The sequence below is a fragment of the Mercenaria mercenaria genome, chromosome 14 (genome assembly GCF_021730395.1).
Source record: "Mercenaria mercenaria strain notata chromosome 14, MADL_Memer_1, whole genome shotgun sequence".
Taxonomy (NCBI): Eukaryota; Metazoa; Mollusca; class Bivalvia; order Venerida; family Veneridae; genus Mercenaria; species Mercenaria mercenaria.
In genome coordinates, this window is record NC_069374.1 from 11,889,696 (window position 1) to 11,949,195 (window position 59,500).

General features: G+C 34.8%; 1 protein-coding gene across 2 annotated transcripts; it reads left to right on the forward strand.

Moving 5' to 3' along the window:
• Nucleotides 1-13,107: 13,107 nt before the first annotated feature.
• LOC123526402 (chloride channel protein 2-like) lies at nt 13,108-53,596 on the forward strand. Of its 2 annotated transcripts, XM_053522943.1 has the most exons (25): nt 15,663-15,794; nt 18,557-18,726; nt 18,971-19,099; nt 20,030-20,163; nt 21,145-21,219; nt 29,490-29,568; nt 30,080-30,205; nt 30,828-30,912; nt 32,570-32,671; nt 33,056-33,140; nt 34,573-34,725; nt 36,135-36,204; nt 37,373-37,483; nt 38,661-38,758; nt 39,486-39,601; nt 40,046-40,179; nt 40,540-40,796; nt 41,768-41,924; nt 43,057-43,136; nt 44,129-44,167; nt 45,270-45,311; nt 46,212-46,232; nt 51,888-51,992; nt 52,387-52,473; nt 53,145-53,596. In XM_053522943.1, exons 3-25 carry the CDS (start codon nt 19,033-19,035, stop codon nt 53,373-53,375), a joined length of 2,454 nt encoding a protein of 817 aa, XP_053378918.1. In that variant the 5' UTR covers nt 15,663-15,794; nt 18,557-18,726; nt 18,971-19,032; the 3' UTR covers nt 53,376-53,596. The 2 variants fall into 2 exon arrangements, with proteins under 2 accessions (XP_053378917.1, XP_053378918.1); XM_053522942.1 differs by lacking the exons at nt 18,557-18,726; nt 46,212-46,232 and adding an exon at nt 13,108-13,232.
• The last annotated feature ends 5,904 nt before the right edge of the window (nt 53,597-59,500 follow it).

Here is a 59,500-nt window from a genome sequence, read left to right on the forward strand (position 1 = left end):
ATCAGTGAAATAAAATTGATATTTTCACTGTTCCAACGACATTATGCTGCGCGGACAAACTGGATATAATTTGGTTAAAAGCATAAAATAAATAGCAAATTTGTTTGTTCCAGTGTAACATCGAAATATATTTCACTCGTGAACACCATTATTTACATTTTCACTCGTGCCTGCGCCACTCGGAAAATATTGCATTATAGTGTTCACTCGGTGAAATATATGTCGATCTTGCACTAAAACAAACAAATATTCTCTATACTTTTGATAAAAAATCGTCTGTTTGTTGACTAATTTCACTTGAGAGAGATCTACATATGTCTGCTCAAATCTGTCTGTGCTTTTTCTATGCTTACACGTTAAATATATCATAAGTTGTAACACGTACTTAGTATATAAATCAAAAATATATTTGAAATACAAAATAACAAAACATACATCCACTCTTACCAGTGTTAGAGCCCATTCTTAACTGAATAGCTTCGTTTTCTTTATGTGGAATAAGAATTTGTTCTGCCTGTAGTCCAATGCTAGAGTAGCAATTTCCGAAAACATGTTTTTCACATTTCGTTTGGGTAAGCCAGATGCCACCATATAAGCGTCACCTATCATAAATCAGAATTTCATAGGTTTTATTAATGAATTATAAGAAGATACTGCATATCAAAATAAATGTAATGTCTTCCCCGTGATTTAAATAAGCTTTCTTACAACTGAAATCTTGTAATCTAGCGCCAGGGCGCACAGAGGTTTTGTTGAAATATAAAATAGATCTTTGCGATTCAAGTAATTCTCTTATATGTAATAGAAAGTCAGAGTAGGGATTCACGAGAATAATTCGGTTATTTCGAGAAGGCGTAGGCTTTGAGAAATAACCTGATTATTCGAGTGGCCCCTACGCTTTCTGTTTTGTAGCATGGTCCGCCAATATGAACAACGCACTCGGCTTCTAATTTTGATTAAGGTAACATTCCATTTATAAACGAACTACGCAGCTTAAATTTGATATAAGATAAGCGCACTCTAAATGAAATAGAGAACGGTTTCAGAAAGTTCAACATTTCCGTACAGTATTCTATATGTATGCGGGACCTAAGACATGTTCTCTAATATAGTTAGAGTATGGCTTATAACCACGCCTCTTCCTCAGTTGAAGTAATGATATTCTCGCATCCCCACCCCGCGCATCAACCGTTGTTTATCGCAAATTATACTACGTTTGACTTCCTTCTTTTTAAAACAGAATATAGAAATCGAGCCAAATTAGAACAATGCTATAGTTGCAGGTGTTCTTACGTATGAAGCTATCGATCAACATTGAATTGATACAAATATAGATATATTTCCTCTGACAAAAATATACTATAAAGAAAAAAGTGCGGCTACAATTTTCATCCTGTTTTAAGCAAATAATTTAAAATTCATACACAATGAAATGAGGGGGCGGAGCTATATCTCTCACAGTGTGAAAATATAAATTTCATATTTTCACAGTGTGAGTGATGAAATATGAATATATTTAACTGATAGAATACAGTATTTCATTAGTTAGCATAAAATAAATGTCGTTATTCTTATTGTATGTTCGATATTCTTATGGTAAACGTCATTATTGTTATTCTATCTTTCGTTATTGTTATTGTATCTTTGATATTGTTATTCAATGTCGTGTCATTCATATTCTAAGTCTTACCATTGTTATTGTATATGTCGTTATTCTTATTGTATGTTCGATATTCTTATGGTTAAAGTCATTATTGTTATTCTATATTTCGTTATTCTTATTGTATCTTTGATATTGCTATTCAATATCGTGTCATTCATATTCTACAGTATTTAGTTATGTAAAGGGCATTTAATGTGGTCATTGGTCCTGGATTCTGTACAAGTACAGACATATTTTCCGCGAGTAGCTGCCAACTTTCCCAACTTCCCCACAAGTACGAATCAGGGGTAAGATACGAATGACTGGAGAACATTCGCTTCGCGAGAGGACACAACTCGCGACTCCGCGCTTCGTAGATGTGCTCTCCCTAATCATTTAACTTGGCAAAACATTTTCTTTCCCCGTCTTATCGGTAGGTTGAGTTATAATTGAAAAAGCAACAGTGATATTATACAAAAGTACTAGAACAAGCATTATTGTTGAAAATATTACATTTTCATTATCGTAGTCACTAACGACCGCTGATTAGATAGAGATGATGCTGTATACGTATTTAGCTAAACGATGCAGATGATTCTCAGACATCCAGTGATGTTGTTTAAAGCTGATGTATGTCTCAAAACCTTTTATTTTATCTTCTGCTTATTGCTTATTTACAAACAGTTGTCTATATATCTTTTTTTTCAATAAAAAACATAAACCCGGTTGTAGAGGTTGTTTTGATGAAACTAGTCTGACTAAAATGGTCGGTACTCAATTTGCTTCGCCAATATGTTGAATAAAATCATGAGATGACTGAAGGCTGTATTTTCATAGAATATGGTAGAATAATATCAATAAAATATACCCGAGTTGCACACCGGATGTAAACTGACCTAATACAATGTAATTATAATTTGGTGATCAACTAAGCTAGTGCGTTTTTAAACTATCAAAACGTGTACGCCTGCTGAATGAGACTGGTAGAATCCATACTTTCTTTTAGTTACTATCTATTGTTACATATTTTCTTCAAAAATCTCTAAAACTTTAAAACGCAAAACTTTGGACTTATATAAAATAATTCCCGAGAGACATTTTAACAACAATTTCAAAACATAACCGGGTGTTGTGGAGGAGAGTGCCTATCTCCCTTCATAAAATCTTATGTTTTAGGAAATAAAAAGGGAAAGTTAATGTTGTCTTACTACAGAGTAACATATACTGAATACTATACAATTTACGGATGGCTGAATGTGAACTTTATTTTTAAGAATTTTTTTTTTTAGTTTTGATAAAATTTCTTTTTTTATTTTCGATTTGTACTTAACAACCTGAAACAAATGGCAAGTATAAAAACAGCGCATAGCTTCGAAGTTCATCTATTTTCGATCTATCTTGGTTGCGCAACCGAGATAGGCATAAAGGACTATAATAATAATTTCATAAACTTACATTTCAAATTAATTTTTGCAAAATGTGTACTTATCAATGCAAATCTTTGACAACCTTAATATAAGAGTGTTTATATTCATATGTTCCCTAATGCAAGATATTTTTATTAAATTAATACTTAATAAGCTAAAACGCTATCTTGGTCGGGCACCAAATTTATAAATACTTCCAGTGCACGCGGTATAGACCCTTCGCCGTACTACACAACCTAGTGTCACATCGTTAGGTGTGAATAACGACGCACCATTAACTAGCCTGTCCAGTTCTGTTGAAAGTATCCTGCAAACTGCTATCTCGTGTCTGTCCGGTACACAAAATGACACATCGACTGTCGAACGTATTACTTCTTTGATTGTGATTCAAATATCTTGTTATTTTAGGTCTTTGCTTAATATGTCAAGTGCAATACTTCATCAAACATACGTATCATCAATATTAAATACTTTGCTTCTGCTTTTGTAATAATAAAATAAAATATACATGTACATAAATTTGCCTTGATTAAGATGGCGGTATCACCATTCGTAATTATATTAGCCTTCCGTCCGTAAGTTTCCGGTGGTTTCCGTACAATCGGAATCGGCTATTTCCGTGGTTTGGGCCGGGCCGGGCCGGGCCGGGCCGGGTTTTATTAATAACCCAAATTTTGTTGAAAATAACAAATAACATTTCACCAGATTTCACCTTAAACTTGGATCTAAATGGTTTACAGATAACAATGTTCATCCGATTTGTTACATTTTCTTTCGGAACGTAAATAACCGAGGAACACCAAATAAATCACGAGGATTCGAACTGGCAGAAAAAAAAGATACAAAGCTTAAACAAAATAATGTTAAATGTGTTGGGGAAAAAACTATTTTTAATTGATAATTAACCCTTAATGTATTTATGTTTTTCACACATTTGGTAGCCGTTACGAGATACATGGGACGTTTTCACAAACAGTTTCTTTTACTTAATGTCGCTTAATTGATTATTAAACAATCAGTTCCGTGCCAATTATCATTATACCTTGTTAAATAACAAAATTAAATGGTGCATATTATTATGCCTAATATTTATAAATTTTTTGCTGAATTTGAAATAGACTTTATTTAAGGGATAGATTCATTCATTAATCTAACTGTTATCAACAGTTTATTTGACAACAAACTAATCGGCACGGAACAGTGTATTCATTTGGAAATCCTCGGTTATTTAGGTTTTGAAAGAGAAGGTAAACAATCGGGTGAACACTGGTATCTGTAAACCAATTAGATCCAAGTTTTAAGTGAAGACTAGTTAAAACTTATCTGTTATTTCATTTTCAAAAAAAAATAAGATATAAATAACCCTAAATCTCTAGAAAAAAGGAGGTCCGTACCCCTAGAAAACCCCTAACAGGCTTGTCTAGAGGTACGGATCCGTACCTCTAGAATCTGATTCTAGAGGTACGGATCCGTACCTCTAGACACTTCCAAATAAAATTTATCTTATCTTTATGCAAAGAAGTATAAAATCCACAGAATGGCAACTGGCTGTAATCTTGAGTGAGCTCGTGTTAGAGCGTGATTCGGCGTTATCTTACTAAAAACAAACATCGGCGAGCATGGAGTTACAATTTGTACCTTTAAAACTACATTTAAAATACATGTTAGCTTCTAAAACAAAATTAGTTTAATGTGAAATGGTCTTAAGACACAAGTACACGTTTTTTTGCCATCGAAAGAAGCATGGTCATACGGTGATAATTATTTTACCGATGAATAATTGCTTTCGCATACAAAATGGCGCGTGGAGAGAGCACCACTTCGAGTAAATGAGATCTCGTTTTTTTTGTCACGGGAGGTTGGCGAGATTTGCTCTATATGCCTTTCAAGTTGCCAATCTATTTATTAGCCCACCATCATCAGATGGTGGGCTATTCAAATCACTCTGCGTCCGTGGTCCGACGTCCGTCCGTCCGTCCGTCCGTCCTTCCGTTAACAATTTCTCGTTATCGCATCTCCTCAGAAACTACCAGGGGCATTTTGACCAAACTTTGTCAGAATGATGTATTGGTACTCTTTGTTGTGTCCCCCTGAAAATCAGGGCTGGTTCAACAATTTTTTAGTGAGTTATGGCCCTTTGTTTATTTCTATAATTTACATAGATTTATATAGGGAAAAACTTTGAAAATCTTCTTGTCCAAAACCACAGAGCCTCTAGACGGCTTTGGATATTTGGTATGAAGCATCATCTAGTGGTCCTCTACCAAGATGATTCAAATTAATTTACCCGGGGTCTAATATGGCCCGCCCCGGAGGTCACATGGTTTATATAGACTTATATAGGGAAAAACTTTGAAAAACCTCTTGTTCAAAACCATAGGGCCTAGGGCTTTGATATTTTGTATGTGACATCATCTAGTCGTCTTCTACTAAGATTTTTCAAATTATCCCCCTAGGGTCAAATATGGCCCCGCCCTGGTGGTCACATGGTTTACATAGACTTATATAGGGAAAAACTTAGAATATCTTCTTGCCCAAACCACAAAACCTAGGGCTTTGATATTTGTTATGTAGCATCAGCTAGTGGCTCTCTACCAAGTTTGGTCAAATTATCCCCTAGGGTCAAATATGGCCCCGCCCTGGGGGTCACATGGTTCATATAGACTTACATAGGGAAAAGCTTTTTAAATCTTCTTGTCAGTAACCTACAATATTCAAATTTGGACCACATGTATGGTTTTGAGTGGCAAGATGATCCTTGACATGAGTTGACCTTGGTATTGACCTAGTGACCTACTTTCACATTTCTGTAGCTACAACCTTCAAATTTGGACCACGTGCATAGTTTTGAGCACTGAAAAAACTTTGACCTTGACATTGACCTAGTGACCTACTTTCACATTTTTGAAGGTACAGGCTTCAAATTTGGACCACGTGCATAGTTTTGTGTTCCAAAATGAAATTTGACCTTGATTTTAACCTAGTGACCTACTTTCACATTTCTCAAGCTACAGCCTTCAAATTTGGACCACATGCTTAGTTTTGTGTACCGAAACAAACTTTGACCTTTACATTGACCTAGTGACCTATTTCACATGTTTGAAGGTACAGGCTTCAAATCTGGACCACATGCATAGTTCTGTGTTCTGAAAAAAATTTGACATTGATTTTGACCTAGTGACCTACTTTCACATTTCTCGAGCTACAGCCTTCAAATTTGGACCACCTGCATAGTTTTGTGTACCGAACAAACTTTGACCTTTACATTGACCTAGTGACCTACTTTCACATTTTTGAAGGTACAGGCTTCAGATTTGGACCACATGCATAGTTCTGTGTTCCCAAATAAAATATGACCTTGATTTTGACCTAGTGACCTACTTTCACATTTCTCGAGCTACAGCCTTCAAATTTGGACCACTTACTTAGTTTTGTGTACCGAAATGAACTTTGATCTTAAGATTGACCTAGTGACCTACTTTCACATTTCTGTAGCTACAGGCTTCAAATTTAGACCACATGCATAGGATTGTGTACCGAAACAAACTTTGACATTGACCTAGTGACCTACTTTCACATTTCTCAAGCTACAGCCTTCAAATTTGGACCACTTGCATAGTTTTTTGTACCAAAATAAACTGTGACCTTAAGATTGACCTAGTGACCTACTTTCAAATTTCTCAAACTACAGCCTTCAAACTTGATGCACATGCATAGTTTTGTGTACAAAGAACTTTGTCCTTGAAATTGATCTAGTGACCTACTTTCACATTTCTCAAGCTACAGCTTTTGAATTTGGACCACATGCACAGTGTTGTGTACGGAAATGAAATTTGACCTTGAGCTAGTCAGTAAGTCTTGAAATTTGGAACACTCAAAAATGGCACATTGGTGGGCGACTAGATCACTCTGTGATCTCTTCTTTTTATAGCTCTTTGCTTTATGGCAGTGGGATCTGGTAACCAGACCTCTAGACCCGGAGTCTAGAGGTCCGGTTACCACACATCTAGACAAACACTATAAGCCTGGCTGGAGGTCCAGTAATCAATATGAATACTGAATATGAATGCTGTTTGAGTGGAGTAGTTTTGTGTTTGGAAGTGTCTAGGGGTACGGACCTCCTTTTTCTAGAGATTTAAGGTTATTTATATCTTAAATTTTGTTGAAAATGAAATAACAATAAGACTTAACCAGTGGTCACTTAAAACTTTGATCTAAATGGTTTACAGATACCAGCGTTCACCCGATTGTTTTCCTTTTCTTTCAAAACCTAAATAACCGTGGAACTCAAAATGAATACACTGTTCCGTGCCGATTAGTTTGTTGTAAAATAAACTCTTGATAACAGATTAATTCTATTTGAAATTCAGCAGAAAAAAAATAAATTAGGCATAATAATATGCATCTATTTATTTTGTTATTTAACAAGATATAATGATAATCGGCACGGAACTGATTGTTTAATAATCAATTAACCGACATTAAGTAAAATAAACTGTTTGTGAAAATGTTCCTTGTATGTGTGGAAAACATAAATACTAGGGATTTTTCTAGAGCGGAATAGCAGGGCGCAGCTCCCTGTCCATTTTTAGCGCCGCCCTTCTGCCCGAAATCGCCGCCGTTTTGCCTTTCTTCAGCGCCCCTTTGCCCTTTTAGCACTGCCCGTTTGACCATTAATTGTTTCTAAACGAACTGCCCATCAATCATCTGTCAAAATACCATCCCAAATAATTGTCAATCGATATGAAGTTATGACACCCACCGACTATACACAGGTGCTGTGTATTTGCCTGAGGCAGACGATAACCGACCGAATCGTAACAAACAACAATTAGATAGGTCAGCAATTAAAGCAAACTGCAAAACAGAATAAAAAAGGAGAAAAAAACGTCTTAAAACAAAGTCTGCTGCTTATTAAATGCCGATTAATGGCCAGTAATTATCGGCAATTAGCGTGGCACCTCGTGTCAATTTTGTTGTTCACAGTTTGATCTCGGTTGAAGATAACAGTCGATCTTTAATTATTATCACAGAAAAACACTCAGACCCCCAAAAACTATTAAGTTCACGTAGTTGTAAATTTGGATAAATGCAAAAGAGAAGTGAAGGCAAAATAAAAATGAAAGATTTTATTAATTTTTATTTATTTCTTTTATTTCATAAATACAAATACAACACAATCAAACAGTAATATGAAAAATAGGCAATAAAACTAAAAATAGCATTTACAGGAAGGTATATAGTATGCATACGAACAAATAGATTGTTAATCTAACTTAATAATCGATATATCGATTTATTATACCTCACATAAATGTCCAGTGCAAATTTCCCATTAGTTTAACTTGAATAATATATCATATTCCCCAGTGATTTTATATCACATGCGCAAAATTGTTATTTTCAATTCCTGCGCAGGTGATATGGTCCATAATTTCATATCACATGCGCAACAGCGTTATTTTGTTTTTCTGTGCATGTGATATTATTTTTTCATATCACCCGTTGAGAGACTGATTTCAGACGAGGCGCTTATATAATTATACGTTAGGATTAAATTACCCTTTTCTGGTGCTCTTGCATGTGCGAACACGGCCGATTTTTCTTATTTATGCTATGTGCAAAATATTTCGAAAACAATTTTTCATCAAATATTGAATCGAAACTACCACAATAAGTTTGAAAATGATCTAACTTAGAAAATGAGTGCTCACACTTATATGTTTCATTTAGAAAAAAGAAAGTTATCGCCGTTTTTTCGAATGCTAATGACTGACGCAATGTTGAAATATTAGAATAAATATAGGGGTCAGTGATATGTAAACGTCTCGACTAAAACTATCAAAAAAGTCTTATTACACAGCAAAGTCGCCACAAATTATGAGTGCTAACAAGTAAACACTCTTTAATTCTGTCTTCATTATTTGGTTAGTAATTACTTTTTAATGTTAAATTATTATGTTGATTTTCCAGTAAATGCTTTGACCCTTATAAGCTTTCGGTATAATAAAATAAATATTGTATTCCTGAGAGGGTGATATGAAAAATGTTCACCCCTCGAAATATGAATATAGACCTCGGCTGGCGCCTCGGTCAATATTCATATATCTCGCGGTGAACATTTTTCATATCACCCTCTCAGGAATGCAATATTTATATATTATTATACCTCACATAAATGTCCAATGCAAATTTCCAATTAGTTTAACTTGAATAATATATCATATTCCCCAGTGATTTTATAACACATGCGCAAAATCGTAATTTTCAATTTCTGCGCAGGTGATATGATCCATAATTTCATATCACATGCGCAACAGTGTTATTTTGTTTTTCTGCGCATGTGATATTATTTTTTCATATCACCCGTTGTGAGATTGATACTTTGGAATTGATTAAAAGATCGAGTTGATAAATTCTCAGACGAGGCGCTTATATAATTATACGTTAGAATTGAATTACCCTTTTCTGGTGCTCTTGCATGTGCGAACACGGCCGAAATTTCTTTTTTATGCTACGTGCAAAATATTTTGAAAACAATTTTTCATCAAATATTGAATCGAAACTACCACAATAAGTTTGGAAATGATCTAACTAAGAAAATGAGTGCTCACACTTATATGTTTCATTTAGAAAACAGAAAGTTATCGCCATTTTTCGAATGCTACTGATTGACGCAATGTCGAAATATTAGAATAATTATAGGAGTCAGCGATATGTTTACAAACGTCTCGACTAAATCTATCAAAAAAGTCTTATTACAAAGCAAAGTCGCCACAAATTATGAGTGCTAACAAGTAAGACTCTTCAATTCTGTCTTCATTATTTGGTTAGCAATTACTTTTTAATGTTAAATACATTAGCTCTATTATGTTGATTTTCCAGTAAATGCTTTGACCCTTATAAGTTTTCGGTATAATAAAATAAATATTGCATTCCTGAGAGGGTGATATGAAACATGTTCACCCCTCGAAATATGAATATAGACCTCGGCTGGCGCCTCGGTCAATATTCATATATTTCGCTGTGAACATGTTTCATATCACCCTCTCAGGAATGCAATATTTATATAGTATCGTCGATATGCCTAAGACCCAATCAATGACAGCCCTAATATGCACCCACGACGATTTGTGGCGGGGGGAGGGAGGCTGGTCCGGGGTAAAAAAAAATGTGCATTTAATGCCATTTATACATGAGTATCAATGGTACGTTCAGTAATATAATGAATGCACCAGAATTATTCAATAGTATCTTTATGGTATATTTCTAATCAAGAAAACTTTCAAGACAAAAATAATGTATGCAAACATAAAACAAACTGCATGTATTTATAAATGATAAGCATGTTATATAGACAAACAGGTATTAATATTTTTCCTGACATTCAGTTTCATTGCAAATCTTTCTGTAGTACCTTACAATGTAGACATTACAACAAAAACCATGGAAATCTACCTTATGATTTTCGTAGACCAAGGTACGCAACGCACAAAATGCACCCTGTCCCTTTTTAGCAGCACCCTGCTCTTTTTAGAGGTCTAGAAAAATCCCTAAATACCCTACACTAAGGGTTAATTATACCCCCACCAAACATGTTTGAGGGGGGTATATAGGAGTCAGTTTTGTCGCGTCGCGTCCCGTCCCGTCGCGTCCCGAAATCTATTATCTCAGTTATTACCAAATGGATTTGATTCAAACTTAAAATACATGTTCCACCTTATCACCCACATCATGTGACACAAGGTGCATAACTCTTGACACCAAGTTTTCATGAATTATGTCCCCTTTTACTTAGAATTTAGGGTTAATTTTGCTGTATTATCACTCTATCTCAGTTATTACTAAATGGATTTGATTCAAACTTAAAATAGATGTTCCACCTCATCACCCACATCATGTGACACAAGGTGCATAACTCTAACACCAATTTTTTTTATGAATTATGCCCCTTTTTACTTAGAATTTAAGGTTGATTTTGATGTATTTTCACTATATCTCAGTTACTACTGAATGGATTTGATTCAAACTTAAAATAGATGTTCCACCTCATCACCCACATCATGTGACACAAGGTGCATAACTCTGACACCAAGTTTTCATGAATTATGTCCCCTTTTACTTAGAATTTAAGGTTAATTTTGTTGTATTTTCACTATATCTCAGTTATTACTAAATGGATTTGATTCAAACTTAAAATAGTTGTTCCACCTCACCACCTACATCATGTGACATAAGGTGCTTAACTCTGACATAAATTTTTTATGAATTATGTCCCCTTTTACTTTAAATTTAAGGTTGATTTTGATGTATTTTCACTATATCTCAGTTATTACAAAATGGATTTGATTCAAACTTAAAAAAGATGTTCCACCTCATCACCCACATCATGTGACACAAGGTGCATAACTCTGACACCAATTTTTCATGAATTATGCCCCTTTTTACTTAGAATTTAAGGTTAATTTTTATGTATTTTCACTATATCTCAGTTACTACTGAATGGATTTGATTCAGACTTAAAATAGATGTTCCACCTCATCACCCACATCATGTGACACAAGGTGCATAACTCTGACACTAATTTTTCTTGAATTGTGTCCCCTTTTACCTAGAATTTAAGGTTAATTTTGATGTATTTTCACTATATCTCATTCTGATTGGCTTAGAGCCAAAGGGAAGTAACCTTTTTTTAACTTTTGTATGGAGTTTCTTCACCTTAAATTCCAGGAATTAGTCTATTTTTAGAAATCCTATTTTTAGATTTTCAATATTTTAGGTATTTTTCTAACTTTTTTATTATAAGTCCTATGTAAAAAGTAAATACATTTTTCTGTGGTAACATGGGTCGGTAAGACACTTTTTTGTATTCACTTTTAGTGTATCTCGAATATTAGAGATTTAATCTATTTACTAGTATTACTATACTAGTATTATACTAGTATTACTTACATGTGGAAGCCCAGGATGAAGTACTCCAAAGACTAAGTATTTTTAAGATTTCTTATGGTTGCCATTCTTCTGTGACAAGACCGTATGGTGGGGGTATGAGTCACTCCTGTGACAGTTCTAGTTATTATTAAAAATAGCTTTTTCCCCAACATAATTAACATTATTTTGTAATCTTTATATCTTTTTTATGCCAGTTCGAATCCTCGTGATTTATTTGGTGTTCCTTGGTTATTTACGTTTCGAAAGGAAATGTAACAAATTGGGTGAACGTTGTTATCTGTAAACCATTTAGATCCAAGTTTAAGGTGAATTCTGATGAAGTTTTATTTGTTATTTCATTTTCAACAAACTTTGAAATGTAAATGACCCTTAATCTCTAGAAAAACGGAGGTCCGTACCCCTAGAAAACAGGCTTGTCTAGAGGTACGGATCCATACCCCTAGACACTTCCTTTGTGTTTGAAAGATCATGTAAGATTAACAAAATTCTGTTAACCTGGGAGCCATACTGATGATGATACATGAGTGTTCGCGACCATACAATAATTGTTAAGTGAAGTGCATTTGTACATTGGCCATAGAAGCGTTTGTTTTCCCATACTTTAACAATTGTTGGTACCTGTCCGGTAACACTGTATGTGTTTGCTTTTTTCCCATTGGAGATATTATTAATGACTCACAGTTGAATTTACATGCTAACATACTGTATTACATTATTATTTTCTGAAAAACCTGTCAGAAGATTAAAATATTTATGCTATTGTTACATAGAAAACAACATTCCAGTGAACAATAGTTGCAAGATTTAAGTTGAAAATGTATCTGAAAAGTGGTTGATAAGCAGAGCTTCAAAAAGTTGCCGATTTTTAACTTTCCAGACTGATTTACAAAATGAAAAACTAAAAAAAAATTGGTCTGGTAAAAACGAATCATGAGTTATCGCCAATACAGCTACATGTATGTATATATCATTATACTTGTACATAAATGAGGAAAATTCATGTTTCTTTACTAAAAGATGTACTTTTATTTTGATAATTTCAAAATGTACACATTTTCATCATGAATTTTCACTATTACAGTTATATGGTCGCTACACTAAAGATCTTGGCAGTTTTGCCAAGTTTCAGGCAAAGAGAATTAAGACACAAGACAAGGTTGACTTTGGAAAAGCAGAACCAAAGCCTAGAAACAGATTATGGGAATTAATCGGTGAGTAAATATTAATTATGTCTTTTCTTCCAGAAGTTTGACATATTTCAGGGGGAGAAGGGTGCCAGATTTGATGTCAGAATTTGTCACCTTTCCACTCTCCATAAAATCCGTCCCCATTTTTGACAAATTCTCTGCCAGAATTTTTTTTACCTATTTCAGCATAATTATGTAAATCATACCATTTAAAAAGAAAGACAGTGTGCTTCTTTGTAATTTTCTTTTCAAACACATTTATGAAAAATACTATTTTTATAACAACACATTTTTCCTCTGATTTAAGATACTACAGTCAACATAATTTTTCCTATCCTACATGTAACAGAACCTGCAAATCCAACAAAACGGAAAAAAGAAACCATTTAGTGGTTGATATTTTGGTCCCAAATAATTTCAGATTTTATTTAATGAACGAGACATCACCTGATCACATACATTTTAAATGATGCGAGTGGCTGTAACATGTATGTTTAGCCCCACAATATAGTTATATCAATGCAGTATATCCGGAAACAACGTAAATTTATGATCCTCTGTATAATAGTTTTATGTACATTTGTATATTGCCAGATGGAAAGCATTGAACATGTTCTTCTTAGAAACAGCTACCCTTGTTTCATATAATTTCACAGCAATGTTTCTTGGGTTGCTCTCTACAAAATTCCTTCAAGTTGTTATGGTATGTCTAAAAACATGCCCACAAGTGGGTGGGGCAAGTTTTTTTATATGGCTGTATAGAAGCCTTTAAAAATATCCTCCTCAAAATGTGCTGGTCAGATTTTAAAATAATTTCGTTTCCACAGCAATGTTCTTTGAGTGGCCTTTCATCAGAATGATGCAATTTAGCTGTGAAAGTGAGGTGAGGTGAGCCTGATCTTTGTTTTTTGTTGAGCCCACTAATGCGGAAGCAAAGGCATAGTCGTCCAAATAGCTGTTTAGTGTATGTGCGTGCATCATGCATGCATCCAGATTGTTTGAGTGCACCATAACTTTGACATGCATGAAGCAATCTTGTTTGTATTTAGCATGAATGTTACCCTCAGTGGGATGGGGCATCATGCGCAAACCCTAGGTTCCTATCTCAAAGGTCAAGGTCACAGTTATGTCAGATCTTGTACGGTCCATAATTTTAACATGTATTCATTGAGGAACTTGTTTATACTTGACATGAATGTTTAACTCAGTGAGTCAGTGTCATGTGCAAACTCCAGGTTCCTATCTCAAAGGCCAAGGTCACAGTTATGGGTCAAAGGGCGGGCTCGACATGTTGCCCTCTGGGCATCTTTGTTTAGTTAAGGAGGCAAAATCGTGACCTAGTTACTGTATTGTGATTTCCCTCTCTATTTTCCGGAAGAATTAACTTGGTATCACATTACATTGTAGTTTTTTTTTGTACTGCTTAACATTTTTGTTTGTCTTTCTCCCAACATGCCAGATATTATATACCCATTTATACTACAGTACAAAGAGACATATGCATTTAAATACAAAACCAATCTCAAGTTATACAATGCATCTTTGAATGATTATTAAATCCTGTTATTTCTAAGTGAAATCAAATTGACTTTAGCAGTCATGCATGCCACTGTATATAATTATCTGAGACATTGCATTTATATATTGATTTATGTTAATTGGAGTTGTTTATTCTTGCAAGTATTTGTGAAATGACTGCTTATGGTGATAATTGCTTTGAAATATGTCGTTCTATCATAATTCATTGAAATGATTGTAATTAAACAATCATGGATTGTTTGATGTTAAACTAGTACTTAATCAGATAAAGTTACATTTCTAACAAAATTATTTTAAAGGCATTTTGATTAATTTTTAAGGATGAATGAGTACTATGTACTCATCATTACTTATTACGATGAAAAGGAATTAAAATGTGAGTTTTGTTTAATAATTGTTCCGATATTATGGACGGTAATATAGTATAGTTAACATACTGGGGATAGTGAAAGTTCTAGGAAAAAAATCTACACAAATATTTCTACAAGTTCAGTAACTTTGTTTTCCCATTTTGCAGTTATGGCCCTTTTTCAACTTAGCTATATCTGGTTAAGTTATGGTTTGTAAGCTTGTATCTCAGTAAGTACAAGTAGGAATGGATTGAAGTTTCACGCACTTGTTTACTGTGAACGTCTGACATGCAGTGCACAGGTTCCATAACTTTGTCTTGCTTTGTGCAAGGTTATGCCCCATTTTTGACTTTTGGTATTCATTTATTTTACAAGTTTGATTTAGTGCCAGGGCTATTGAATAATCAAGTGTTGGTCTTCTCCTATCACTCTTTAGTCTTAATCTCACTTTAAAAGGCACTGGTACTTTTCTAAAGTGATGATAAAATGTTGATTGTATCACTTGTCTGTTCTGCATTGGGCTTAGTTTGTATTTTTAAATTAATGTACTTAATACAAATTTCAGGTTTACTTGTTCGGCTTCGAGATTGGATATTACAGAAGGTTGGCGAAGATTGGATATTTCTTGCCTTGTTAGGCATTATAATGGCAATCCTTAGTTTTGCTATGGATTATGTTATTGAAAAAATGCAAGAGGGTATGTATCAAGTAGTGGTATGACATTAGAATTACGAGTTATATCAGGGTTTCAGAAATCCCACATGCAGATAGATTTTGTCGAGCCCGCTTGCATAAGCAAAGACATAGTTGTCCAAATGTGTGACAGGAAAGGCCGTACCGGCGACAGTAACCATCAGAACAAATCAACACCCTTTACAATATTTACAAATTTATTTACATAAGATGATTATTTACAATGAATAGATGATATGAAGAAAAAAACTGATTATAAGAAAAAAAAATAAAAGTTCAGTATCACCAGATACAAAGTTCGTATAGTTCCATTCTAATGTGACGTGGTACAGTTCTTTAATTTAATTGCGAACTTTAAGTAGCACAAACAATATATGAAAACATATCTTCTAGTCCAGTCCCTTTAAACCGTGAATACGTTGATTCCGTATTGGCTCCCTATGGTGGTAGGTGTTTGCATCCCTGAGCTGACTTCAGAGGATAACAAAAATCATCGTCTTTGCGGTTTACGGCACAACCATAAGACGAAAGTTCTATGCTGGGAAAATCACATCCAGGCGAGTGAAGAAAAGTGAACCTCAGGCATTGTACTTCCGGGTTATGACATCACCAGGTAAATCGTCTAGCGGAAGAAGCTAAAATATATAACATATGGTAAGCACCATAGCAAAACAAAAAGTCAGGGCATAAAACTGCTCCTTTGGGTACACCATACCTCCGTAGGCTCCCATAAATAATACGTGCTACTTATACAAAATATATGTGCTACTAAATTCATATGTCACGTTATTAAAATACGTCACTAATTACTTCCATTATTACAAAAATTACTTACTTAAAAGACTAAAGTTAAAGTATGAAAAAGATATGAAAAGTATATGATGAAACATTATAGATACGGAAATGATAAACTGCAGCCATTATTTACAACTACAAATTAACAAAATTCAATATAAATCAATCGTTATATCATAGTTGGTATCGATATAATATCTAATGCCATACACTACAATGGACATTAATTAGATGTGCTAAAGACTGGCACACAATTTCAAATTACAATAATATATTACATACATGGTACTAGACTTGCCATATAGATTTATACATAACAATACAATGCAGTAATGGCGTTCCATAATTAACAAAATGTTTGACATAAGTTTTTGAAACAGTGCTTTACAGTTATCACGATACAAATTTCAGTATAAATCTAACATCTTATATAAACGAAACGTTTAGACTCCTCTTTCTAAATAATTTACAGAAGTCTGAAAAATTTAATAAATTATCCTGACATACCGAAACTAGTCAAAATCATGTGCCGAAAAGTAAATGTTACAGAATTCTGTAGAATGAACAAAAATTTACCAAATAAAAACCGTAATGCAAAAATCATACAAAAATCTAACAAATAAATTTCTTACCTTGATCGAGCATAAATTTCTAGCAAGAAAATAATTCAGACATAGATTTGTCTATAATGTCGGAAGGTGGTGTGCGCAAGGCATATCTAGTCCAGTCTATTTAAAGGATAATGTCCCGCCAAATACTTAATTTCATGGGATTCACGTCTAAGCCGTGAGCTATGACTATTGTCATTTTCACGGGATTCACGATATAGCCGGGAAATCTAACTACTTTGTCGCGAATTGAAATTGACAATTTGAGGCCCATTATAGTGGTTTTGGGGATAAAAACATAAATTACTGAAGTTTATAAAATATCAACTTTCTTATTACTGAACCGAATTTAATGAAATTTACATGGAAATTTAAGTTATGAAATACAGAAAAACATGAGAGGTACTTTATGCGTGAAAACTGACATTTACCTCAATAACTCAAAAATTTACAAAAAGATGATGCAATACCTGCATTTACACTACAGATAAAATAAGGCCCGTATGTCATTTGTGACAAAATGGCTGTTCGGTGTATGTGCATCTGTGCCTGCGTCAATCCGGATTTGTTTGTCCAGACCATAATTTTGACATGCATGGAACAATCTTGTTTATATATGGCATGAATGTTAACCTTATTGAGACAGAGTGTCTTGCGCAAACCCCATCTCAACAATCAAGGTCACAGTTGGAGGTCAAAGGTCATGTCAGATCTTGTCCGGCCCATAACTTTGACATCACATGCATTGAGGAATCTTGTTTATATTTGGCATGAATGTTAACCTCATTGAGACAGAGTGTCATGCACAAACCTCAGGTTCCTATCTCAAAGGTCAGGGTCACAGTTGCAGGCCGGACGTCATGTCAGAACTTATTCGGGCCATAACTTTGACGTGCATTGAGGAATTTTGTTTATACATGTATTTGGTATGAATGTTTAACTCAATGAGACAGACTCTTTTTCAAAGGTCAAGGTCACAGTTAGGGGTCAAAGAGCGTGCTCGACATGTTGCTCATGGGCATCTAGTTTCTGGGATCTTACTACATTATCAAGTTAAGTACTGGCTCAGATTCGTAGAGGTAGAGTGCTGGAGATCATTTGTTTGCTCCCAGGCCTTGTCATACCAAAGATGTGAAAAATGGTACTGGTAGATTCCTGGCTTGGTGCTCAGCATAAAGAGGATAGTCCTAGGTCTGGTCAAACCAGTCTGGTGTCAGTATAATGCGACTGGTTAGGGTATCATGTTGGATGTCTACGGATTTATATCCCAATGAGGCTGCGCACTATAACTATAAAGGTGGGCATTTTGCTCACTGCTACAAATAAACAACTTTGTTTATACAACTGATTTTTTTTTTTGAAGAAAAAAAGATGCTGAATACGCACACACATGGTGCCTGGAAACAACTAATCAGATGCTAAAGGGTTGTGATTTTCTGAAACTGTGCTCTAGGGGACAATATTTATTGTAATTCTAGACACCAGCTAGATTATGTATGAAATTGTATAACTAACAGCAAAGGATTTCTACAGGTTTTTATAGTAATCCTATATTTATTTTATTACATTATACTTTCAAATTAATATGATCAACAGTTAAAAAAGTCGTTTTAAGTATTTTCATTCAAACTGCTGTGGAGTAAAATAATACTTTCACATTGTGTTGAATAACTATTAAAATGATAGTGTAAAAATATGTAGTATATTCAGTAACTTTGTTACCCTTGTTTTTGATAAATGGGGTTTAATTCAGTTTCTGTTTCTATTTCTATTTCAGCAAAAATCTGGTTGTATGAAGAGTGCTCATTTTCATTAACTTTACAGTACTTCTGTTGGGTGATGTACTCCTTGCTGCTGATTACATTTGCCACAGGATTTACTCACCTTGTGTCTCCACAAGCAATAGGTAAAATGCTTTGCTTTCAGCTAATAGTTTTGATATTTCTGTTTTTATGCCACCTCTCTTCAAAGAAATGGGGTATATTTCTTTGCTCATTGTATGTCAGTTTTTCAATGGGTAGACCATTTGGTTTGTGACCAATAGCTTAGCTAGAGAATGCTTTGGCTCGCCTCAGGTCAATATATGGCCCTATTATATTGGGGTCAGTAGGTCAAAGGTCGAGATACAATGACCTTACAACTGGAAATGGTTTCCAGTCAGTAAACTAAAGAATGCTTTGGTCTACATTCCTCAAACTTCACAGAACGGTTGCCTGTGGTCAGTAGATGACCTCTTTTGTTTTTGGGTATCTGTAGGTTAAAGGTCAAAGTCATGATGCGCTTGAGACTGAAAACGGTTTCTGCTCAGTAATTTGGAGTGCTTTGACTGTAAGTCATCATATGGTTGTTGCCTGTAGTGTTTGAGGTCATTTAGTTTAAGAGAAAAGCTTACGGTATACAAAATTACATATTCACTTGCCTCCGACATGCCACCATGGAGGAACATGTGTTTAACCAACAACTCTTGTTAAAAGGGAGGTTGTTATTTCATACATGTATAGGTATGTGTATGTGTAGGATTATTTCCATATTTCTGTATCATTCTGAGATGTCAAAATTCGGAATGTTGCAAGATACTCACGCATTTAACAGAACATGTTGAAAATGAGGTTGTAAAAATTAAATCTGTTTTGAGTGTATAGTTACCTGTAGTTTTAAAGTATGTTCACTTTGAATTTGTTATATCTTTGCAGCTTCAAAATATTACATGCAGCTGAAATGTTCAGTCATTGCTGTTATGCTATAATCATATGAAATAATTGACCAGTTTCAGAGTCCGTTTATTTATAGTTGATATAATTATATGCATTCAGAAAGATTTTGTTGTTTTTTCTAGGTTCAGGGATTCCAGAAATGAAAACTATACTACGAGGGGTTGTGTTAAAAGAGTTTTTAACTTTTCGAACACTTATATCTAAAGTTGTTGGGTTGTGTTCATCATTAGGCAGTACTTTGCCATTTGGAAAAGAAGTAAGTTATCTCCCTTTGGGTAGCATCAAGTTACCCCCTTGTTAATGTCTTATCAAATATTTGAATTTGTTTTTAACAAATGGAAATCCTGTAGATAGGCCTTTCATATATTGTCTTAATGTGATCTAAATATTACCATATAGACAGTGTTCTTAGTATATCTTGGCTTTTTAGCTTGACTATTCGAAGAATAGGGGAGCTATCCTACTCGCCCTGGCGTCGGCGTTAGCGTGAGCGTTAGCGTCACACAAATGTTAAAGTTTGTGTACCATCTAAAATATTTTCAAAGTCCATTGAGGTATTGCTTTCATATTTTGCATACTTGTTTACCTTCATCACCCCATTCTGTAAACAGGAGCAGACAACTCTATCAAGCATTTTGTCTGAATTATGGTCCCTTTTCGACTTAGAATATACTTATTGTAATGTTAAAGTTTGCTTACCACCCCAAATATTTTCAAAGTCCATTGAGATATTGCTTTCATATTTTGCATACTTGTTTACCATCATGATCCCAGTCTGTAAACAGGAGCAGACAACTATCAAGCATTTTGACTGAATTATGGCCCCTTTTTGACTTAGAATATGCTTATTGTAATGTTAAAGTTTTACTCATAGCTTATATTATACTATCAAGCACTGAGAATAGTCGAGTGGGCATTGTCAACTGACAGTTCTTGTTGTGAAATTTTGTTTCTAATTTAACAAGGAAATATCTGTCAAATGAAAGGATAATTTTATGATATTTAATGTGTTTGTCATTCAACATAGAGTTCTCAAGTATGTCAAATAGAAATAATTGTATCAGTGTACTGTTGTAGCCAGGAGATGTGTTTTTCTAGTAGGAAACACTGTCTTTCTCCTCTAAAGTTTGAATAAATCCAGGAAAGTTTGTCCCAACAAATTAGCCTGTTTTGCTCAGACCACAGTAAATACATTGTATATTTTAACATATTCATACTGGTTCTGTTATTATTTCAGGGTCCATTTGTACACATTGCCAGTATTGTAGCCAACTTACTGGGAAAATTATCATCATTTAAAGGCATTTATGAGGTGAGTTTTTGTATTTTGTTGGTTTTGATGGAACATTTATACACAGTCTCAAAGGGGCCTCTGTCACTGAGCATTTGCACCTATCAATTTGGCATTAATATCTTGGAAAAGAGCTTCTTAAAGGTGAATTTTTACATGGGTGAATGTTATTTTGGTAGTAATGCAAATGACCAGGTTCTACCAAGGTCCCTGTCCATGCCTGAATGCACAGATGTACAGGCTGATCTTGGTCTGCACTATTTGCAAAAGCAGAATCACTTGCCGCCAGCAGGTTTAAGGTTAAAGGTTGGAAAATGAGACCTAAAACCCAACAAATGAAATGTGCAGCATTCGTACGACCCTAGGACCAGCTTTAGCGGAAGTCTATTATACATATAAATTGTAAAAAACGCCTTGATCCCAAAGCACCGGAAGTTATAACTACACTGATAGACTATGAGTCAGAGTACGGGGAGACTTTTTGCATCTGTCACATTGCACTTCAAGATTTCTGTTTTCGATAGCTAGTAAAATCTAAAAGAGAAAGCGTAGAATGCAACAAAGAAAAGAATTTGGGTTGATAGAGTCTGGTTATGGGTGGTAATGAAAGTGCAACACTCATACCCACTAGCACTGGTTTTAAGTGGAATAATATCAAAATATACACATGTACATCCGTATTGAACAGACTCCATGATTCCAAAGGACCAGAAAATATAACAACACTGAGTTTAAGTACTATGAGACTTTTTACAGCCACCAGTCATCATCTTAAGACTGTTTTTGTGAAAAAATTGTGGAAAGATCCCTTGGAAGCATAGAACAGGTCCAAGCAACATAATAGCAGAGGGTCCTTAGTTCTTCCTAGGTGCCTGTCTATGCCTGAAATAATGCCACAAGTGATACATTATTGTCTTCCTCCCCCATTAAAGGTTTGAAAATGGGACATAAAACCCAACAAATGAAAGAAGATGTATCTTTTGATATTCATATGGAACAGTTGATTTAGAAATGAATTTTTTTTTTTTGGTGTTCATGTGAAATGAACGACAGAAAAGGATCGGCTAGTGATTCATGTTTAATTTGCCAATCCTATTCAATCTGACTTTCATTTTGCAGGAACTCTGAAAAAAGGTTTCATTTCTTATTTTTACATTATATTTCCTTTTCATCTGTAAACAAGATTATATTATAAATTGCACAGATTTTGTTGCATTTAACGTTTAAATCAGCTTCCCGGCCATTTCGTTCACCAGACGGAACAACTGTGATGTCATCTAAGGAACGTCCTCCCTGACTACAGCAGCCCATTTAATAATATCACTGACGTAAATTTTGCGCCTTTCTTTTGCTGTTCATACGAAATGAACGTTATAATTTTCAAGGAAATAGAATACGGTGAATGTAAATACTTAAAATTTAATCAGGCAGCATAGAAAATTTTCAGGTAAGTGTATGGTACTATGGAATGTTGTAAAAGAAAGAACGTGACTTAAAATATGACAACCACTTTGTCTGCCTTGTCAGCTGTGAAAAAACTAATTTTATTGTGATCAAAATTAATGGGATCGCCTTAATCTAGATAAAATACAATGAAATATCTTAATGTTGTTCTTCTGACATTATGTAATGTTTTCACTGACCCGTGATAAAGTATGAACAGGCTTTACTTATATATAGCCCGCTCGCTTAGCTCAGTAGGTAAGAGCGTTGGTCTACGGATCGCGGGGTCGCGAGTTCGATCCTCAGGCGGGGCGTATGTTCTCCGTGACTATTTGATAAACGACATTGTGTCTGAAATCATTAGTCCTCCACCTCTGATTCATGTGGGGAAGTTGGCAGTTACTTGCGGAGAACAGGTTTGTACTGGTACAGAATCCAGGAACACTGGTTAGGTTAACTGCCCGCCGTTATATGACTGAAATACTGTTGAAAAACGGCGTTAAACCCAAAACAAACAAACAAACAAATATCTTATATATATATATATATATTTTATGTGACTTTCTTATGATATATGTAGTATGCTCTTTAAGCAGACATAAGTTAATACTTAGTTAAATTATGTATTTATTGCTCATAAAATGTTCTTGACACATATTTATCATTTTCAAGGTTATAATAATCTAATTAATTGTGCTCAGCAATAAAGAGACACACATTTGTTCATTTAATTCTTTCAGTAACCTTTAATGTTCACAAAACTTCTCCCCAGTGACTTTGAAGTTATGTCCTTTGATTACTCAAACTTATGAAAAATGACAGTGTCAGCTCTGTTTATAGAGTATATTTACTTTTAAAGAGATGTAAGAGCATCAGAATGGATAAAGAATCATGAAATGTGTGTGTAATATATCAGTTATAGACTTAAGTCTAGTTTACTAATGTACATTCTTGGTCATAATTACCTTCCTGCAGGTCTACATAAACTATATATAGACCTCAACATTACTTTATAATTGTATAGTATAGAGCTGTCATTTTACAGTGAGAAGACAATATTTTCAGGGTTGTCAACATGCTAATGTAGGGTTTATCACATGTAATTATTATGCAGCGGGGTGTCATTTTGACAGTGTGAGACAAGACAGAACGTACAGCATCTGATTCATCATTTCTGACATATTTGTTGATTTTTGCACCTTTTGATAGATAACTTTCTCAGAAATTCAGAATGATGGTAGCATGATTTTCATCAAGACTTTATCTTAATTGGTTTTTCAAATTGCAAATTTGAAAAGGTTAACAGCTGATGTAGAAATGTTTGTGTTGATATGATTTTATTTTTGTTCATGTCTAATTTATTTATATTTATTCAGGTATTACCTTGCAATGCAATGTTAGCACAATTTGTGACATTTAATTAAACTCAGATAAGATTTGTTTATAATTAAGTGCCCAATCTGATGGATTATTGGAGAACTGATAATGCCAAAATATTGGTTACCCAATTCTCCATGCTTTAAAATTATCAGTAAACAAACAAACAACAAATTAATTGTTGCTTCCAATTACTGGAATTTTATGGAAAAAAACTGAATAAGCCAGATTTATTAGATTGAAATAATATTTTATAAGATATTCACCTAATTCTATTGAAAAAGGATAAATAAAATCTGTAAGAAGATCCTTTGGAAACATAGCAAGCAACGAACCAATTATAATAGTAGACTTGGCTTGATTGAGTCTGTTCATCAGAGATTATGAAATATGTAACACCCCTCACACCCCGTAGCATCGGCTTTAAGTTGATCTCTTATTATCACAGAGATAGGGCCTTGTGTCTTTTGTTTTTTTTGAATTCTGGGCAAATGGGGGAAGAAAAAAGTTATGGAAACACTGCATTATTTGGAAGAAATTTTCATAGGGAAAGGAACCTGTAGGCCCCTGCAAAAGAATGAGGAGCAGTCTTTTTTTATACTGAAATATTTTATGAAACAACACCAAGTCCAAGTATGGGAAAATGTTTTACAGCCACCACATGGTACTTAAAGACTACAGCTGTGAATAGTTAATAAAATCTAAAAGATATCTTGGAAGCATGGAATTAAACCAGGCAAAATAGTGATAGACTGCTCATGTGTTTTGTACTATTAATTTTTTATTCTTATTTAGGAAGTTGTCTGTCTTGATCAGCTTGACTTATTTTACTGCTCAAATATTTAAATGCTTGTCATTATATTTGCAAAGTCAGCAGCATATCTAAAAAGTTTTTATTTAACTTTGCACAGTTTATAGGTATTATCACTTTCTCATCTCTTGCAAACAAAAGTGACATTTTAACTAATAATTGAGATTTAAAAGGTAAATTCAGTATGGAAATTTTGTAGTATTTTGAAATCAATTTTCAGTATACCTTGTAGAAGTGTGTGTTATTTGAAATTAATTTTTGTTATGAATACAGTCATGTGGTAAGAGACCAGGCAAGGAAACCAAAGGTCTCAAGTTCAAGTTGTTGTATGTTGCTGTACAGGGCACATTCATGCGAAGTTTCATCACAAGATGTGCTTAATATTTAAAATGAGGGAGGAAAAGAAAATTATCATTCTGAAGTTTAGATTTAAACACCTGATTTGAAAAGTTGATAAATATTGGGCCAAGTCACTACAAATTAAATTCCTTTAAATATATATATTGTATCATTAAATTTGCAACTAATAAATTGATTTTTTAAAGAAATCATTTGTTTGGCCATACAATTTTAAATCAATTGTTTGGCTATAAATTCTGAGCATGTGTAATTTTCATTATTCTGCTAACTTGACTTGCATGTGTGAGGTGAAAACATTACCTGTAATTTCTCTTATTTACTCCTACAAGGTTTTTTGTAGGGATGGGAACGAATACTGAAATCTGTATTCGAATATTCGATTTGCCATATTCGAATATTCGGCTTGTTTTAATGGAAGCTTTAAATTCTTATTAAGAGACTGGCATATACACAATATATGCCGTTGTTTAAAACGTGTCTCATCGGCCTAAAAAACGTTTGTTTCGGGTAACCTGACCCTGCCTAGTTAAACCCGTCGACCCTAGCGTTTTGTTTCACGATTCTGCCAGTATAATCATGAACATGTTTAACTAATCCAGTATTTCAGCTTCAAAATGAAACAAAAAAAAAACGTTCAAATCGATTAAAATTTAGACCGTCGCACTTTATCTAAAAATAACGGCACGTCACGTGCCGCGCTGTTGTATTACCGTTGCCATTTTGAAAATTTTCAATCGGCCTGTAAAAAGCCGATAAACTTAACGAGGGCAGACTTAAACCATCTTCATCATGATCGTATGCATCAATCATAAGTTATTTCTTGATTTTATTATAAAAAAAAATTCTAAAAATTGTTACATAAAACAGGCGCCCATAAAAAAGAACAAAAGCTAAAAAGGCGTCACACTTATGCCTGTTGGAAACTGTCAATCCGTCACGATGACCCTAGCTGATTATGCATTGCATTTTTCTTGTTAATTGGACAATTTTTGACATGCACCACATTTACGCCTATTGCAAACTGTTAATCCCCGACGATGGCCCCTACCAATTATGCATTGCAATTTTCTTGTTAATTGGACATCTTTTGACACGCGATAAATAAACACGTTTATTCTGCAGAATAGAATTAACATGCTTATATTGCCCAAAATCAGCGATACTCATTAAAAACAACCTATTCATTAATTTACGAATTTTCGAATTTGATTTTCATATTTGAATATTCGGCCGATTTTCGAATATTCGAACATTAGTTCTCATCCCTAGTTTTTATACGCCCGTTTGAAAAACAGGACGTATAATGAGAACGCCCCTGGTGGGCGGGCGGGCATGCGGGCGGCATCCACAGACTTTGTCCGGAGCATATCTTCTACATGCATGAAGGGATTTTGATGAAACTTGGCACAGTTGTTCACCATCATGAGACGGAGTGTCATGCGCAAAAACCAGGTCCCTAGGTCTAAGGTCAAGGTCACACTTAGAGGTCAAAGGTCAAATTCAAGAATGACTTTGTCCGGAGCATATCTTCTTCATGCATGGAGGGATTTTGATGAAAGTTGGCACAATTGTTCATCATCATGAGACAGAGTGTCATGCGCAAGAACCAGGTCCCTAGGTCTAAGGTCAAGGTCACACTTAGAGGTCAAAGGATACAAGAAAGAAAACTTTGTCCGGAGCATATCTTCTTCATGCATGGAGGGATTTTGATATAACTTGGCACAAATGTTCACCACCACGAGGTGGAGTGTCATGCACAAGAACCAGGTCCCTAGGTCTAAGGTCAAGGTCACACTTAGAGGTCAAAGGATACAAGAATAAAAACCTTGTCTGGAGCATTTCTTCTTCATGCATAGAGAGATTTTGACATAACATTGCACAAATGTTCACCACTATGAGGCGGAGTATCATGCGCAAGAACCAGGTCCCTAGGTCAAGGTCACACTTAGAGGCCAAAGGTCAGATACAAGAATGACTTTGTCCGAAGCATTTCTTCTTCATGTATGGAGGGATTTTGATGTAACTTGGCACAATTATACACCATCGTGAGACAAAGTGTCATGCGCAGTTCCCTTCTTTAGAATGACTTCCCTTTGTTGTTACTATAAATAACTTATATTGTAACTTTTTAATTACTAGTCGTAGGGAAAAATTGAGACCACTTTTCTGTAGTACAACATGCATGCTACATCCAATTATGAGGTGTATTTTGATCAATCTCTACCTGGTAAAGATTTTTGTGTGGACTTACAATTTTTTTTTGGATTTTTTTTTTTTTGGATTTTTTTTTAAGATTATCTTCCCTTAGTTGTTACTATAAATAACTTATATTGTAACTTTTTTATAATTGACCGTAGGGAAAAAACAAGACCACTTTTCTGTGGTACAACATGGATGTTAATTTCAAATTTTAGGTGTATTTTAATGTATCTCTACCTGGTAAGGAGTTTTTTTGTGGACTTAGAAAAACAAATGACTTACAGTGATTACTAAACAACCACAAAATTAAAATTCCATTTGCAAATACAGGTGCTAGAGTAAAGAAATTTGCTGTGACGGGCGTATATTGTGACATTCTGGCACTCTTGTTTGACATTCATGTTGGTCAGGAGGCATTACATGCCTAAAATATTTAATAAACATCCAGTATGGAATTCAACTTAACCAAAATAGCTTCTTTATTGTTTGGTACTCAGATTTCGGCTAATCATTACTAAAAATCTTGCTTATTTATGTATTTATTTTGTTGGGTTTAATGTCGCACAGATACAATGAAAGGTCATATGGCGACTTTCCAGCTTTGATGGTGGAGGAAGTCCCCAGCTGCCCCTTTATGCACTATTTCATCGTTTCGAGCGAGTATCTGGGTAAAACCACCGAGCTTCCGTAAGCTAGCAGGATAGCTTCTTCACATGATAAATTCAACGCCCCGAGTGAGGCTTGAACCCACATTGATGCGGGGCAAGTGATTTTGAAGTCAGGGACCTTAACCACTTGGCCATGGAGGCCCCTCCCCCCCCTTACCAAAAAGAATCTTGGTTAAGTCGGCAAAATAAAATAGTGAAATGGTTTATTGTTGACCAGTTTCGAATTAAACACCAAAGGAAATCCATACCAGGTTTGAGCTTCTGTCATGGACTACAAAATTCCTTATTTTAATGTTTTATGTATTTAAAAAGAAGGTAATTAAAAGTTTAACAGCTTATATCAGAGAAAATTTGTGTTATCTTTGTTTATATTTAACATTTTCAAGGTTGTTAAACTTTATAAACTGACAGCTTAAAATTTATGATCACTCCAAATCCTTTGGATGTTTTTTGTTGTTGCAAATTTAAGGATGCAGTAATACTATATTCTAAAATTGGATATGGACAACAGGAAGCAGATGTTGAGAATTGATGGCAACATTTACAGTCTGTAGAATCGCGAGGGCACCAGCATATTCAAATCCTCAAACAGGAAACAAACTTGGATTAAAACTGTTTTGTCGAAAAAGATCATTTTAAAAAGCTAAAATAAATGAATGTTGATTTTACATTTCATTTTATTTTAGACTTGCTTTAATTGTGTGTTACAGGGCAGTTATACATTTACTTTTTGCCATGGAACACAAATAACATAAAAAGATGTATTATTTATAAACTACCAATAAAATTTATGTCAGAAACCACAAAATTGTGTTCCGTGGTTAATTGAAAATAGGTTGAAATTTAATACATTTAGTTTTTGTATGTTAAATCTATGCAGTGATTGTTTACTTTATTTAGATTTTACATTGTATAAGAATGTTTGAAATTAATTTATAATTTTACTGAACATGCTGAAAAGAGATTAATATGTAATTAAAGCAGGATTCAAACTTCCAATGCAGTTACAAGCCAACCTGTTCTAAGGATATCTTTGAACTGACACCACCTCCCTGTAAACACCACTGCTGTTATATCACTAACTTTCATGGTGGATTTATTTTGGTCAGCCTACAAAATTTAATCCCAAGAAAGCAGAAAAATTGCCATTCATTTTGTGATAAAATGTCAAAATTCACATTAAATTTGAATCGCCATGAAATAACAATTTTGGCAAAAACCAAACTATTTGATAGCACAGTAATTTATTTCCCTGTTTAATCTTTTGCAATGTATTTTAACCTCTAAATTAAGACCACCTTCAAATGAAGACCACTCCCCAGGATGTGGTCTTTTTAGATAGATTTAGGTGTAACTCAAAAGCTCTGATTTAGCTAAGTAAATAAGATGGTCAAAATGGCTTAGTTTCAAATAGATATCTTTTTTATTTTCAGAATGAATCTCGTCGGTCAGAGATGCTGGCTGCAGCATGTGCTGTTGGGGTTGCAGGGACATTTGCAGCACCTATAGGGGGTAAGTGTTTACAAACATATCATACACTCAAAACCTGCATAAAGCAGTCAGCTAAGGAGTAACACAATCAGGCTGCTTAAAGCAGGTGGTTGTTTCAGACAAGTTTCAATAAGAACAATAAGTCAGTTTAGAAGTTGGCTACTTAAGGCAAGTTGCGGCATAATACAGGTGGCCGCTAAAGCGGGTTAAAATGTGTATCATGCAGAACTGAATTTAACATTTGATTGATGCAAGTTCTGGTTTATCTCCTTAGGTATTTTAAAGATTGTAAATGTGTCTCCAGAAATCAAAAGAATGAACAACCATAAAAAGAAGATATAAAATATGATGTACACAAGTGAAAAATATTTTGATCTTAATCTGTAAAACAAAATTTGTTTTTATTTCATGCAATGGCTTAAAGGAAATGGTGGCTAGATTGTAGTTCTTTACCAGTGAAAAGTGCATTTGAGAGTTATCACTTTGACACAGTTGGATATATTTATTATGACTTTTTTTGTGTTATTTCCAGGAGTATTATTCAGTATAGAGGTAACAGCGACATACTTTGCTGTGAGGAATTATTGGCGGGGTTTCTTCGGAGCTGTTTGTGGAGCAGTTGTGTTCAGGTTGTTGGCCTTTTGGTTTAAGTATGAAGGTAAATATTTTAAATCATCCAAAAACGTAATTCCAATTGAAGGTCTGGGGTTCTACCCTGATGCACACTTTTTCCTGAAATACTGTGATGGGGCGTACCTGGGCTCTTCTGCCACTATTTAAAGCTGTAAAGCTGCCGTATGAACAAAACAAGCAAACAGCTATTTTATGATAGGAAGCTTACCAGTGACTTGCTGTGAATTAGTTTGGTGTTGGAGAATTTGTTGAACAGAGTAATGTTAACAAGGTAATGTTTAAAAAGGACTGAACACAAATTACAATCATTTGTAGCCTGTTTACATTGTTACAGTACAAAATTTGTCCGAGGGCTATAAAACACTAAAGCAAAGATTTTAAGAGAAATCTGAATAAAGATGTTTCCTGGTACACCAGCTATAGTGATGTATAAATGCACTGGCTATAATGATAGCCTGGAGCACTGGCTGTAATGATGGTGCGGTTAGCTAGCTATAATGGCGATCCGGTGCATTAGCGAAAATGTTTAATATCACTTTGTCATGTCTTTCTGGGTTTTACTTGAAACTAACTGTACTGAGGTACAAATTTGTCAAACACTATTTTATATGTTGGTTGAATTAAACATTTATTGTTTTTATTTTCAGAAACATTGACAGCGCTGTTTAAAACTAACTTAAAAACAGATTTCCCTTTTGATCCATTGGAATTGCTTGCATTTTCATTTATAGGGTAAGTATTACATTGTCATCTATGTGTAAAATATGTAGAGCTTCTATCTTACTCTGATGTGCTACTTGTACTTACAGATATTGTTAGTTCCCTGCAACATATCTTAAAGGAGTTTTTATACGAGTAATCTTATAGTGAGTAGGTTGACCAGTTGGTCTTTTGTCAAAATTTCTGGCTTAAATTACTTTATGTTTGAGTGGCTTCTAATGAAACGTCATACATGTAAATATCATGAAGGGGCAATATGGGTGAAGTTTTTTTAGTGATTCGTCCAAAATGCACATTTATACACCTTTGGACATAGACATTATGTGTACACTTGCAATATTAGTATGTGGGAGTTTATGTATCCTGTATATGTATTCAAATTTTGCTTATTTCATATTTAGAATTCTCGCTTATGTCATGCTTGACAACTGCATAGCCTGTCTGGTCATCTCAGTAAGCTTGGAACAAGAATATGTTTTTAGAAGTCTCAGTGTCTGAAATCTTTTGTCCTCTACCTCTAATTGATGTGGGGAAGTTGTTCTGTTACTTGTGTTTAGATTACTATTGATTTAGAATCCAAGACACTGGTTAATATGTTACTATCCACAGTTACACAACTGAATTACTGTCGAAGCAAAGTATGTAAGAATCACAAGGCTCAGTGGACAGCTGGTTTCATTTCCCATGTCAGCATTGCCAGTGGGTTTTAATCTTGTAAAATAAGACTACAAATGTACCTACAGATAAACCAAACTTTTTAAATCTCTGAAGCAATATTGGTCCTTGTACACAGACCTGACTATTGAAATAACAGCATTACAGAAACCAAATTAGCTGCATCTATTTTAAAAAAAGGCTTTAAAAAAAGAGTGAGGTAGCGGAAATAGGTTTTTATTGATTTCATTTCTTTGAATATATGAATATAGTATGTATTTAGACACACCTAAGTTCATGACATTTCAGTTTTCATAAATACGTCATTGTGACATGTAAGACCACACAACACATTAGGTTACATTATGTATGCATGTTTCACTGCATGTCTAGCAGTCATGTATCATTAATATAGTAATATTTTGAAGTGGGAGTCTTTGCATTTGTCAATGAACTTCAAGGTGAAATATCTTCAGAAATATAACTGATGTTTTGAGTTTTCCAATCTGTTAGTAGTTAGAAGTCATTCAAAACTCTTAGCAATACTAGATCCTGTTTAAGTGGGTTTGAAATAAGCTGTAAAAACAATATATATTTCAAAGATTGAATGTACTGTTAAATCAGATATATTTGGTAGGAATAAATTTTTCTTGTTTTTTTTCTCTATTAATTTACAAAAAAGAAGTCATTGCAAAAACTCAAGATTTTAATTATTTTTAAGATCAGGCCCGGGTACCTATAATTTTTAAGACATATTTCCGTTTTAAACTTGATTCTCAGTCAATACGCAAAGTTTAAAGAAGTTCTGTGTGTAGGAAAATTATTGCCTATTTTAGAAAACTGTCCCATATGTCTTTAATCTTGTTTTTAAATAGAGAAAACATCTAAAATTGCAGTACATCCTTGTATTAAGAACAGTTTCATGAAAACATACGAAGAACCTAGCAGTTTGATTAAGGGCTTTATACATGTATATTCTAGAGAATAAAATTTGCCTTTCACTTCTTTTTTTCAGGATAGCCTGTGGTTTAATTGGTGCCTTGTTTATTTTAACACATCGAAGAATTATTTTGTTTACAAGAAAACATAAAAAGATGTCAGCATTTTTGCAGAAAAAGTAGGTATCACAATCATTTTTCGTTATGAGATTTTACCAGTCTATTAAGTCAGCAGATGAGACTTTTAGATATTGAATGAGGAGAGCAGAATTCTACCAATCTACTTGAATATAGAGATAATGAGTTTAATCCATGCTGAGGTAGATGTTTCTGTGAAAAATTCAAAGAATGAATTATTCTTGAGAGGTTACTTCCATGAGCTGAGGTTCATAACAGCAATAAAACACATATACAGCAGAAAAAAAGTTCTTACAGTGAGCCAGATACACTGACTAATTTCTGTTTTTGTATAAGAGCCATTTTTTTTTAAAATCCAGACTACTTAATTTTGCCTATAAGGTATAAGCAACTTTCTTTTATACATTGATTATTTTTCCTTGCAGTCGATTTATATACCCTGGCCTGGTTGCCATTGTGATATCTTCCACTACTTTTCCTCCAGGGCTGGGACAGTACTTTGCAGGAGAGGTATGTGTATGATAAAATTTACCTTGAACAATTATGGGCTTTTCAGCTGTGTAGTATGACAAACTATTATTAAATCTATATCTATTGTACTTTCCATTGTTTTAATTAACGCATGTTGTCATGTGATAACTGATAAAAAGTCATATTGACTCTTAAGGTGGAGCCAAAAACACATGTAACAAATGTACATTGTTTACAACTTCAGACCCAAAGACTGGCATATGACCAACTCCTGCAATGCTTGGATTTTTTCTGAGTTGTTGGATTTAATGATGAAACAATTGTTGCCTGTCTGGTCTAGTCAGTATGAACATTTATGGACCTGGGGAAAATGATATCAACATCACGTAACACCTTGGTCGATATCTCTTTTTTCCATGTCGATAAATCTTCTTATTACATACTCATTTATAAATTCCATAAGTTTCAGTGAAACCTTAAACGTCAATATTTTTCCATATTGACAATCAGATTTCATATCGGGTGTGTGACATCACTTTTGATGTCAGTTTCATGTATCTCGATACAAATGTAATAACCAATAAATATTGACGTCTCAATAATTTTAAAATATGCTGTGGGAAAAAATTTCATGTCCATAACTCTTTATTATATGAAAATTAAATGTATTAATTATGAGCAACTGTGCAGTATTGTAATTTTATGTACAGTATTTCAGTAACAGTCAACAACTTTTATGTCTTCTCAATAGCCATTTTGACTAGCTTCTTTTACTAGCTGTGTAATATTATTATTTAAGTAATTTTTTAAAAAAGCAAATAAAATCTGTTCAATATCCTGAGGTATTTTGAGAAATAAGACACTGTTCTGATCAGTTATTATTTTATCGTTTGTATAATAATGCATGATAAGATAAGATAAATTTTATTTTGAGTCGGCAAGACAAGTAACAATAGAACATAAGCTCTCCAGGTGCTTTTGAATCGACTATGATGTGATGGGTTATAGATATTTCGTTATGTTTAGGTTATAAAGCTGCTTATAGTACATTAGATCCTACCTGTCATATAATAGATTTACAACTGATGTAAAAAAAGGGAGAAAAAATCAGTTGTACTGCTGTCAGGAACATAACCTTCCATTTTGTTTATATTTCTGAAGGCTGACTTATAGGTTTCATAAACAACACCCTTTACTTGGAGAGTTACAAGAAAAAAGTGCATTTTTAATTTGAAATATTCAATAAAGACCTTGAGAAATGTTGCCTTTAATACAAAAATTTTGTAAATGTTTAACAATGGACTGATCCACAAGATAAAATACCAACCGACAAGTGTAATTCCCAATTAAATTGTGTTAGTATATTGAAATCAGTCCCAATGTGAAAAATTGTTTTTACCAAAAGTAGGAAAATTTGTACCCATGAAATTACATGATTTCACAGAACTTGACCATAACTTTTTTTTTACAGTTAACACATAGACGAGCTGTAGATGAATTGTTCAGCAATATAACATGGACGACGGGTCAGGCTGATGACTTAGATGAGGAAGAAGTTCTCAGTCACTGGAAACATCCGGACACAAATATATATGCTAGCCTTGTTATATTTATCATTATGAATGTAAGAGATTTTCTATTGTATTACCGTGTAACTGGTTATTGTACCCCCCGACAACAAAGTTGTAAGGGGGGGTATACTGGTTTCAGGTTGTCTGTCTGTCTGTCCGTCTGTCCGTAGACGCAATCTTGTGCACACCATCTCTCCTTATCCCCTTGACAGAATTTAATGAAACTTCACAAAAGTGATCAGTACCAACAGTAGTTGTGCATGGGGCATGTTAGGTTCTTTTAGAAAAAAAATTTGCAGAGTTATGGGACTTTGTTTTTTTGTTACTATACTATATACATAGACACAATCTTGTGCACACCATCTCTCCTCATCCCCTTGACAGAATTTAATGAAACTTCACACAAGTGATCAGTACCAACATTAGTTGTGCATGGGGCATGTTAGGTTCTTTTAGAAAAAAAATTTGCAGAGTTATGGGACTTTGTTTTTTTGTTACTATACTATATACATAGACACAATCTTGTGCGCACCATCTCTCCTCATCCCCTTGACACAATTTAATGAAACTTCACACAAGTGATCAGTAACAACAGTAGTTGTGCATGGGGCATGTTAGGTTCTTTCAGAAAAAAAATTTGCGGAGTTATGGGACTTTGTTTTTTTTTTGTTACTATACTATATACATAGACACAATCTTGTGCGCACCATATCTCCTCATCCCCTTGACACAATTTAATGAAACTTCACACAAGTGATCAGTACCAACCCTAGTTGTGCATGGTGCATGTTACATTCTTTTAGATAAATATTCTGCATAGTTATGGGACTTTGTTTTTTGTTACTATACTGTATACATACATTCTATATACATACAGTCCACATAATTATGCAATCTTGTGTGCGTCAAATTGCAATGTACTGTGTCAGTGCATGCGGGGGGTACATTCATCACCTTTAGTGATAGCTCTAGTTTTTACTGCTGTAAAAGTTTACGGATTTGGGGTAAAAACACATGATTTTATTTTATATGATTTTAAAATTTATGAAATCACAAGGTCTACCAGTTTACTTGGCTTTATGTGGTGAATTTATATGAGGCCAATATTTAGGAATCTGATTTGGTCGTAAAAAAAAGTAAAACTTAGCAGCAGGTAAAGAAATAACCGTTATACGGTATTTTATGAATGATTGTTATTCAGTGATACATAAAATTTGATTAAATGGTTATAGCCATATTTATACTCACTTTTTTTTCTGCTGGAAAGTCATCATATTAACATATTATTGACAGATCTGTGTTTTATAAACAAAATAAAAAAATGCAGAAATCATTTAATTTTGTGTGGGAGAGTGTTCCAATATGATTTTAATTACAGTGATCCACTTGATAATTATTCCTACAATATTATAATTGTTGTTGAAATGTGTAGTTTAATTTTTTTTTTAATTTCTTGTTCCAGTTTTGGATGGCTGCCATATGTAATACATTACCTATCCCGGCTGGAGTGTTTGTACCAGTGTTCACCATAGGTTAGTTTTCATCTAAATATTCTATTGGCTGTAGCGCTTATTTGTTGAAATAGTTACATAGTCGCAAACCCACTAAGTTGGTTTTCTCATGGCACGGCTCATATATTGTAAGACTGGTTTTGAGCACCTGTGGCGGAGTGGTTAAGGTCTCTGGCTTCTAATCACTTGCCACTCACCAATGTGGGTTCGAGCCTCACTCGTGTGAGGAAGCCATCCATCTTGCTTATGGAAAGGTCAATGGTTCTGCCGAGATGCCTGCTCATGATGAAATAATGCTCCGAGAGGCACTGTGGTCTCCCTCCGCTATCTACAGTTTGAAAGTTGCCAAGATGCCTGCTCATGATAAAAATAATGCTCCGAGATGCACTGTGGTCCCCCTCCACTATCTGCAGTTTGAAAGTTGCCGAGATGCCTGCTCATGATGAAATAATGCTCCGAGAGGCACTGTGGTCTCCCTCCACTATCTGCAGTTTGAAAGTTGCCGTATGACCTATAATAATGTTGGTGTTACATTAAACCCAACCAAAACAAAATATTATTAGATAAATAAAAAAATGCTTGTTTTGTATTTTTGGCTATTTAGTATTTTAATTTGCTAAAATAGTGAATATCAAGCAGATATATATGTAAAGTACCAGATTGGTCATCAAGAAAAAAAAAAAGCCAGATTCACTCACAAAATTGAGTACATAGTATTTAGTAGTGAATGGGTAAGGCAAAAGTTAAAAGTAAATGCACCTTACAATTTGTATGAATATTTAGATTATGTAGGAGCATATTTTGTATTTTCTTGCCAGAAATTATGCGTGTCTTTGCCTTTACTGATTGAAATTCCCAAACAGTCTGGTGTTAAATTAGTAAAAAGTACAAGTGTGGTGATATATTAATGAAAATGGAATTTTATACTTTCTCTGGAAAACAACCAGATTTATTACATGATTCCTTATATAAATCCATAGCTGGTGCTATATGACCAGTCTGTATTCATCTCCTGTTTACTGGGCTAATAAGTCAGAAGTTTAAATGAATTTCGGATTTCTTTTACTGAATGGCTTGCCAGTCAGTAGTCAGAATGGTTGCTTGAAGTCTTAAGGAGTAATATATTACTTGCATGTTTCAATGATTTACTGAAAAATATGCAGTTTTTGTGTACATTATGTTGTTACAGGAGCAGCATTTGGTCGTCTGATTGGAGAAAGTATGGCAGCCTGGTTTCCTAATGGAGTGAAATCAGGGGATGTGATACATAAAATAGTACCTGGAGGATACGCTGTTGTAGGTGAGATGATTTTGCTTTTGTTAGCTCGACTATTCGAAGAATAGGGGAGCTATCCTACTCGCCATGGCGTCGGCATGAGTGTGAGCGTCACACAAATGTTAAAGTTTGTGTACCTACCCAAATATTTTTAAAGTCCATTGAGATATTGCTTTCATATTTTGCATACTTGTTTACCATCATGACCCCAGTATGTAAAAAGGAGGAGGCAACTCTATCAAGCATTTTGACTGAATTATGGCCCCTTTTCGACTTAGAATATGCATATTGTAATGTTAAAGTTTGCGTACCACCCCAAATATTTTCAAAGTCCATTGAGATATTGCTTTCATATTTTGCATACTTGTTTACCATCATGACCCCAATCTGTAAACAGGAACAGACAACTCTATCAAGCATTATGGCCCCTTTTCGACTTAGAATATGCTTATTGTAATGTTAAAGTTTTACTCATAGCTTATATTATACTATCAAGCACTGAGTATAGTCGAGCGTGCTGTCAACTGACAGCTCTGGTTTTTTTATACATTATTGCTTTGTCCCATGTGGTTCTTGGACAACAACTTGTCTTTGAGTTAGAAATGAGAACTGGATGTAGAATTACACAAACTGAGGAAGCTGTCAGATCCCAGTGACTTGCAGAAGGATGTTAGCTTCGTCAACGTGCTGCCAATGCATGAGATAAGGCCTGTAATGGCACCAGTTGTCTTCTTACACCATTCAAGTTAGAAAGTTGTCATATGACATAAAATTGTCCAGTATGACTAAAAAAATAAACAAACCATTATCTATGACTTTACCTTGAAATTTTATTTAAAAACTGTGCATTGTAGAAGTACTCAAAATAGGGTCATCTTGTTGCAATTATAAGGTCAGGGTTTTTTATGCCCCCGAAGGGAGGCATATTAGTTTTCAACTGTCCGTCCGTTCGTTAATTCGTTCGTCACAACGTTAACTTTTTGCATGAAGGCATTTTACTCCCGAACCACTGCACCCAGGACCTTCAAACTTCACATGCTGATAGTACTTATTGAGTACACGACCCCTACCGACTGGGGTCACCAGGTCAAAGGTCAGGGTCACCAGGTCAAAGGTCAAGGCGCTGCTGGGGCATTTGTCACCATTAATGACAGCTCTTGTTTTTTTACATTTTTGCTTCATTTATAATTGTTAATTTTAGGTGCTGCATCATTGTCTGGTAGTGTAACTAGGACCATATCAACTTCTGTGATAGTGTTTGAGCTGACTGGTCAGATCTCACACGTTCTTCCTGCTGTGGTAAGTTTTGAACTGTGTGGATAGTTATAACTGTATCATACTGGTGTGTATGTTAGAATAAAGTAGTTAGTTAAAACTAATTTTCAAACTGGTGTGTAAGTTTGAACTATGTGGTCAGCTGAAGCAATTTTCAAACTGTCGTGGTAAGTTTAAACCATGTGTCTAGTTAAAACTATATCAAGCTGCTTTTTAAGTTCAAACCATGTGTCTAGTTAAAACTATATCAAGCTGCTTTTTAAGTTTAAACTATGTGGCTAGTTAAAACTTTCTTTTAAACTCGTGTAATATGTTTGAGGTATTTGCTCTGGCAATTAGGGTCTCCATGTCCCTGCAAAGCCAGAAAATACCACCAATATGAGATTATATAATTTGTAAGAAAACAACAACTTTTATAGGAACTTATTCAATGTCTGGTCAGTAATTATAAAAACAAAATTTAAATTTAAAGCCTTATCCAGTCTTAGAACACAAGTTATAAAAAACACAGCATTACAATTTGATTATTTTTTATTATGGGTTAAAACACCTGTATGCTGAACTGAGTTTATTTCCTAGATGTTCATTTGAGCGACGCTGTACAAAAACCAATGTAAGAGTTTTCCAGTAATCTCCACATCTGTTCTTAGTCTATTGTTTCAGTAATTTCAGCACTTGTTTGAAACTGATCAGGCATATGGATCTAGATCAGATGCTCATTTTTATTACATTTATTTTTTGTACATTGCAGATAGCTGTTTTAATATCAAATGCTGTGGCGAATTTGTTCCAGCCGTCATTTTATGATAGTATTATAAGACTCAAAAGATTGCCTTATCTGCCAAGCATTGTATCTTCAAAAGTTGAGTAAGTATTACATAAGTAGCACACACTAATTTAAAACTGTACCCATTATTTTGACTGGCTTATAAAGTATATCAATTTGATTGGTTAACTCAATGCAGAAATAGATATGATTACAGTCCACATAATTATGCAGTCTTGTGTGCGTCAAATTGCAATATACTGTGTCAGTGAGTGCGGGTGGGGGGTACATTCATCACCTTTAGTGATAGCTCTAGTTATTTCAATTATCTTTTTCAGTGTAACCTAAAATTTGAAAATAAAAAATTCATGTCTGTGTGAAATAGCTAATTTGGGTGAAAAAGTTCTATGCCAAGAAGTACATTGATTTGGTGTACACAGATACATGATTTCATTTTATAAGAAAAATGTAGCATAAGAGTGTTCAGTATCTGTCTGCGACTATGATGAGTATTCAGTCTGTATTGTCATGTGTTCATTTGACAGTTCCTGGAATGTGTATGTGGAAGACATCATGATAAAACAAGTGCAGCTCATATCATTTGTGTCAACATACAAGGAACTTCATGATTTACTCGAGAACACAAAGTTTAGAACATATCCACTTGTTGACTCAAAAGGTCAGTTCTTCTCATTTTACATAAGATTCTTTTTATTTGCTGAATAAATTCATAGAGTCTATCTGATAAATGCATAAGAATTTTAGCCTTTATTAATTTAAAGTAATAATTTAGAGTATAAGGATTATAAACCTGCTCTGCCTGCATAGTATCTTTCCCACTGTTTACAGGAACACATGGAAAGTTTCTTATTAACAGAGTACTCTCCCTTTTATTAAGTAATGGAAGTGTTGGAATCATGTAGTACTTTGATATGTTGGCTTTTAGATGTGGTGGAATCATTCACTGCCAGTACAGTCAAAATAGAATTGCTTCCATAAAAATGTGCATGACCTTAAAATTGAAAATATCATTTTTCAGATTCTATGATTCTACTTGGCTCTGTGAAAAGGTTTGAGTTAGAGAGGATGTTGTGGGTACATCTTAGTCAGGAACAGAAAGTTGTCATGCCAGAAGATGAGGATGTTGCATCAACACCGGGATCCAGTCGTGCCCCCACCCCACCACCCAGATTTGAGTTTATTCCTGAGAAACCAAAGTCGAGGTTCAAGGTTTCAAAAGTGGATGAGACTGTGAAGCCGGGGAAAAAACGATCAGCATTTTCCATTGCTAGATCAGTAAGTGTGATTTTATAGCTGTTGATTTTTTTATGCCCCCGAAGGGATACATATTAGTTTTCAGCTGTTCGTCCGTTAGTTCGCCACAACGTTAACTTTTTGCATGAAGGCACTTTACTCATGAACCACTGCACCCAGGACCTTCAAACTTCACGTGCTGATAGTACTTATTGAGTACACCAGGTCAGAGGTCAAGGTCACCAGGTCAGGTCAAAGGTCAAGGCGCTGCGGGGGCATTTGTCACCATTAGTGACAGCTCTTGTTTACTTACCGTTTTATCTATTGGTTTTGAAATGATGATTTGTGTTAAGCTATTGATGATTATTTATTGGGCCAATCTACAGCGGCTTTGGTTGATAACCACTCCTATTAGCATGTTTATCACTGGAACAGATAATGGTATTTCAGCAATCTGATTAGTTTAGCTGAGACATTCACACATTGCTGAAAGCCTTTTTTTTAAATTTTTTTTTACTCATATAGGTATTTCAGTGGTACATCAGTGCTGATTCAGAAAGTAGTAGAATTTGAAAAAACTGTGATAACTTCCTTATATCTGAATGAATTATATAAAATGTGAGCCCTCATTTTCTCAGATAGATCATTTCCCATATGATGATAATGATTTAAGATCAAAATTTGACAAAAAGTTGTTTTCCAGATTTTTTTTTTGCAGTGAGCAACATCATCAAAAAAATAAAAAAATCTGTGCAGGAGAAAAATAAATTATATAAAAAAAAACTGTTTTGTTATTTAAATGATTCTGAAAAAAAATGTAAATGTTGAAACATTTTGTTAATGCTATGATAAGTGTAAGACTGCTTCATCTCTGGTGAATTTTATTTTGCAACATTTTTAATGATGAGATAGAAACTCTTGGTAGTTGACTGATCCACAAAATGGAAACTGGTTTTCACCAGCCATAACTTTTTAATGTAAATTAATTTGGATATATACATACATATTTACAGTCTAGTGCTAGTTCATTAGAGGATTTATCCAAGTTGGAGAGAGAGAACCGAACATATCATACATTAAACCTTCCACTCCGGTCTATACTGAAACAAAGCAACAGTGGTAGAACTTCTCCATCCATGCCTAAATCTTCCAGTTATTCTGATTTGCAAGGTGAGCTAAAATTATCAGTTCTGATAGCGAATAAGTTATTTATATAAGTTTTAACACAATGTTTAAAGGTTAAATGAGCCATGCCATGGGAAAACCAACATAGTGGCTTTGCGACCAGCATGGATCCAGACCAGCCTGCGCATCCGCGCAGTCAGGTCAGGATCCATGCTGTTCGCTAACAGTTTCTCTAATTTCAGTAGACTTTGAAAGCGAACAGCATGGATCCTGACCAGACTGCGCGGATGCGCAGGCTGGTCTGGATCCATGCTGGTCGCAAAGCCACTATGTTGGTTTTCTCATGGCACGGCTCAAATAATTTGTGGGGAGGCTTAACAAACTGCACTTAGCTTGATACCATAAAACTTTTAATATATTACGCACATTGTTCATGGTTTTTTTCGTTTTCACAAAAGGGTGTGTATTTAACACCAAAGTAGAGCTTCATACATTTTTTTCTTAGTTTGATAGCACATAAATATCATCGAAAATCCGACATTTTTTACGTTATTTGCACCTCCTATCATGAAGAGCGCTTTCGGCTCGGTCTAAAAGCAGGTACGGTACCCAACCTACGGTGATACACAATAAAGTTGGTTTTAATTTAATATTTTTTTTAAAATTTTTTTTTAATTTATTTAATCATTTAAGCGGCCATGTGTTCACGATGTCGGTCAATTGTCGTACATTATATTCCAATGTATGTGTTTTCCCAAAATTTTGATACAGGATTGGGGGTGCGTAATATACTTGCTAGCGTAATATATTTGAGTTTTTACGGTATATGTTGTAGCATCGAAAGATACTTTGTTGAACATGACAGTATGTCAAGATATTTGATTGACTGTAACACTTTATCAATGCCAACAATAAAATAAGTGGTGGTAATGAATTCTTATGCTACTATATTTGATTAAAAACTGTCAGTATTGCAATTTAATCTTGAGATAAATGGTCACAGGGACACCTTGGTTCTTCATTTGTCATTAATGCTAGAACGTTGTCTTGTATCCATAGTAATTGATTTTTATCTAAACCTTACAAAAATTGCTTGTAGCATGAATTTGTTTAACTTTGTATTTTAGTCTGTAACATGAATTTGTTGTTACAAATGACTCCCTGGTTCTGATTTCAGCGGGTATAGACAAGCATTTCAGAAAGTTGTCACATCAACATGCAGATAGCATAGCTGAGGATATCCCGTTTGTTTTAGATGTAAGTTCTATAGAAATCATGTTTTCTTGTGTCAGTAAAAGCATTGGATTGGAATTGCTTTCAGGAGACTAGTGTTAGTTGAGGCTTGCATTTCATAATTTTATATATTTGTAGAAAATTCTTTTCTTTCTTAACCTTTAGCCTGCTGGCGGCAAGTGATTTTGCCTTTGCAACCGTTGCAGACCTAGATCAACCTGCATAACCGTGCAGGTTGATCAAGGCTTACACTGTTTGCTATTCAGTCTGAAAATTTCAGTGAACACCCCTTTGAATAAGAAGTTGTACTGCCTAAATTGAATGATAGACCAGTCCATTTTAGAAATTATGCTGGGTAAAGGTTAAAGGTCAGGGTAAAAGTGTAAAATAGTCTGTAAAAAAACAAGCGAAATAATAGCAAACTTGGTCTGACTGAGTCAGTTCTTTAGAGGTAATGAAATGCGCAACATCCCTTACACACCCAAGCACTTGTTTAAGCAAAACTTTATTATAGTAAAAATAAATATTCTCCAGGATCCCAAAAAATATAACACTGAGTCCAAGTTCTCAGAGAAATTATACTATAAGGGAAGGCAAGTTTTAACCCTTACCCTGCTAAATTTCTATAATGGACTGGTCCATCTTTCAATTTGGACAGTACCATTTATCATTTGAAGGGGTGTTTACTGAAAATTTACAGACTGAATAGCGAACAATGCAGACCATGATCAGACTGCACGGATGTGCAGGCTGATCTTCGTCTGCACTGGTCGCAAAGGCAGAATCATCTGCCGCCAGCAGGCTAAGGGTTAATTATGGTAATTGTTTCAGTTATTTTCATTTGATATGTTGTGTTTAAGGTATGCATGGAGTGTCTGTGCATTTTTTCATGCCCAAGGGAATACTAAAAATTTGATTTATTTGGTGAAAAAGGTCCTTCAAAACTGAAGATAAGTTGTAGCTTATTCAATTTTATGATGTTGTATTTATCTTTGTCTTTTTATTCTCATTTATAGAAAAACAATATACAAGCACTGACGAAAAAAGTAAAATTGGTAAGTGTCCTTTTATTTTTAATACTTTTTCAAAGTTTTAAGCTTACCAGAGCATAAGTTGCTCAAGGTAAGCTGTTATGATCTCTTACTGTCCTTCCATTGTTGATTTGTCATATTGTCAACATTTGCTTCAAATGTTCCTTGCTGTAAGTAACTGAGCCGTGAAATTCTGGTGAGCAGTATAAGGTCTTCATGGCCCTATTGTGTAATCTTGAATTTGATTCATTCTGTGAAAGGAATTATACAAAAAGTATGTATTAACAATATGAAGCAGAAATATATGGAATGTCTTCTAGTTCCAATAAAACTCTTTATGACCAGCAATTTAAGCATAAATGCAATCAAGGACATATCAACAGCTCCATGTTTAATACTGATAAGGAATGGTATATGATATTGATGTTAAATTTTACTGATATAGAATGGTATTTGATGTTCATGTCTATGTTATATAATGATAGACTTCTGGTTAGTTAATATGAAATTTTGTGACCTGCTTGAAAGAAATATTGACCAAAGGCAATGCAGTAATTGAAACATGTCTACAGTTAATACATTATATACCCAGAATGTGATATTCGTTTTCTTTGTTTTGTTGGTATGCCATTATATTTTCAGAAGTAAGCATCCGCATTTCATGTCATTATTGACTTTTGTGACACTTATGTGTAGCACTCCTGGCCAGTCATATGCGCATCTTCCGTATAATACTGTGAACTTACTTGACCTTTAGCCTGCTGGCGGCAATTTAATTTGCCTTTTCGACCAGTGCAGACCAAGATCATTGTCTGCACTGTTTGCTGTTCAGTCAGTAAATTTTCAGTGAACACCCCTTTGAATAAGAAGTGGTACTGTCCAAATTGAATGATGGATCAGTCCATTTTAGAAATTTAGCAAGGTAAAGGTTAATGTTGTCGGCATGAACTCTCACGGTTTTGTTCAAAGAGCCATTCCATCAGGATATGAATTAATGGATTTCAGATTTTGAACAATGTTAATTTTGCTTGTTCGTTTAGGATTTAATTTTAAGGATGGATGGACTCCCCCATGAAATCCCCTATCAAATATTAATGATTTCACAGTGTGTTCATTTCTTTTTTAGCCTCCAGAACCAGTCAAAGTCAATACACTGCCAGTTGATCAGGTAAAGAATAAAACATATTATCTCATAGTAAATTCAAATTCAAATTATCATTTTAAGATTTTATTTACATATAATTTGAGTTACATGCAATTTTAATATTGTATTTATCATATTATTATGAGTTCCTGCTTGGCAAGGTCAATATATGGTGGACTTACAATGCCAGTCCAGAAGCCAACATGCTGACCCTTTTGAAAAAATATTTATGTAAATTCTATCAAAAGGATACCATCCTTAACCTTATAGAGGTTGCAAGTGTTGTCCGTGTTTTCAGTGACTTGACGGTATGTCTGAAGTCTCTACCTATAAATCATTTTGGGGAAGTTGTCTGATACATGTTGGAAAAATTAGCACTGCTGTAGAATCCAGGAACAGTGGTTTGGTTAGCTGACTCTTGTTATATAACTGAAAATATGTTGAAAATTGGCATTAAATCGCATCAAACTAGAAAATCAAAAGCTTGATTGGAAGGTCTCATGTCATTTTTTGCCATACTTTCATACAAAAAGGTTACAAGTCACTTGTAGAGAACAAGTTTTGCACCGTATTAAGTACATGAGCACCAACTTTGGTCAGCTTGTTGCCATCATGAGTCTAGAAATACTGTTGAACATCACCTTTAAACCCAACTAAACAGAAACATATAAACCTAATTTCATTTCATAGATGTATTTTTTACAAATAGAGGTCTTGCTAATTAATTGTTGCGTGTAACATTTGTTTTACATAATATATTTGTAAATTGCTTTTTAACAGTTGCTGCCTAATTATTTCACAATGTATCTAATATTTTGTCTTCCCTACAATCTATATGCCATTTTAGTGCATACAGTTATACGTATACTCAAGAATACAATGAATTGCTATTTAACTTTCTGATTGCTTCTCTGTGGTATAAAGGAGGTCCTTGCTCAACAACGTGTAAGTTGGTAGATTGGAATGTACATTATGCTATAACATTGTCATTGTATTTGATATTGTGCAAGCTTTTGTTAAATGCTTTTTGTTTGCATGTTACACAAATTAAGACAGATTCAGAAAGTTTTGCAAGAATCTGAGTACATAATTCATATTTTGAGTTAACAGCTTTAAAGCTTAGTTGTGAAGAAGTACATAGATTTAAGCTTAAATGGACGATAAATTAACCTTCAGCCTGCTGGTGGTGAGTAATTATGCCTTTGCGACCAGTGCAGATCAAGATCAGCCTGCACATCTGTGCAGGCTGATCATGGTCTGCACTGTTCGCTATTCAGTCAGTAAATTTTCAGTGAACACCCCTTTGAATAATAAGTGGTATTGCCCAAATTGCATGATGGACCAGTCTATTTTAGAAATCTAGCAGGCTAAGAGTTAAGCTTTTTTTCAGAAAGATAGTCTGCTGAGTTAGCTCAGTAGATAGAGCTCAAGAAAAGAAGCTGGAAGTTACCCAGCAAGTTGAATTTTGTTTGGTGTGTAGGGATGATTTGACAAGACACTTAATCTGAAATCATTTGTCCCCCACCTCTGAATCATGTAGTCTAAGAGAAGTTGTTAGTTAATTGCAGAGCACATGATTGTACTGTGACTGTTGTTACATAACTGAAATAATGTTGAAAAATAACTGTGCATCCATAAAAACAAGGTCAAAAACGTTACTGAATTTGAGCTAAAACAGAAAAAGATTAATTAAGTCTAAAAGCACTGTCAGAATGTTCATTTTTAAACTAAAGCATTTTGTAAATCATCACAGACAATTCAGCTACTGTATGTACACTTAATGGTAAAAGATAGGGTGTAAGTTGGTCTATACCTATACTTTACCTGTAAAGATAAGCACCATTCACAGACAAGGGTAGTTGCACCCACCTCACTTGCATATTAAAGTTTTAAGCTTGTCTATAGATATATTTAATCTAACCTGTAAAAGATAAACACTGTCCTTAGGCAAGGGTAATTATACTCTCTTCACTTGCATATTAGGGATGTAAGTTTGTCCAAAGATATATTTTATCTGTAAAAGATACACACCATCATTGGGAAAGGGTAAATATACTCTCCTCACTTGCATGTCAAGGGGTGTGAGTTTGTCCACAGATATATTTTACTTATAAAAGATAAGCACCATCCTCTTGCAAGGGTAGTTGTACTCTCCCCACTTGCAAGTTTGTCCATAAATATACTTAATTTTACCTATATAGGTAAGTACCATTTTCAGGCAAGGGTAGTTACACCTTCCTCACATGTATATTATTTAACAGTAAAGCTTAATGGTAACTTTCTGTTCCTATTGAGAGGGCACATTTGTTAAGGTTGCTGACTTCAAACTGTTTGCCAATAATGTATCTTAACCCTTATCATGCTGGACATGATTGATTCTGCATTTGCGACCAGTGTAGATCATGATCAGCCTTTGCAGTCTGATCATGAACTGCAGTGTTCGCCATTGATTCAGTCATTATCTTTTTGGTATGCACCCCTTTAAACAGTTAATGTTACTTTCCAAATTGAAAGATGGACAAGTTCATTATAGAAATTTATTAGGGTAAGGGTTAGTTGAAGTTCTGCTGTCATGAGAAAACTATCCACCTGGCTTGTGGAAGGCTGGTGATTCTATCCATTCTCTTGTCTGTAACTGAAATAATTAATGCCAGAAGGGGCACCTAGGTCTTCCCCCCAACTATCAAAAGCTTGAAAGTTGCTGTAATATGTATATTTGAATTGTGTTGGTGGATCTTAAAATTTTACTATATCAAGGAAAGTGTGTAATGTTAGCTGACAAAGAACACAAATATGATGCTGCAAAAAATCTTAAATACAGACAAGATGTTAAAAAGTGTTGTTGCTTTTTAGTAAAATACATGATGTTGTATTTGGTTTGTCACGCAGTTAGGTTGTAAACTTGCTGTTGCACAGATGTTATGTATGTTACACTTTGTTGATTGCATGTTCCTCTGTTGTTTGTAGAATCATTGACTTTAATGTTAATTGTTTAAAATGTAATAACAGGAGTTAAATGCTTGTTGTGCAGTTAAGTTAGTTTTGCATTAAGTACATACTTTCTTTTTCCTTTACTTTAGTTCTAGAACACTGCAGCTTATGAGAGAATACAAATATCATTGACTGTTCCGCTGTTCTGTGATTAAGCATGAATTTTCATGGTTATGTACATGATTCAGTGATTAGTCCATGTTTTTAGCTTGACTATTTGAAAAAAAAAGATGAGTTATTTTACTCACCGTGGCACTGGCATCCCAATCACCGTTGCATTCTAGTTAACGTTTTATGACAAACTTTCCAGTTACATTATGTCATCTTTATTTCTGCCTCTGTTATTATCAAATTCATCAAATCTCACATAATGATTGATCTTAGTAAGAGGCATACACCTTCTGGTTAGGGTCATGTTCCTCAAAGGTCAGGGTCACTGGGTTAGTACTTAGATTTCTTCATACTACCTAGCTTTACCTCCCCTCCACATCCCCCTATTACTTCCCTTCCCACTAGTCCACCCTCCCCCCCACTCCCATTTTCTATTACATTTCTCATGTTCTTACTTATATCTTGGTAAACTTTTTCGAATAGTCGAGCACACGGTCCTTCCAACATCTCTTTTTGTATTAAATTTATGTAGTTTCTGTGTTCTGTGTGTTTAGAGATTTGTCATCCTCCTGAACCTCTAGAGATATTTGCTCTGACTTAGCATAGTCTCAGGTCATAAGGTGACTATTTCACTGTAAGAAATTAATAATGGTTAAATTCTTATAGTTATTTTTCTGTTTATTGCAAGAATGACCAATGACATCAAGAACAGAATTATAAAGATGTTAGTATCAGGTGCCAAATTATAAAGTTTACAAAATGATTTATTTTCTGGAAGTTATTTCTCAGTTTTTACAAGCATTAACAAAAATCAAACTTCAAGTTCCTTTTTGTGTAATTTTACTATTTCTTTCGGAAAATTATACACATTTACATCCGTCGTGTAGTTAAGAGTTAACAAATTTTGAAATTCTGATGTTCCTTTTTTGATACACTGAAAAACATTGAAGGTAATGCATACATAAATGTAGCAACATAATACTCTTTTTAATAAGTAATATTTGAACACTTTTGCAATTGGATTTGACATCAGGGTCAGTAATGGTTTTTATTATATCAAAGTGACACTTTCAAGTCCCATGCTCAGAAAACAATAACTTTGAACTCAGCTGTGTTTGAGATTGAAATTTTGCTAGCAGCTTTTACAAGAACTTCATGACTAAATTCCAACTGAGGTCGACTATCAATACTGAATAGTCGCTTGAAAATACAATGTAGTTATTAACTTAATATTTAATTTTAGACATGCAGTTTTGATATGAATGTCTAATAAAGTTTCATTATCAAACGTAGCTGAAAATGAAAATGTTTTGTGAACATGAGACCAGATCAAATAGACACAAAAAGAAATTTGGAGTCAACTGTTTAATATCACATTTATTTAGTGTGAAAGGTACCACTTTTGACCAATGGAAAATAGTTTATTATGCCCCCCTTCGAAGAAGGAGGGGTATATTGTTTTGCAGATGTCGGTCGGTAGGTCGGTCGGAATGTAGACCAATCCGTTTCCGGATGATAACTCAAGAACGCTTGGGCCTAGGATCATGAAAGTTGATAGGGAGGTTGATCATCACCAGCAGATGACCCCTATTGATTTTGAGGTCTGTATGTCAAAGGTCAAGGTCACAGTGACCCTGAATAGTAAAACGGTTTCCGGATGATAACTCAAGAACACTTGGGCCTAGGATCATGAAAGTTGATAGGGAGGTTGGTAATGACCAGCAGATGACCCCTATTGATTTTGAGGTCAGTATGTTAAAGGTCAAGGTCACAGTGACCCTGAACAGTAAAACGGTTTCCGGATGATAACTCAAGAACGCTTAGGCCTAGGGTCACGAAAGTTGATAAGGAGGTTGGTCATGACCAGCAGATGACCCCTATTGATTTTGAGGTCAGTATGTCAAAGGTCAAGGTCACAGTGACCAGGAACAGTAAAACTGTTTCCAGGCAATAACTCAAGAACGCTTGGGTCTAGTTTCAGGAAAATTGATAGTTAGGTTGGCCATGACCAGCAGATGACCCTTATTGATTTTGAGGTCATTAGGTCAAAGGTCAAGGTCACATTGGCCAGGAACAGTTAAACGGTTTCTGATCTTCTTGTCCAAAACCATAGGGCCTAGGGCTTTGATATTTTGTATGTAGCAAAATCTAGTGGTCCTCTACTAAGATTGTTCAGATTATTTCCCTTGGGTCAAATATGGCCCCACCCCGGGGGTCACATGGTTTATATAGACTTATATCTTGTCCAAAACCACAGGGCCTAGGGCTTTGATATTTTCTATATGACATCATCTAGTGGTCCTCTACTAAGATTGTTCAAATTATTCCCCAAGGGTCAAATATGGCTCCACCCTGGGGGTCACATGGTTTACATAGACTTTTATAGGGAAAAACTGTGAAAATATTCTTGTCCAAACCACAAAGACTATGGCTTTGATATTTTGTAATGTAGCATCATTTAGTGGTTGTCTACCAAGTGTGTTCAAATTATCTCTCTAGGGTCAAATATGGCCCCACCCCAGGGGTCATATGGTTCATATAGACTTATATAGGGAAAAACTTAGAATCTTCATGTCCATAACTTACTTCATTCAAATTTGGACCACATGTATAGTTTTGAATGGCAAGATGAACCTTGACATGAGTTGACCTTGTTATTGACCTAGTGACCTACTTTCACATTTCTCAAGCTACAGCCTTCAAATTTGAACCACAAGCATAGTTTTGTGTACTGAAATGAACTTTGATCTTGAGATTGACCTAGTGACCTCCTTTCACATTCCTGAAGGTACAGGCTTCAAATTTGGACCACTTGCATAGTTTTGTGTTCCGAAATAAAATTTGACCTTGATTTTGACCTAGTGACCTACTTTCACATTTCTCAAGCTACAGCCTTCAAGTTTGAACCACATGCATAGTTTTGTGTACCAAAATGAACTTTGACCTTGAGATTGACCTAGTGACCTACTTTCACATTTCTGAAGCTACAGGCTTCAAATTTGGACCGCATGCATATTTTTGTGTTCTTAATTGAAATTTGACATTGATTTTTACCTATTACCTACTTTCACATTTTTCAAGCTACAGCCTCCAAATTTGAAGCACATGCATAGTTCTGTCTACCGAAATGAACTTTGACCTTGAAATTGATCTAGTGACCTGCTTTCACTTTTCTCAAGCCACATTTTCAAATTTGGACCACATACACATTGTTTTGTACCAAAATAAAATTTGACCTTGATTTTGACCTTGAGCTAGTCTTGAAATTTGGAACATTCAAAAATGGCTCAGTGGATAGCGCCAAGATCACTCTGTAATCTCTTGTTAGGTTAATAGGTTAAAGGTCAAGGTCAGATTAAACCAGAATGGTAGGACTTTTGTTTACAGTGAGCATATAATTTCTGTTCCTTGTGCAATTACTGAATGCATCAAGGGGGGCATTTCGTGTTCGACGAGCTCTTGTTTATAGATCATATGATATAGATGATTATGTTACAGCTAGAGGCATGGGAACAGAATCAGCTGATGAAGGTTATTGACTGGGAAGGTTGCCAGATAGATCCTGCTCCATTCCAGCTAGTCGAGAGAACTTCATTACATAAAGTAAGGATTACAGCAGACTTTTCACAGATAGAGTGAAAACTTCTTGTAGTAAACATTTTCAACAGTATGGTTTCTTTTCAGTTAAAATTTCGTACAATGTTATTTATTTGGAGGGAAAATTTTCCTCTTCATTTAGTTGGAGTGAAAACTTTCTGTTAAACTTTATTAACTTGGAGTGAAAAGTTTCAACAAATTTTATTTACTTTAAGTGAAAATTTAGAAATTCATTATTTATTTGGAATGAAAATTTTTAGTTTCAGCATTTACTCGGAGTGAAAATATTCAACTTGATCATTTACTTGGAGTGGAATCTTTTAACATCATTAACATTTTGCTTAAAGGGAACGTTTTCAACTTCATCATTTATCTTGAATTTTTTTTTTCTTATTTTAAGGTCCATTCCTTATTTTCATTACTGGGGTTGAACCATGCTTATGTCACCAATACAGGAAGGCTGGTTGGAGTTGTGGCTTTGAAAGAGGTGAGATATTTTTCCCAGGTATCATTATCTAGTGGCGTGTAATAAGTAATTTGTTGAGGACAAAATTATAAGCATATATTGGTGCTGTGACTATAACGGCTATTTGAATTAACTAAACTGATTCAGACAAATGCAGGTGGATAATTTACTTTTGCTGAGTGGTCAATTTCAGTAAATGAGTTGCCCTCATCGCAGTATGAATGTATGGATGTAAAATGTTAGCCAGAGATCGTGAAAGGTTGATTGTTTTACAGTGTTCACACCACACTCATCCCTGAAATAATAGTTGGAGGGACATCTGGGATCTTCCTCTTGCCATAAAAAATTGATAGTTTCCAAATGACATCTGTCTGTGTCACTTAACCATTATCATGCTGGACACGATTGATTCTATCTTTGCAACCAGTGTAGATCATAATCAGCCTGCACAGATCAGCTGGTACATCTGTGCAGTCTGATCATGATCTGAATTGTTTGCCATTCAGTCAGTATCTTTTTGGTATGCACCCCTTTTAACAGTTAATGATACTGTCTAAATTGAAAGATGAACCAGTTCATTATAGAAATTTAGCAGGCTAAAGGTTAACTCTCAGCAAAACATACAGCCAAGAAGAAAGCTTGCAAATGTACATGTCAATAAAACCACTCTTTTTTTTTCTCATTAATTCCAGCTTCGGCATGCTATCCAAGGTCACATAGATGAACAAGCAGAGAGAAAGAAGAAGTTTAAGCCTCAAAGAAAACCTAGTGAGGAATATTCTGATTCTGAAGATGAACTTGATGACCCCCAGCAACTTCAGGTTGAGCACTCAGATGAACCAGACGGATATAGACTGGTTAACAGATTTAATGTAAAATTGAATGATGAAAACGAAAATGTGAACCAGTCTTCTCAGGTGTGAATAAATGGGCCTGTCTGATTGGCTAAAAATATCAGATGCAAAAGATTGTAATGAACAAAGGGTGAAAAGATATTATTGTATTAATGTCAACGAATCAAAGATATTTCAAGTGTAACTGTGCAATACTGATTTTTCAGAAGTGTTCAAACAAAACTTATCTTCCAAAATGTGGTTTGATTTTCAGTTTTACGTTATAAAATAATAAAGAAGATAATGTTAAATGTTTTCTTTAACTTTGCAAGTTACAGATTATATGATTATGCAACCCTGTGTAGAGTGGAGACATTCTCATCCATCAGATTTTTCACCACTGATTTTTTTCTTTCGTTTATTTGGAAAGAATGCCCAATTGTAATTACTACCAAGAGTGATTTCAGCCAATTAGAGTTTGCCATTATTCTGCATGCCGAATTTAAACTTCAAAGAACATCTAAGTAAAGTACTTGCTAGAATGAGTAAAGACGATATTACATGACTGCAATTGATAGAGATTTCTCTATTCATTTACCTATAGAGGGGCCTCCATGGCCGAGTGGTTAAGGTCGCTGACTTCAAATCACTTGCCCCTCATCGATATGGGTTCGAGCCTCATTCGGGGCGTTGAATCTTCATGTGAGGAAGCTATCCAGCTGGCTTACGGAAGGTGGGTGGTTCTACCCAGGTGCCCGCTCGTGATGAAATAATGCACGGAGGGGCACCTGGGGTCTTCCTCCACCATCAAAGCTGGAAAGTCGCCATATGACCTAAAATTGTGTTGGTGCGACGTTAAACCAAAAAAAAAAAAAAAAAAAAATTTACCTCTAGAAATATTTTTTTGTAATTCGGCGTCTGTATCCGAAAAGACGTGGTAACACATTTTAAGCCCGATTTTGATTGGTTGTGGTGATATTTCGAGAAACGTCTCTGATTGGCTGAAACTTTTTACCTGTAGATTAATTGAACTAAAAATATTGGCTAAATGTGCCAGAGTTTACACTAGGGAACCATGATAGACCTCTGGTATGTGAGAATGAGTGAAGATGACTGACTAAAGTGAGTTGTGAGTATTTGCATGAGAACTTCCAGAGGTTACTGGGGATATTTCAGAGTGGTACAAGTAAATTGGAGCAACTCTCAGAAACTGGCTTACTCTTGCCATAAACACATACCCTTTTACTACAATATACAATTTGGTGAATCAGCAAAAAGTGAAAAAGGACGAATTAGACCTCAGATTGAAGAAAGGGCTTGAATAGCATGTCTGTTGTTAGGGCAAAGAAGTACAGGGTTTTGGAATCGGAAATTGATAAATTTTATTCTACACATATCGATGGTTATGGTGGCTGCTTAAATGGCTTGAAGTCTTTATAGGATACTAGATGTTACTTGCAGCCTACCAGTGTCGCTTAGGGGGAAGTTGTAATGTACTGTGTTTTGCTATGTGAATTTTTAGAAATGACTTGTACTCTATGCAATCAATATTCTTATTGATATTATGGTAATGAATGATGGAAAAATGGTGTAAAAGATGCAGTGAATTCTAGTCTGGTTGTTATCCTTATGTCTGTCTCTTAACTTGTGTGTAATTAATTATAGCATGTGGTGATTTACTATTTCTTGAAAACATATACTTTAGGTTGTTTTGATTGTAGGCAGGCAGAGTGTTAGTAGTTACTGTGTGTTTTATTCGACCTGGTGGGGCGGAGTTAATCTCTGACTTATGCAAATAATGGTAATCCCAAAGAACGAGCAAAATAGGTAGAGCAATATCTGTAACCAATGACTTAAATTCAACGCTACATTGGTTACAGTGTAAGGTAGATGGCCACTGAATAAGAAATCAGGTTGCCAAATATACTACATAATTATCCTGCGCAATAATGCAGTGGACTGTTGCAAAACCCCGCCCCGCCAGGTCAATTAAAACGCCCAATACAGTGTTAGATTTTTACATAAATACATAACTTACATTGTTTGTAGTACTACTGACATTTTCTTCAAGATTTTCAAACAGATTTTTTGTTGAATTAAGTATATGCTGTTACTTATTTATTAACGAAATGTGACCAGCATTTAGGTGTTATTGTTTGAGTTGATAGTAAAAGAACCTAATCAGCTGGACATATTTTTGCTGTAAAAATTAATTGTTGAAATTAAGTTGGATTTGATATTTATTTAAGAGTAAGTAAAGAAAATTGCAATATTGTCTCATAAGTTACTGTGTAAGATATGGATGTAAAATGCTGCTATTCAAAATAGGCTATACCAAGTATAGGGCACCATAATGTGTTTTGCATTCCAATTTCTGTGTTCTAATATGTTTACCTCATTTTCTGTTTCGATCACAGTGGACCCAGTGTGACTTTACATAAATGTGTTCAGATTATAACTTATATTTTGCCCAGTCCATATTTATTATATAATGGAAGTTTGTCTTTCTATACGCCCGTCTCTGAAAGAGCGGGGTGTATTATGTGAACACCCGTGGTGGGCATTCAAATGCATGTCAGCTCTCCGCTCTCTAAGTTGAACAGTTTTCATTCGATCTTCACCAAACTTGCTGACAACGTTTGTGGGCATAATATCTCAGTCAAGATCGATAACCTGCCAAATCGCCCCAGGCACTCTTGGATTATGGCCCTTTAATTACTCGAAAAACTGCTCATTTAGCCTTGTCTGCTCTCTAAGTCGAACAGTTTTCATCTGATCTTCGCCAAACTTGCTGGTAATGTTTGTGGGCATAATATCTCGGCCAAGTTCGATAAGCAGCCAAATCGACACAGGCACTCTCGGGTTATGGCCCTTGAATTACTTGAAATCTTTATGATATGTAACTGAATATTTAGATGGGCGTATTTTGTGACAGTCTGGCACTCTTGTTTTGAAATAAATTTCCATGGACCAACTTTCACACATTTATTAATTAAAAATACATTATTGGCAACCAAATCACTGTGGTTGAGATATCTTCAGAACCCAACAATTCTCCTATTTCCTCTGGAGATCTACAAAATTATAATTACAGTTTTTGTAGACCCTTTCTGAAAAAGGGACATATCACGGAAATGCCAGTAACATTTTCCATTTCCCGAAGAAAGTATATAGCTGTGGCTTTCAGACTTTGCAGAATGACTAAGCCCCACTGGAGGATGCTTCCTATTGATTTTGGTGTAATTGGCTAAAAGGTCAAGGTCACAGAGACCTGACTAATTTTCTGGTTTTTTTTTTAATTTCCAGGTTACAAGTCAGAAAGTATAAAAACAACAGCTTACAAACTTTACTTATTGATGGGAGGATCCCTGTGGTATTTGTATCAATAGATTAATCATCAAGAAGACTGTTACAAGGTCCCCAGAACCTCAGCCCAATTCATTTTTTACTTTCAGTTAAGTTTTTTTTGAAATCTTAGTGTCTCTCATCCAACACAGGCACCCCTTCCCCCATCTCTCTACCACCAGTAATTTTTATTGCCCTGCAGATGGGTGTATTATGCCCCATAAGTTGTGCCTGGGAAGAGTTAAAAAAATAGATTAGATGAATAGTCTTTTAAACAGTTGATTATCATGCAGGATTTAATGTAAATATCCATAGTCAAGAACTGGATAATTACCCTGATAATTTTACCCCCAGATACTAGGTGTATCAAGGTTGTATTAGAGTCAAGTATGTCTGTCCATTTGTCTGTTTTTCTGTCATGTCTGTCCATATCTTCTAATCTGCTGGGAAGAGTGTCGTAAAACTAGCATTAATTTTTAACATCAGATCTCAAAACTCGGGTTGCTAGGTGGTAGTTGGAAATCAAAGGTCAAATAGCTTAGCTTCATGTAACACTCCATATCGTCTAAACCACTTGGAAGATTTTCATCAAACTAATATCAATTGTTTACTTGACCAACTTACGTGCAGAGTGCACAACCCAACTCACACTTCAGGTCCGAGGTCAAGATCAAATTGAGGTCACAGATCTATTAGCTTAATTTCATGTCCCTTCTGTATCTACTAAACTGCTGGGAAGCTTTTCATAAAACTAGCATTATCTGTTAGACAATATACCTCATTATCCCCCAACGAATTCCGAGGGATATAGTTTTGGTGTTGTCAGTCCGTCCGTCCGTCCGTCCGTCCGTCCGTCCGTCCGTCTTTCTTTCCTTCTGTCCGTCCGGAGCCATATCTAGGAAATAGTTGGGAATATTTATATAAAACTTCATATACATGTTCATCACTATGAGTTCTTACGGCCTGTCAAGTTTCAGTCAGATTGCCATAGTAACACCAGAGTTATGGCCCTTAGAAGTTTCTACTGTTAACTATATATGGTACTATAAATATGGCAATTTCTGCATTATAACTTTTGATATATTTGACCTAGAACTATGAAACTTATAACAGAATTTAGATCAACATAATGTGGTTGTGTACACACAATTTCGTTCGCATTTATTTGTAAATTAAGAGTTATTGCCCTTTAATTTTATAAAAATCCACATATTTGTACATAACAAACTTAACATTTGGTAGAATTTCATTAAATTTCTTTCATTCTTTTCCATGAACATTTATTGTAAACATGTGAAGTTGTGTACCCACACCTGGTCACCCCCTTACCTTGATCACACCCCCTCCCCCCCCCCCCCCCCCCCAAAAAAAAATAAAAAATCATTCCTTATTTTAGACTTTTCAAACAAATTTCATATACATATTCACCCCTATGAGGTTATGGGGCCCATCAAGTTACAGTCAGATTGCTCTAGTTACACCAGAGTTATGGCCCTTAGAAGTTTCTAGTGTTAACTATATAGGGTGCTATAGATACGGCAATTTCTGCAACATAACTTTTGATATATTTGACCTTGAACTATGAAACTTAAACAGAATTTTGAGCACTATAATGTGGTTGTGCACACACAATTTCGTAGGGAATTCTTTTGTAACTTCAGAGTTATTGCCCTTTAATTGTCTAAAAATCCACATATTTGTACATAACAAACTTACCATTTGGCAGAATTTCATTAAATTTCTTTCATTCTTTTCTATGAACATTAATTATAAACATGTGAAGTTGCGCACCCACACCTGGTAACCCACTTGCCTTGGTCACCCCTACTCCCCCCCCCCCCCCCCCAATTTTTTTTTATTTTTTTCATTCCTTATTTTAAATTTTTTTCAAATCTTCCATGAATATTTATCAACATGATGCAAGTTGTACCGTTCCCCCACCTCCCCCCCCCCCTGATCATGCATCCTGTGCCCCCCCCCCCCCCCAATCCCTCCCCCACTTCACCCTTTTTTATTTTTTTTTTTATTTTAATTTTCCATCAATATTTATAATCAACATGTCAACATAATCAACCCATTCCCCCGCATCCCCACCCCCTTAAAAAATAAATATATACATATATCTATATATATATACATATATATATATTTCCATTCCTTTTTTTTTTTTTTTTAAATGTTCAAACCTTCAACATGTTAAGTTGTGACTGCACAAACCTTGCCCTCAGCCATGTTCAAGATATCTTACTTGATTGTGCTCTCTTAAGGACATCTGTTCTTCTATGTACAAATGTACATGTTAAACAGCAGCATCTGGTGGCAAACCACTCAAAGACAATATTTTGTTCCAGTTAAACTTCAAGCGCACATTTCAATAACTGCATTTAATTTTAAAAGCTAAGCTTATTACAGTAAGCATATCCCATTCAAAATAAATTCTTTAGTCAGGATCAAAGTATCATACATTTATTATGTACTCTTTAATTAAACATTTGTTTTCTGGTAAATCGATTTTGACTAATGAAATTATTTGCTTCTTATTAACATCCTTAACTTTTTGCTTGACATATTTTTTTGCCATTCCTCACCACAAACCTTTTCGGCGGGGGATACCAATTCATCGAATGTGCTTGTTAAATCTATAATGGTCTTCAGAAATAGTTCATTATAATATATACATCTTGCTGTTGACTAGTTGTATAAAGAGCTAGACTGTGATACCTGCATTTGTTTGTATATTTTGTATTCTTTATCCTAGGAAAACAGACCCAAACTACTGTCATACCAGTGAAACCAGTTGCTGAGGCTTGATGTCTTATAGTCTGTTTTGCAGTAAAACCTTGCTTATCTTGACCTAAAATATAACCTTT

Bases quoted from the DNA above. Each gene is read 5' to 3' on its own strand.
- LOC123526402 (XM_053522942.1), top strand. From the start codon at position 15,743: ATGGCAATCCTTAGTTTTGCTATGGATTATGTTATTGAAAAAATGCAA. The intron at 34,726-36,134 runs GTAAGAGATTTT...TTCTTGTTCCAG, and splicing joins TTATATTTATCATTATGAAT to TTTTGGATGGCTGCCATATG. The intron at 51,993-52,386 runs GTAAGGATTACA...TCTTATTTTAAG, and splicing joins AGAGAACTTCATTACATAAA to GTCCATTCCTTATTTTCATT.